We start from the raw sequence: 72089 nt of genomic DNA, 5'->3' as shown, positions 1-72089 counted from the left end.
ATGCACATCTATATAAAAAAGAATGTAGACACAGATCTTACACCTTTTACAAAATTAACTCAAAGTGGAGCATAAACCTAAATATAGATGGATAAAACTTCCAGCTTCTATAAGAAATCTAGGAGAAAATATATGTGACCTTCGGTTTGACAATAACTTTTAAGTACAGCCAAAAGGCAATTCGTGGAAGTAAAATGAATTTTCAATTAAACAAATACTTCATATATTTAAGAAAGAAAATGTCCGGAGAATGATAAGACAGCAATAGAGTACATCTACAAATCACAAAACATTAATTTTGGAGTACAACATAGAAGCTTATTATTAAAGACTTATAGAGGAGGCATGTTTTTCACTGGAAGGTATCCAGGATAAAAAAGAACAAATGTAATACAATATATGACCATCTAGAGTGGTGATAGCTATAGGTGTGAATGCATCCTGAGCATTTATGAAGATGCTAACAATCAACTTTGATTCGACCAAATATGTGTACCTTAAAGAGCAATAATAATTAAATAAGTTCAAATTGTTGCTCCAAACACTAGTACCACTGCTTAAATGATCGTTCCTAGGTAAGTTATGAGTGAATTATGTCAGATAATGACTTTGTAATTTATAGGTTCTGAAATAAATAAAATATCAATACTTTCCAATAAATTTTGATTAGGGTATCCCTTTGGAAGTTTAGGAAAACAGCTCATTATTTGATCAATGGAAGAATTCTACACAAAACTATATGATTATTTGCTTGAATACGTAGATCCAACAGAGTACAGATATTAATTCCATCCAGGTCGATTCTATTTAACATTCCAGTGGAACTGCATGAGGACCTTCAGAAATGTATTCCGTAGTTTGTCTCCAAGTTAAAAAAAAATAAGAAACAACACTGAAAACTTTGGGAATAAAGAAGAGGAATGAGGGCAGATATCGGTGCAGGAAATTATAAACAGTGAAATATAAGCAATGAAAATGACTCAGCAGTTGAGAAATCAACCCAAGAGCATATCATAACCACTTTTTATAAAATAAAATTGGCATTTTGAGCAACAGATAAAATAATTAGTTCAGTGAATTATGTCTGAACAAGTTGAGGAGGTATATTGGAGTCCTGACATCAAATTAAGTATGGGTGCATTAATACCCTACTGCAGTAAAATAAATTTATAAAAATATTAAAGCAGAGATATAATTTTGGATTCCCAAAACTATTTCATGCTCTAACAGTAGGCTTAGAAACCGTAATACAAAATACTGATCAATTTTATTACCTAAAAGTGAACATATTTCTTTTACTGTAAAATGGCTATGAGCAAATTAAAAAGTAAGTGACCAAATTAAAGTAACTTAGTAACGACCAATTCAGAGAATGATTCGATTGTTAATTTTAGGTGTCAACTTGACTGGATGAAAGGAACACTTAGAAACCTGGAACGGCGTTGTTGGGGATGTCTGTGAGGGTGTTTCCAAACGATGTTAGTGTATGGTGGGAGAACCTGGCCCCCACGTGGGTGGCAGTGCCAATGGGCTGAGGATCTGGAGAGGATAAAGACAGGAAGCAGATTGGTCCCTTGCTCTTAGCGGGGACATGCTGAACTTGCTGCATCGCAGGCCTGGCTATCAGAACGCCAGACTTGCTGGCCTGAGGACTGCAGAACTTGACATCAGTCGCCCCTCACTGGTACCCAGGCCCTCAGCTTTGAACTGAGAGCTGCACTTTGGCTTCGCCGGTTCTGTGGCCTCTGTATTTGCACTGAGCCACACTACCAGCACCCCTATCTTTCCACCTGCAGACGGCCTGTGTGGGACTTCTTAGTTGCCAGTCATGTGAACAGTGTCCCCTAAGAAATAAATCCTCCTTCATATGTCTGTCTATATCTGCTATTGATTCTGCCTTTTTATAATACTGTGACATTATGCAATGCACAAACAAAATTATGCATTGACTTTTGAAGGAAAAATCTCTGATTGGAAAACATGGTGAATGGATTTGCACAGGCAATGAACTAATAAAATAACAATTGCGTTAAATTTATAATGTTTTCTGTTACTATAATTAAAAAAAAAACACAACTTAAAAAAATCTATCCCATATTCAAGTTTTTGACTTGACAAAGATGTAACTATTGATCAACAGGTAGAGCCAGAGATGGTGCTGGGTGATAGTCATTCTCCTAAAATTTAGAATTACAATCAGTGCAAACTTTGCAGCAGGAAACTTGCTGAAATGTAACAGAAGCTTAAAACTTCAAACTCCGTTTAATCCAAAAAAGTGTATTTCTAAATTCACTTCACTGAATGATGATATAGAATAGTCTTTGAAAGTTTGCTAAAAATGACAAATAAGAGGACAATCCCTGAAGTAAAAGTAAATACAACAGGAAAATCATATTAAATCATGTAATAGACATTTAGGGACTTTAAAGCACGATGTTGTAAAAGGCTGTTGGGTTGATATGGAAAGAAATCTATTGCTCTCTATATAGTTATATGAGAAAAGAAAATTAGAAATAAAATTCCTTGAGGATCTCATTATATGAATATTCATATAAAGCATGGTGGTGGTAATGAGCACCACAAAAACAAGTACATGGACTAAAATCACATCGTGATCGCCAAAACCCACATCCATCCTGAAAGATACCCTTGCTCTCCGGTGACAGCCTCCATACATTTCATGCTAGCAACTCGCGAGAAGATTTCTAAAGCCCTCTTTCACCAGCTGGTACCTGTGGTCTCCAGCATGAAGCTGAGCTCTGTCCCACCTTTACAATATATTGGGAAATCAATATCAATCAAGCAGAGCGTCACTCTCAGAAAGCCACAGTATCAGTCACAGCTCCAAAGCTGAAGTTTTCTGACGTTTTGTCTTTATGGTTTCCCATTGAAAATTCGCTTTGCTATAGCTTTTCTTTATCCTCTGAGTCTGCTTCATCCTGCTGGCCACCAAGGACAGGATGAACGGAGCAGCTGAGAGTGGCAGGTAACTAGAGCAGAAAAGAGAAAGAAGCTGAAGGCACATCACCTTGTTATTTATAACCCAAGACTCCTGGCTGTGAGACAGCTGACTGAGTGGCTTCCAGGGAGGATGCAGGAGCAAGGAAAATCACCAGATAACAGACACGCTCTGCAACTGGCCAAGCTTCCTCGCCGGCCTCACCGTCCACCCTGGCAGCAGAACTCCCCAGAAATCTGTCCTCAGAAGAGAGGGCAGATCAAATAAGGAAATATTGGGGGGAAAAAAGGACACTGCAGGCTTCAGCCCATTCCCTGCCTAGGTTCTGTACAGTCTTTTCCAGCAGACAGTGCAGTACCCCAGTTCAAAGAATTCTTATGACCAAAACAGCACCGGTACATGACCTATGCACAGATGTTTTAAAACATCAGAGGGAGTAAAGGGATAAGCAAAATGAAAAGGGACAGCTTACAGTGGAAGCATAGTTACTCCAGGAGACCAGAGTTCAAATTGGTCTTCCTAGTTCCAAGAAGAAACATGAAATGCATTTCTTCTCCTGAAAAAAAGAAAACTAACTGAGGGATGTTGATACATTAAAATAACCAGCTTAAATGAATGTTGTCAAAATGAGTCAAAGGAGGTGAGGAAAACAGTGGGAGTAAAGAAGATGAAATTCACTACAAAGAAGGAATTCGCACCAGAAGAAAGTAGATGGCAAAATGCATCCATCACATGACCTGAAATGTTTTGACCAACTTCAAGGAGCTACACAAAATAAGATTGGGGGGGGGGTGATATTGAGAGAATAAAATGACAAAAGAGATAAAGGAGAAGAAAACCAAGTGTGCCTAGTATTTGTAATATTATTTCTGGGAATGAAAATTAAATAAATGGAAAACAAAATGGAAGAATCCAAATTCCGACAGTACTTACATGATAAAATGTTACACCCATAAGTCAAAGAAGAGCATATCATGAGCTAAAAACTCTACCACCCAAGTTATCCCTCACGATGATACAGCAAGGCAGAAAGCATGAGGCTTAGGAAGGATGCCAGAGGACGTGGAAAGAAAACACAACCTAACGATGAAGAAAGAGAAGGAATCACAAATACCACAGTCCCTTAAATGCTGAAGCAAAACCAACTGATTCTGTGACTATGGATAAAAAATCAAATAGAATGTCTATTAATTCTCAATGCTGTGAAAAATCACTTCATTAGCCAATAAGTGATGGAGGACAGAAGGATGAGATGGGGCAGTTGCTAGTGTTAACTCTTTATTATTATTAAGACAGGAGCATTGGAGGAAGACCTTTCTCTCTGTCTCTCTCTCTCACTGTCCACTCTGCCTGTCAAAAAATAAAAAATAAAAAATAAAAAAAAAGACAGGAGCAATAAAATAAAGAATCAAAAACTACACTGACTCTAACTTCCAGATATTACATAAAAATTTAATTGCTAAATTTAAAAGTGAATTTAGGAAGAAATGTACTTGTAAAAAACATACACTTGAATATCAGTTCTACCTTAAGTTTATTTTTAATTCTCTACTTTTATTTAGCTTTTATTGCATATGAAATTACATGTGCATAATATTTAACATTTTTCCCACAAGTTCACAATGTAAGATAATATTTCTCATTCCAGATGAGGTGTACCGATTGCTTTCATACCTTAGAAGTTACCACTTCCTACTTTGGGAGGCTGTTTATTAGTTCCATAAAATATATTCACTTTTTACAACTTTATTTGAGACACAAACAGATTGAGAGATCCCACCCACTGGTTCACTTCCTAAAATGTCCATTAGGAGCAGGGCGGGGCTAGATTAAAGCCAGGAACTCAGGCCAGGTCTCTGGTGACAGGAACTCCATGAGCCGTCAGTGCTGCCCCAGAGTGCATTGGCAGGAAGCTGGAGTGCGGGGCTGGAGCCAGGAATCAAACCCAGGCACTCTAGGTGGAAGGAGGGCATCTTAACTGCGAGGCTACATGCCCACTCCGTGTTCGTTCGTGAATTCTTCTCCTTTGTTCCCCCTAACATACAAAGGGGAACTTTAGCTTTGTAGACACCTCCTCCACACTTACAATCAACCCCTGACTTCCCATTACACCACCATGCAATTATTTGTCTTAATTTTTTGTTAATTTATTGTACAAATTATATTCTGTAAACATTATTCAAAGCTGAACCAAATAACCCATTTCTTGAATATTTCTTCTCCTCCACACCCCCTTGTGTAGTGAACACTCATAAATCTCCCCTTATCCACCTGCTTTGCCTACAGCTTTTCCTGGGATGTCCCTTCACATGAATCCTAGAAATTACCTCCTGTTCATGTATTTTGAAAGTGACATGTCTGAGCTACATGACTTTCCAGTTCTTAATTCTCTCATTTTGGTGGAATAGTCAGTCATTAACTACTAGATAGAGCGTGGAAGGAAAATATACTTCCCATATTACCCTTGGGTGGTCATTTGGGTGGGGATATGATTCTAGGAGACAGTTTCATTTTTTTGGATTTTAAGCCATTGCTCCATTTTTTTTATTTAGTGTTGTTATATGGAATTTTCATCTTTCCATAACTAACATTGAACATTACTCCCATATTTTGTCCCCATCCTCTTGAAATTTTACAATGATGAACCTTCTTTGGCCTCTACATATTTTTCCATTTTTGAACTTTTTCTGAGATTTTGTTCAAGATTCCCTTTTAAGCTTTACATATGCTGAAGATTTCATCCTTTGAACTTCTGCTTTCTAACTCCGAATCACTCAATCTGGGCTTCCTACACGGGTGGCAGAGAGATCCAACTACTTGGGTCACCACCTACCTACTTCCTCTCAGGGTGCACGTTAGCAGAAAGCTGGAATCGGAAGTGGAGCTGGGACCGAGTCCCAGGCATTCCAACACAGTGCGCAGGCTTCGTAGGCTGCATCTCAACTGCTATGCCCAGTGCTCACCCACGTATCCTGGTTTCAGTAGTCACTTCATTACTTTCACACGGTACAGGTTTATATTTGAGTTTATTTCTATGGCTGTATTTTCTTTGTCTGAATACCTTTAGTTGCTAATTACACAGATTCAGTATTTATATTGATCAACCCTGGGAACTTTTCCATTTTTAAAATCATAATTTAACAAATTTCATTGTCAAAAATTTTAAATGTAATTAGTGATGGGCGCTACATATGTTTCTTATATATATTTATGCCAATCATTTTATACCTATCTTGTATATCTGTTGCTTTGGGGAACAAATTTTTGGAATTTATTTTATTTTTAGTAGATTCTTAGAAACTTTTAAATTTTTAAAAATTTTTCTTCCAGTAGTGAAGATAAGTATCACGACAAATTCTCTTTTTCCTTTTAGAGAGACTTTAACTCGCTTTCCCTTAAACAAATATAAATTAACTTTCATTTTAAAATGTTTGTAATAGACTTCACATACATAAAAGGACACAAATCTCAGTTGTTCAGTGCAAGGCATATCACAGTCAATACAGGGTCCAGTTACAGAAGGACCACTGATATTACAACCTGAATAGCATAAATCAGTCGTGTGCATTTAAGACAATATAAACAGAATAGTTTAGTGAATTTTCACTTGTGCCTGGCATGTTTAATTGAGTATTTTGTCTGCCTCTGTATTGACATATCACTTTAGTTTTTTTTTTGTTTGTTTGTTTTGTTTTGTTTGTTTTTTTTTTTTTTTTTTTTTTTTTTTTGGACAGGCAGAGTGGACAGTGAGAGAGAGAGACAGAGAGAAAGGTCTTCCTTTTGCTGTTGGTTCACCCTCCAATGGCCGCTGCAGCCAGCGTGTTGCGCTGATCCAATGGCAGGAGCCAGGTGCTTATCCTGGTCTCCCATGGGGTGCAGGGCCCAAGCACTTGGGCCATCCTCCACTGCCTTCCCGGGCCACAGCAGAGAGCTGGCCGGGAAGAGGGGCAACCAGGACAGAATCCGGCGCCCCGACTGGGACTAGAACCTGGTGTGCTGGCGCCGCAAGGCGGAGGATTAGCCTAGTGAGCCGCGGCGCCGGCCACTTTGTTTTTTTTTATTGTCATTGCCATATAGTATTCCAACCATGTGGTTATATTACAATCTATTTTGAAAATTACTTCATAAATGGTTTTGCAAATGTATTTTTGGCATATATATGTGCACATATTTCTGGATACATACAGAGAACTTATATATGCTTAGTTATAAGTATGTTCAAATTTAGCAGACACACACCTGAGACTCCATTGTGGTTGTAGTGTTTATGTAGCCACTAATACAGTATGAGAGTGCTAATTGTTCCACATGATCTGTATAAATGTTGAAAATTGGAGAAGTATTTTCTAATGTTATCACAATATGATTTTATTTAGTATTTCCCTAATGTGTAAAGCTGAGTCCCCCTTTAAGCTTATTAGCCATTTGAATACATTCTTTTACAATTTTCTGTTCAGAATTCTTGCCTATTTTTTGCATTAGCTCTTTCTCTTTTTGTTTTATGAGATTTCTACTCTGGATATGGCCTTTTGCCACCTAGAGATCAAGATCTACTGCTGTCGTTTTTATTGAACATTTACTGTATTAGGGTTTGTTGAAAATTCTCTCCTGCAGAGTGAATTTTCTTGTACATCTAGAAGCTGGTTGTTTCTATTCCCTATCCTTGCACTTGTTCCATCTCATCTTACTTTTTTCCCCTCCTATAAAGTCTTCACAGCTTACAAAATAAATCCCTTTGCTTTGTTTTATTCTAAGAGTGTCTTGATTCTCTCAATCCTTTATAATCCATAGAGGGAACTTTTAAATGTTTATGGAAAAATTAATTTAAGAGATAAAAATAAATATATAATTTTATTTTTCAGTATAAGATCCATGAAGCCCAAGATACTTTTGTAAACGATTATAACCATACATACACTATGTTTACTGGATAAGAAATTATGGCATATGTACACTATATAAACTTTTATTCAGCTGTTAAAAAAAAAAAGAAGTCTTATTTTTGCAACAAGATGGATGCAACTAGAAACTGTTATACTTAGTGAAATAAGCCAGTCCCAAAAAAGACAGACAGCAGATGTTTTCCCTGATCCGAGGTAACTAATAGAGAACTTGAATGTAATGTATGGAGCAAAACAGATATTTCGAGTTTTGATGATTGTTATAGCCCTTGTCTCTTCCATCGTGGAATAGTGATTTTTTTTGTTTTTTCCTTTTTTCATACTATTTGTTGATTTCTTTTACTAAGTGTAGGATTAATTATATGATCGTTAAGTAAACTGAAAATAAGTCTCCTAAAAATTAAGAGTGGGAATGGGAGAGGGAGGGGGAAGGTATGGAGCATGAGTGGGAGGGAGGGTAGGGTGGGAAGTGTCACTATGTTCCTAAATCTGTCTAGGAAATACATGAAACTTGTGTAACTTTCATAATTACAACGAGAAATGCAAAAAAAATTAAATTTCCACTGAGAGTTCTCTGTGTTCAGTCTGGACACAACAGCTTTGGCACCTATTGAATAGAAAGTTTGTTCACTTCCATTTTTCAGTCAGAATTGTGTAAGCTGAGCCAGGCAAGATGTCTATTGTCTCAGCGATTGTTTCTGGTACTGAACAAGGTGAATTATTTTCCCCACAAGTTGATGTAGGTCACCTGCTGTTAAGGGACTCCTCTCCAACATTATCTCCTTCCTTCTTGAAGCGAGTTATCCATTTGTAAACTACTGATTTCTTTGCAAGCTTCACCCCCATCATCTTTCATAAAGCATGAGTGATCTCATGGCTCCTCTCCCCAAGCATCACCATAACTTTGGTGTTTGTTCTTGCTTGAGTATTAGCAGAATTCATGTTGTGCTGATGGTATCAAACTGATACCCTTTTCTTCTTCTTTTTATACAAATTATTTATTTTTGCAGTACAGAGAAATGTCTCATGAGATATTTGATTCCCCATGTGCTCTTAATACTTAGGGCTAGGCTGGGGCCAAAGTTAGGAGTTGGGAACTCAACTCCAGATCTCCATGTGGGTAGTAGATACCCGAGCATTTTAGCCGCTACCTCCACTTACCGTGGTCTACTTTGGCAAAAAGTTGAAATCAGGAGCTGGGACCAGGAATTGACTCTAAATACTCCATTACGGGATAGAAACATCCTAATCCAAGTATTAACTGCTATGTCAAATGCCTCCACATGCCCATCCTTAGTGTCTCAAACTAGATCCTGGTGCAAACATACAGTACAATTTACTGTACCAATTTTTATGCAAAAATATTTTTAAATCCATGCATAATTTTTTTTCATTGTACTAATAGCCTTGTTACTTGTTGATGTCTTTTAATTCGAGGAAATTTGAAATTTTAAGGTAGTACAATTTATTATTTCATCCTTATGATTAGTGCTTTCTGTGTTCTGATTAAGGAACACTTGTTGAATTCAAGTTTGTGGATATTTTAATATTTTTTTTCAGGCTCCTTTAAGCCTTCTTCTTCTTCTTCTTCTTTTTTTTTTTTTTTTTTGACAGGCAGAGTGGACAGTGAGAGAGAGAGAGACAGAGAGAAAGGTCTTCCTTTGCGTTGGTTCACCCTCCAATGGCCGTCATGGCCAGCACGCTGAGGCCAGCGCACTGCGCTGATCCGATGGCAGGAGCCAGGTGCTTCTCCTGGTCTCCCATGGGGTGCAGGGCCCAAGCACTTGGGTCATCCTCCACTGCACTCGCTGGCCACAGCAGAGAGCTGGCCTGGAAGAGGGGCAACCGGGGAAGAATCCAGCGCCCTGACCGGGACTAGAACCTGGTGTGCCAGAGCCGTAGGCAGAGGATTAGCCTAGTGAGCCACGGCGCCGGCCCTGGATATTTTAATATTATCTTATAAAACTTCACTGTTGACTGTTCATATTGCATTCTATAATCCATTTGGTATTGATTTTTCTGCAAGGAGTGAATTAAGAATCATGACCAAATTTCTTCCGTATTGATATATGTATGAGATCCAGAAACTTCTCCTTTAAAAGATATCGTTTGTACTTTGAATTTTAGGGTCATTTTTATCATAAATGAAGTGATCATATATGTATGTATCTATATTTAATATAAATACACATGCACATATATATGAAGCCTTCAAAAATTTATTAGAAAATCTAAATAAAATTATCTTTTAATTGCATTTACATGAATGTTTTGTTTTGAAATTTCCTTACAATTAGGAACAGAATTGTACTGTGAGTTCTGTCCCCTATGTGTATGATTTTGTCCATTCTGCATTCTGTACTGTTGGTATATATTTTTACCTTACCTTAATGAAACACTGTAGGTTTCATGTTATATTAATTTGGGGAAATGCAATACCTCAAGTTTGTTTTCTCCTTCTATATTTTCTTGCTTTTTTTTCAGTTTCAATTTCTATGTAAACTTTAGAATCAGCCAGTCACTCTCTTCAGAAATAAATCTGTTATTTTAATTGTAGCTGCAATGAGTATCTAAACAATGTTGAGTAGAATGGCAGCACTCCTGCCTCAGAATCAACCCTTGGGACATTCGGATCTGGCTGAAAGGTCCATGAGAGTCTCGCAGGCATGGAAAGCCATGACACAGTGGCAAAAAACAATCTAAATGAAAGATCCTGGGGAACAAGAACCCAGCAGAAGGATCAGGCCATCAAGGAGAGAGGCACCTTTCTCTGAAGGGAGGAAGGAACCTCCACTGTGATACGGCCTTGACTAAACAAGTTCAGAGTTGGTGAACTCAAGGGGCCTCCATAGCCTAGACAGCTCATAGCAAGAGTCTCAGGTGATTGCTGACGTCATAAATAAGAGTGCCAATTGTTAATCAACAACAGGAGTCACTGGGTACATGCTCCCCTCGTAGGATCTCTGTCCTTATTGTGTTCTACTATGAAACTTAAAAACAACACTACTAGTCGAACAATACCCTATACCTTGTGCGGTCGTGTGAGTGCAACCTGTTGAAATCCCTGCTTAGTATATACTAAGTTGATCTTCAGTATATGAAGGTAATTGAAAATGAAACTCGATGAAGGGCAGGATGGGAGAGGGAGTGGGAGAGGGGAGGGCCACGGGAGGGAGGGAGGTTTGAGGGGGGGAAGCCACAACAATACACAAGTTGCAATTTGTAAATTCACATTTATTAAATAAAAAAATAACTATATAACAAACAAAAAAAAGAAAAAATCAAAAAAAAAATGTTGAGAAGAATATGCCTTTTAAAAATCTTTAGATCCATTCCATGATAATATATCTACCTAAGTGATATTTTCTCAATAACATTTCTAATCTAAAATAATTTTATAATACATTATAATATCCACCATATATCAATTTTTATATTTTATTTATTTATAGCTCTGCTTATGGGAGTCATTGGCCTGTGAATTTCCTTTCTGTCATTGCTTATTACACACTCATATAAAATTATATGGCCCCATGAAACAAATAGGTCACTAGTGTCTTTTCTTTCCTTCCTTTGAAAAGTTTGTGCAAAACTGATGACTTAAATATTTGATAAAATTCATCAGTGGAATTTTGGAACTGATATTGGTGTTTTGATTTTTATGCCAAAATGTCTCAGGAGATAGTTCCTTAACCTTTCAACCTTGACATTTAGAAAATCTCTATATAATGTTTTACTTTCGCAGAATCACTTTTTTTTTTTTTTTTTTTTTACAGATAGAGTTAGACAGTGAGAGAGAGAGAAAAAGAGAAAGGTCTTTCTTCTGTTGGTTCACTCCCCAAATGGCCGCTACAGCGAAGCCAGGAGCCAGGTGCTTCCTCCCAGTCTCCCATGCAGGTGCAGGGGTCCAAGCACCTGGGTCATTCTCCACTGCCCTCCCGGGCCACAGCAGAGAGCTGGGCTGGAAGAGGAGCAACTGGGACAGAATCCGGTGCCCATATGAGATGCCGGCGCCACAGGCAGAGGATTAACCAAGTGAGCCATGGCGCCAGTCCTCCCCCACCGTTTTTTTTTTGCAGATTCACTTTTTGCCTCACTTAGGCTGATCATGTGTGTGGTGGGGCACACACATGGAGAAAAGAGGAAATTTTCAAAACCAGTCATATTCACTAATAGATAAAGGATTGGCAAAGCCCACTGCCAGATGCCTTTCAATAAAGAACCATCTGCACCCTTGCCAACAACTTTGAAACTCCTAGCTTAAAGAATACTTTGACATCCTGCACCCCAACACACACACACGTGTATCCTAATATTTGGTACAGCAGTGACTAAAAAAAACAACTGAGCAAAAATTAGACCTACTAAATTCAGGAGCAATGTCTGTTTAGCTTTCGCTCTGATTCAAGTGTATATGGGAATAAAAAGAAGTATCAGAAAGCAAAATTCTTTTTTTTCAATCCAATTTTATTCAAGTACCCTTTACTCTGGTGAAAACATGAAAAAAATCTCCATGCATGCTAAAAGCCAAAACGCCAAGGAAGCGTCCTTGTTCTGACGTTACTCTCTTCCTCATCCTTCTCACCAGTCTGACTTCAGGTACAAACCTGTTCTCTCTTTTGACTTCATCTTTCATAAGGAGAGTGGCCCAAACACAAAGATGCTTTATAGATTCTTAATAAGGTGGCAAGTTGAAGTGCTGGCTTGAGTCCCAGGCAGACTCAGTGATGGCATGTGTTAGTTAATCACAGTTCTAGAATGGAGGGAGAAAAAGAGAATTTTTTTATGGAGGTGGCAATTTCAAAGTTCACACTGTTTGAAGTATCTGATTGCTCTTCCCAATTATTTTTTTAATCAAAAGATTTTGCAAAAAGAAAGTCTAAATTAGTTGTTAGAGCGTTACAAGGTGCTTAAATGTCAGCATTTTATTTCCTGTGTTATTTGCTATGAATTCTGAAAAAAAATAGCAAGCTGACTTAAATCTCTCACTCTCTTTTCTTTCTTTTAGAATTGGAGACAGTCCATGTCTAAAATCCAGATCCAAATTGTACTGGGATGCTTAATACTATGACATAAGCTGTCTGAGATTTACGTAAAGATGGATGACTGAAAGGCACCCTCCAGATGTTGATTTATGTAAATCTGTTTGCCTTGTGGGCTGAAGCGTTTCCTTGCACGAGGGGTATAACCAAAGATGTACAGCGTTGTCTGTCTTCATGGCACGGAACCACTGTGCGCAAGCCAGTCCTTCAATGACTTGATTAACAAGTAGCTGTTGAGAGCCTACATGAGCTAAAAAGATGCTGTGTTGGCTGCTATTTCATAAGTGTCATTCTAATGCTTTAAAATGATGATACTATTTTCACAGAAGAAATTTTGATTTGTTTTAAAGTGTTTTCCTTATAACTAAATATAGCGTAACCCTAGGATGGCTTTTTTATATTCAATCATTTTTTATTCAATCATTTCTTCTATATTAGTCAGGAAGTTAAGAACCAAATAGTACATTCAAACTAAGATTTTTTTATAGGATTTATTTAATTATTTGAAGGCAGAATTAGAGAAACAGAGAAATCTAACCACTGATTCACTCCCCAAATGGCCACAATGACCAGAACTGTGCTGGTCCAAATCCAGGAGACAGGAAATTTATCTGGGTCTCCCGCTTGGTGGCAGGGGCCTAGGGAGTTGAGCCATGTTCTGCTGCTTTCCCAGGCACATCACCAGAAAGCTGGACCTGAAGTGAGGCAGCCGGGACTCGAACCAGTGCCCTTGCGGGATACCAGAGCTGCAGGCTGCTGCTTAATCCACTGCGCCACAGCGCTGGCCTCTAGGATGATTCTTTTTTGTCTTTTTAAAATTTATTTTTAATTTATTTGTATCTCATAAATATAATATTATGTACATAGTAATTCTTCCTATCTACCTGACCTCCCACCCATTCTCCCCCTTTCCTGCTCTAGCTCCTGTTTTATCCAAGAAATAAAAATAAAAAGAAAAAAAGAAAGAAAAAGAAAGACTGAATGGAGTAAAGAAAACTAAGAGAAGTGTTCCTCAACAGTCTACAGTCGGATGGCTTTTAAAAATTTAATGTGACATCTTCATAATATAATCTATCATCAGCAAAACAATAAAAATAAAGTCCTAGTAACCCTTTTATATATTATTAAAATATAACAATATAAGTCAGACTGTTTAATAAAACTGATTTAGGGCAGCGCCGCGGCTCACTAGACTAATACTCTGCCTGCGGCGCCGGCACACCGGGTTCTAGTCCCGGTTGGGGCACCAGATTCTGTCCCGGTTGCTCCTCTTCCAGGCCAGCTCTCTGCTGTGGCCAGGGAGTGCTGTGGAGGATGGCCCAAGTGCTTGGGCCCTGCACCCCATGGGAGACCAGGAGGAAGCACCTGGCTCCTGTCTTTGGATCGGCACAGTGCACTGGCCGTAGCAGCCATTTGGGGGGTGAACCAACGGAAGAAAGACCTTTCTCTCTGTCTCTCTCTCTCTCACTGTCTAGCTCTATCTGTCAAATAAAAATAAAATAAAACCGATTTAACAAAACTCTTCCTTCTACTGACCCAAAAGAGAAAAACATTTTAAGATTTATTTAAATTTATTTATTTGAATTCATAGCAGAAAGATGGGTTGGGAAGAGAGAGAGATCTCCCATTACTGATTCTCTCCCCTAAATTGCTGGAACAGCTAGGACTGGCCCAGGCTGAAGCCAGAAGCCTAAACACTAGCTGGGTCTCCTACATCATTGGCAGAGAACCAAGAGGTTGGGCCATCATTTGCTACTCCCCAGGCGCATTAGCAGGAAGCTGTATTGGAAGCGGAGCATCTGGGACTCTGATGTGAGGTGCCAGCATCACAAGCAGAGTCCTAACCTGCTGCACCATAGCACTGGCCACAAAATAACTTTAAAACACAAGTTTACGAAAAATTTGTGATGATCAGGGATTAAATTTGTGTATGTAATTTGATTTCAATTCTCAGTATATACTTTCCCATGTAAATCAGTTAGAGTATCCATTTTTGCTGACATTATATTTTTTATGTTTTACTTGCAATGTTTGTTAATAAACAAGTTAGCTGGTTATCAACCACTGTGTAAAAGCCATGCCACTACATAACAACTCTTTCAGATTTATTATAATTCCTTGTAGCTCCACGGATTCCAGGGTTCTGCTATGGGTTCTTGCTTGGGATTTCTTACACATTGGTCATCAGACAGTGGCTGGGGATGGTGTCAGGTGAACTAACTTTTGGGCTGAATGGTTTTCCTGCAAGGTTTTGGGTTGAATGGTGGCCTTGAAGCCCCCTGGAGCTCAGCTCCTCTGTCTTCTGCAGCACCCAGGGGTGTCTTCTCTGTGTGGTCTGGGTTTGTCACAGTGGATTGGCTGAGTCTCATATGGAGCAAAAAGAACACATGGCCTGCAAGACTGGAGCAGAATATTTTACTAGTGAGTTAGGACATTATCACAGGTCATTTCTATAATTCCCTTGGTCAAAGCAGTCCCAGAGTGGCCCACATTCATGAAGAGGAGATGTCAACTTCACATCCTTTTGAGAAGAACGTAGAGTGATTTGTGAACATCTTTAATCCAACCCACAATTCATCTGAGCACCAATATGGATCTGGCATTTCCTAAACTGCTACATTTGCAGACTGCACTGGTACAAGTATCCCTAATAAATAGGTTAACTATACACGGGGACCCCACATATTTGAAAGGCCACAGTTGTAATGATCATTGATCTTTCTCATGATTTAGCTAGTTTTCAGTCCATGCTTCTGTGTCCTTTTGTAAGTCAATTTAAACCAATTTTCTGGGTCATATTTCATGACACACTTTAACAGGCATTTCACTAATGTCAAAGTGCAGAGAACTACTGTGCTTTCACTACATGAGAAGAAACGTTTTTAAGGAAGCAACAGTAATTTGTTTTTAATGTAGAAGATTAGATACAGTCATTGCAAGTCTTTCCATTGTTGCCCCTGCGCATAAGATTTTATTTTTTTCCTTTACTAACTGTCCACAACTGTTTGTTTTTTCACAGTGGGAGATTTCATTGCATTCACTTTCATTAAAAAAAATATGACCCATGTCTTTCAGTCATTCTGGCAGATTCAGAAAGAAATCACTCCATTTATAAGTTGTATTGATTGGAATAATTTCTACCAGTATTTACCATTGAGTATCAGTGACCTAAACAATTTCAGTCCTAAGTACATCTTAAAGTAGACACCTTGATTTCCATGAACATTTATTGTGTTCATAAAATGCATTTCTAGTTTTAAAATTTTCTTTTAAATATTGTAGACCTCTTCTCCAGAGAAAGGCATGAAACTTTGAAGTTGTGAAAAACATGTTAATGTTCATTTTAATTTTAGCTCAGAATGAGGGATAAGAATGGCTGTGTTTACCTTATTCCAAGATTTATTCTCTTCAATGGGCAGTGCTGAACATTTGCATATCTGTAAAGGGAAGAATAAAGTAGCAAAATGTCTGGAACACCAATCAGAGTGGAGGGTCATTTGAAGAGAGAGTTTAATGTAGAACAGAGAAGCTTTCCATCAGAAGTGATAACTGGCTTTGTATTTCTAAAATTTACAGTGTGGACTTTCTATGCGAACCCTAAAAACAAATAATGAGCAATTAAATCAAAGTTTGACTCAACAAAAATTACCGAAAAACTCCAAATTTGGTTACAAAATGGAATAGAAATTTACAGAAATACCTATTTTGTGGAGTTTTCAAAAATAAAACTTGGGTAGGAACTAATGGAACAATGGATACAGAATACATGAAGTGGTCGGGGCCTGGCACTGTGTTTTCCAGTCTTGAAAGGATCCTAGATACAACCTGCTCTTTTCTCAATGTTTTCCATTTTAATACATTGAGCAGTTACCCAGAGCCTAAACATTTGATGTTAAGTCATCTTTCTTTCCTCACATTCCTTTGGAGCATATATGGAATCCATCCAGAATCGTACTAGATGGCAATTTCTGCCATTACTAACCTCTTCTTAGCCACATCATCTCTAACCTGGGCTACAACAAGTCTCCCACGTGTCACCCTTTAACTCTGGTGTTTATTCTTTGCACAGCAGCCTGGATGACCCACTGCTTTACATCAGCCAAAGGTTTCCCATCAAGTTTAGGTTCCACACTGAAGGCAGCTCTTGCTCTGAGGACTCCACAGGTGCTTGACTCCCGTCTTCTTCCGCTCCACCTACTGCTTACCAGGCTCCAACCATACTGGCCACTTTGCTTTTCCTAGTGTACTGCCTGCTGGCTTCTACATCAGGACCTCCACTCTGGCTGTCCTCTGCACTCAAAGGCATGTCCTCTCTGTCCCACTGTCTCTGCATTGGATTGTTACTACTACTTCCCCCTTCTCCACCACTATCAACCCTTACATGATTTATTTTCTGCACAGATTTTTACTACTATCAGACCCAATACTTAGGTGCTGATTTCTTTTCTTTTCTTTTTTTTTTTTTTTTGCACTAACCAAGTCTTAAGTTTGGTAAATTCAGGGTTTTATTATAATCCACTATCATTTCCCTATACCTAGCACAATGCCAAGCTCAGGCAATTGGGAGTTTATACACGTTTGTAGAATTGCCTTTCAAATGGAACAGTTAGGCCAAGAGATATCAGATGACTGCACAAGACGGCATAGTTTCACAGGGATTAGGCACATCCATGGTGGTTATAAAGGCATGTATCCTGGTAAGAAATGATAAAGCAAGTTGGTGAACTATTATTAATCAAGACTGATGACCTTCACAAGTCCATATCTTAACAAAATCGTGGTTTTCTTCTCTTTTTAGATACAAATATTTGCTATTACTTTTACCATACATTATTAATATGTTCAACATCTTTACTTGCATCATTCCTTTGCATTCAGTTGAGGGTCTAAGGATTTTATATTCTTGCTGTTTTCTTCATCCCTTAAGGATTTAAAAAGTACAAATCTCTGCTGTCAAAATCATTTTTCTCAAACATCAATTCGATTTTCAGTTTCTTCCCCAAATCTCCCACTGCTTCGATGTCTATTCAGTTTATTTTGTGCAGGTTTATATTACTATACTTGATTCTCTGACATAACAACTAACTAACCAACTTTGATCTGCAATTTTCAAGACTCACAAAGAAAAAAAAATATATGTAACCAGCCTTTTGGTTGACTGTACTGTGGATAAGGCACTGTTCATGTACACATATATTAATTCTTTATTTGGGTTGCTTGGTTTAGCAAACCAAAATATAAGCTGCAAGAAAAGCTTAAATCCCAGTAAATAGTTTTTAAGGCATGTGCATACCAAAAAATGCATGAACCTGGTTACACTGAGGATATATTTTCATTATGTGAAACAGTTTAACTGGCAACCAGTTAGATTATTTTATCTGGTAACCTTACTCCTTATACTCCCTCCAGCCATCTACCTTTCTAAATGCATGAAGGATTTTCTTTGGTAAATGAGATATTTTGGGACTCTTGATTCGGATGCAGGGCTGCAGGAGAGATAAGGACTAATAAAATGGATTTGAAAGGATGGATGCCTGTTTGTGTCTTGGGTGCTTTTTAGGTTTCCGTGATAGGCCTGGGAGACATGGGGGCTGACAGAACTCTTTCTTGAAACACTGAGTGGCTGTGGACATGGGCTGGGCTGCGTCAGGGCACAAGAGGCAAGAAGCAGTCCTGCTTCAGTGCAAGACCCAGTGTTTCCCTTGTTGCTGGAGATCTTACAGCTTGGAGAGGATCTGGGCTTGAGTGTTCTTAACAGAGATGTCAGGTGTCTGCAGTTGGTTCAATCAGTGGTGACAGAGCTAATGCTGACATGGGGCAATGAGGCCAGAGGAGAAAACAGGACGATCCTGCATGAGACAATAGCAGAAAATCTATAGAATTATCGTTCAGTACAATCTAGTTTCCTGAATCTAAAAGTGTGTGTTCAGACTAACTTGAAATACAAAATTCAGACAAATTGCAGGCTTAGGCTGAAACTCCAGCTTACTTTGGAGTTGCTTATAGTGGCCAACACTCCCAGCTCCAAAATATTCCTTGAAATGTCCAGGATGTTTGTGGCATTTTGGCACTGGGGGCTAAGTTACCATTTGCGATGCTGGCATCTCATATGGGATCATCAGTTTGAGTTCCTGATCCAGATCCCTGCTAATGTGCTTGAGAAAGCAGAAGGTGACCCAAGTAGTTGGGACCCTGCCATTGCTGTGGGAGACCCAGCTGGAGTACCGAGCTCCTGGCTTCGCTGGTGCATCCATTTGAGGAGTGACCCAGTGGATGGAAGACCTCCTTCTCCCTATCTCTCCCTCTTTCTGTTACTCCAGCTTTAAAATAAATGAATAAATCTTTAAAAATAGAAATATCCTGGATGCATTCATATTCAGTTAAGATGTAGCTAATACAGTATTTTTAATGTATGCCTTCCCTGATACCGCTTTCTAAATATCCTCTACTATTCCACTTCTATGACTTCACATACTTACAGAATGCCACTTATCACTCTAATTATCATTTAATGCAGTACATTAGTTTATTTAAATGTTTTTACTGAGAACTCACCATGAGTGCTATTTTAGATACTAAAGATACAGAAAAACAAACAAATAAATGCTCTCTAAAAGTGGACACACAGAAAACAAAATAAGTTAGCAAAATGCATTGTATATTCAGCGGGATAAGTTGTGTGTTATTGGCCTGAGTTTGTCACCCTCTCTATATTCATCATCTTTGCTGGTAACTGAGCAGTTCTTCCTGCGTAAAGGATGTGACTTCATTTCTGGGTTGGGATCTTGTGTTTGACGCAGTGATTTATGATCTTGACTGGCGAAATGATGCTACCCTTTGAGAGCTCACACATTTTCCCACTTGTCCTCCAGCCATGGGAGGGACATACCCAGCTAGCCCATGAGTTCTGGCCTAGGAAGCAGTCAGAGCCAACCCAAACAAAACTTGTTTAGCTCTGCAGAGCCAGCAAACTCAGCATAAATACAAGACCCTGCAATTGACCCACATACTTGTGAATAAGGAAAATATTGGTTTATGCACTAAGACTTTGTGCTGAGATACGTTGCAGATTATGAAATATCTAGATGGCCATTCTACTGACTTTGGTTTTTATTCAGAGTGAAGTAGTGGCTGTTTTCTTTTGTTTTAAGGGAGAGTTATTTTATCACATTTAACGGGTTATTCAGTTACAGAGAAGCAAGGAGATTACTGCAATAATCAAAGTGAGATGGAATGGTGACCAAGAAGACCTTGGGAGGTCCCTCAGCTTGACTAAACGTCAGGCACACTTCTTCCTGACCTCAGCTGCTGATTTCACCTCCTTGGAGCATTTACTTTAGACCTTGAGTAATCGTACATTCCTTTGAGACGTAAATGAAAAAACCTCTGACCAATTTTATAACCCAGACAGCCTTGCTCAAAGTCCTGGAGCCGGCCCTTTGAACATTCTCATCTAGGAAGATAGAATCCCTATCTCACAGCCTCCGTGGGGGGAGAGAAAAACCCAACTTCCATGGGTACCAACTTCAAATCTCAGTGGCCTAACCACAGAAAAAAAATTTACAAGCTCAAGAATCACTCCACACACTGGACATATCCCACTGATCAACCTACCCTCAAATGTCCACAGGAACTTTTCCATCAACTCATTCATACACCATCTCCCTCTATGTGAACATAGCCTTGGTTAAGGGGGATTGGATCATGCTTTCCTGACATTTACATCCATCCTTGCAGTGAAGGTTAGAGGAAAAATCTCTTTCTGTTTCCATCAGAGGAAAAGGAAAATAACCATTTTTAAACATGCTCAGATTTTCTGTTATTAACAAGGCCTGACTTCAAGAGATACCATTTTACTAGAGCCTACCCTATCAAGGTTTTACCAAAGACAGGAGAGAAATACCCAACTACACAGGTCAATCTAGCCTTCAAGGCAGCAGACGGGAAGTACACAACTGTAGCACTCTTGAGAATTCCTGTCTTTCCTAAAGAGTAGGCAAGGGTGGGATGAATCCAAACCCAGAAGCCCTTGTGAAAGACATAGCCTGGGGTACAGGCTCAGTACAAAGTAGATACCTAATTATAGAACTATAGAATACTTTCCCTCCTCCAAACTCTAACTACTGTATCAATCATGTTGCTATATAGCAATAGGACAGCACAGTTGAAAAAGAACTCTAGGAAAATCCACAGAAGGCAAATGAGACAAAGTGATCAGAGGAAAGTTCAGCCTCCTACACCTATAGACAGAAAACAGTACGCATGGTCTAAGTGTATGGAAACATGTTTCCAGTTTTTATTCCCAGCTCTTACCCCCTTGTGAGATAAGAATTCAAAGCAGGCGATAAATAAAGTAAAAAAAAAAATGAGAGCAGGACTTAAACATTCAGGCAGGAGTGCAGGTATCTCCATGAAGGGAACAGCTTTCCATGAGATGACCACAAGGAGAGAGCACAAGGGAGCAGGCCAGGGAAGGACCAGAAGGACACGCCCAGGTCCAACTGTCCCCTTTTTGGAGTAGAGGGTGGTATCCTAATTGACCCTACAAAAAGGTGGCATTTGGGTGAGGTCTAGTGTGGGTACACTTTTCTGGAAGCCTCATGGTGTCTCCACATGGAGTTTAGTTCCTGCATGTTCACCATGGAGTCTCCTACTTTCCAGTCTAGATGAAATGCAGGTATGTCATGGAAACTAGGCTTACTGGAATGGCATTAGGGGTGTAGACCTACAGGCAGGGCTGGGAGACAGAAACTGGAAAAAATCCCCCAGCTCATTTATTTCTGCCTAACTCCCTGCCCAGGTCCTCCATAGCATAGCCTCCACCTGGAAAAACTCTCCCCATAGGCCTATTTGCCTCAGATCATTAAAGAGGAAGTGAATGCAGAATAACACAAACACTTTCAATGTTATTACTGTTTCAAAATTATTTATTTTCTCCCCTCCCCCTCCTTTTATTTTTTAATTTGAAAGGCTGAGATGGAGAAAGAGACAGATCTAATATTCACTTCCCAAAAGCCTATAAAAACCAGGTCTGGGCCAAGCCAAAACCAGGATCCTGGAACTCAGTATATGTGGTAGAATGAGAAGGCTGTGCCAAAATGGCCGTTGGCAAGCTAGCATCAGTTACTCAGGAAATGGCTTCGGAACCCACCTGGCAATGGAGCCTGCCTGGCAACAGGCAGTGATTGGTTAGTGCATAAACCACCCCTTGACTGGATTGGCTGCCTCGGCTATATAAGCTGCTGCATCAACTGAAATAAACGAGTCTGAGGGCTGCTTGCCTCTGGCCCACTTTCACCCAACTCCTGGTGCCTGTGTCATAACTCCACACTTCTTGCCTCCACCGTGCTCCTCCTCTCAGAACGAATCCACAGCAACAAGTATGGGTCTCCCATAGGAACAGGAAGGATCGAAACAGTTGAGCTGCCTCCCACTGTGCACATTAGTGGGAAGTTAGAATTGGGAGTAGAGCCAGGACTGGAACCCCATCCCTCTGATAAGGAATGTGTGGGTTCCAAGTGGCATCTTCATTTTTATGCCAAATACCCACCCCGTCTAGGTATTTCTTAATCATCTTAAGTTAGTGCCTATAATTAACCACCACACTAATGTAGCAAGATAAGAAAGCAGATTCACTTTCCAAATTCTCACAATCCTGGGTTGGGTCCAAAAATCTGAGAGCTGGAAATACAATCTAGATCTCTCACATGCATGGTAGGAATCACTTGAACCATCACTGATCCCTCACAAGGTCTGCATTTTCAGGTAGCTGGGGCCAGGGACAGGAGCCAGGAATGAAATTATGATGTTTAACTGCTATACTAAGTGCCTGCAATTGGTATTTAAAGCCATGGGTGGGAAGCTACTACCAAGAAGGTTTATATACTTCTAATAAGAAATCCAAGTATGGAGTCACAGAACACTCAGTGTGTTAGATGTCAGGGAAAGAGAGGGACAATCAAACAAGACGTTGTAAAATAGTACCCTCTGGGTTGAGGAAATAGAAGGCAGTGGGTCTTTCAAGAAGGAGGAAGTTTATGACTCTCTTCAGTTCTCCTGATAGTCATGGGGTCCACCTATTGTCCAGATGAGGACAGTTTTCAGCATAAATATTGGCACTACTAACAGCAACAGTGGGACAATAGGTGTAATCATTGATTGCCCAAAGTTAACCAACGTGCTTGATTACTCACTGTATTGTACTATGAAGACTAAGAATTGATCATGGGTTTACCAACGTGAAGACCAGAGATCAATCTGAAAAAGCAGTTTCATACGACCAACAGGGACAAGAGAATGACTTGAGAAGATGTAGAAGAACTATATGGGAGCTGTAGGAGATAACGAGTATAAAATAGCTGGAGGCAATAGAAGTTGTTAGGAGGGTCAATAGGTAATATGTTTTTCTAAGATAGAAAAACCAACGTGGATGTGTGCTTATTGGAATAAAAGAATAGAAAGCGAAACTTTGATGATACAGAAGAGGGAGGGATAAATATTCCAGCAATGCTCTCGAGAAGTTGGGAGGAAATTTTGCACAGATAAAGAGGTGGTCCTAATGAAGAGCAGGTCGAGTTCACCCACAGTAATAGAAACAGATTTACGATGTGGAAATTAGCAGGCAGAACTGTCTCGCACAAGTCTCTTCTAATTGCATTTTGCTGGTGAAGTAGCAAGTTCCTCATCTGAGAGTGAGAATAGGGGAGAAGATATTTCTGGGAGCAGAAGAAAACCAAGATTAAAGGAATAGATTATGACATCAGAACCATGTTACATGTCCACTTGAGATCAGAGATTATGAATTGGAAGTGAGATCTGTCACTAACATAGACAGCAAGGGGGATGGATGCATACACTGGGTGGAAATTCACATTACACTAGGGTTATTGGGTTTCCAGTTGAGTATAATGGAATAAGAAAAAGGAAGAAAAGGCTCCCTGCAGATGTAAAATGGACCATGGGAAGTGTTTTGCCAGGAAGCATGTGAAAGCTCAAGAACGCAAGGGTAAGAAAAACAAAGCAGTCTGATAAGAGATGAATGGTTCTGGAGTTCTTGTGGATGTTTTCTTGTGGATCAGGGGATCTTGGAGGAGGTTTTTGGTTGGACATTGAATTCAAAATGAAAAAGAAAACCTGAGATTGTCAGGGGTTTTAATTACTGGCAATAAAAAGTCATGAGTATGGCCATGGCTTCGTCAGAGTAAGAGGACAAGTTCATTTGAGAACAGGGAGTAGAGGAACTGGAAGATTGGAAGACTGGAAGATTATCTGAATACTGATGACATCACGTATCTCTGTGGGCAAAGGATAACAGCCAATGTCTGGAATCCAGGCATTCAAACCTTTAATGAAGAGGGTAGTGTGCTGAGTCTTGTTAGGTGACTCTAACAACAAGGTAGCTGAGAGTATCTGAGGATGTGAAACATACAACTGGCTTTTGTTGGGAGGGGAGACAGAATAGTGAGGGCCAAGGAGCACTATTCCTAGCCATTTTTATATTATTGAGAGGTTTTTCCTAGAAGTTATGGTTGATATTTCCCAAAGCAATATTCTTAACAATATTAAAAAATAAATGGAGACTGCCCTTGGGATTTTCTATTATATTAATATGGAGAAAAATACAAAAACAATGCCCTGGTCTGAATCACTTACCCTCCTCCTATTTTTGTCCCAACAAATGGAGAAGATTGGCCCTCTTAGAGTCTGATATTACTCCATTAGCTCTCATGATCTCCCCATCTCCCATTTCCCTTTGCAATCAGCATCCAAAGCTTCAGACTTTATGGGAATGTTCTGAGTCACAATTTAATGATTAGCCTTCTACATTCAGGACACATTTGGTGGTGAAGCTCATTATAAATAATATCCTTTTATCAGAAGAATTGAAATTCCCATTACTTGGTACAGGTGCTTAAATAACTGCACTTTAATTAACTAATGATTTCTTTCTGAGGACAGTCAAATAGCATCATCTAAGTACTGTTTTTCACAGGCAAGTGTACCATCAGTCACCAGGGCAGCTCTGGGAACAAGAGGGTACGGCTGTGGCACACTCAGCTGCTTGTTCACAAACTACCTTACGGCTCAGCAGGGAGAGATGCACTGTGTGCTTCAGGGAGCTCTCTGGCTTGCCTTACCTGCATACTTCAAATTGTACCCTCATTTCCTCAGTTCGTAATTTTGCATCATTAGCCTATTTCATTTTGACTTGAGATTTTATACTCTCTTCTGTGATTAAGGGATTATTAGTTAATGCTAAAATTCTTCAAAGGGTGCTCTTATTGCTGGATTCAGAAACCGGAGTAACTAACCTATCTGAAGACAAAGGTGATATCATTTGGAAAGTACTGAATGTCACTAAAGTATGACAGTGTATTTTTAAAAAAACACTCCAAAGATAAATGTGAAATTCTGTTTGTTGGTGGTTTTTTTTAAAACTTCTCTTAATAAAAACCCCCATGTTAATAATGGAAAATGAAGTCTGAATGATGAAGCACTAGGAGAAATCCTATACAGTATATAAATCTGTTTACAACATCTTTATTTGAATTTGTCTTGAGAGGTGAATCTTAAACCTGTACAACTGGACAAATAATCCCTCCCACACACCTGCTAGCTGAGCTGGTCCTTGCTTTGATTATGTTACCCTGGAAACTCCAGGGAAGCTGTGGGCAGACACATTATGCCTAGGGGCTGAGACATTTACACTAATGACTATGAATGTACATATGTATACATTTGCATTCTTGCATATTTGTACATAGGTTTATGGTTAATATACAAGATAAAATGTTTGCATATATTCTGCACAAATTGTACAGTTCTACAAGTTATAAAACTAGGAAATTTCAGGCTGGAGTCCCGTTGTTTCAAGACAAGAATCCGTTTTCTATTCAAGAATAGTCTTGCCTCACCTTTCATGGCTTCTGGGTGTGAAATTTTCAAATGCCACGGTTTCCTTTGGTACATGTTCCTTCTGCTTTTGATATGTGGGCCCTCTGCCTTGAGGCTGCACTTGCTCATTGACTACTACCCCAGCACGTAGGCCTGGGTATCAGTGAGCTGGAAGGTGTCCACAGCTGGCTGCATCAGCTAGGGCATCAGATTATACTTCTGGCCATTTCAGTCCCCTAGCTCTCAGCTCTCCCTCATCTCAGAAACCTTATGAACTTGTTTCTGTGCTTGACATTGACCATTTATCCACCTTGGCATGCACTGACAGCCGCCCTTCTGCACCTCTGTCTTTAAGGGATCTTACTGTTTCCTTACATATAGTGATAAAGTTTTCTGTGCATCTCTCTTTCCTCATTGCAGCACCTGGAGTGGGCTGTGTATCTATCTTCTTGGCATAGCCCAGGCTTCAGCAAAAATCCCATTCCAAATACTACCTCCTGTGGAACAACCTGGTTCTTTGTGTCACAGGCAATGACTGTTTCCTCTGAGACTCCCACCTATTTATTCAAAGTCGTATATGCCAGCCTTATGATCAGATTCACTGGTTTGCCCTTGAACAGAAACATAGCAAATATGCAAACAAAACTGCCAACCAAACTAAAGAACTTCTGGCCTAATCATGGCATTTGTCTTACAAACATCTTCAACATCAGGATGTTTTGGCCAGAGGTATTTTTGCTGAGGAGCCCTGAGACACTCTAAAACATAGTTGAGATGATTGTCTAGAATTGATGTTTAGTGCTGACCTAAATACTGCAGTGGAGTGATGCAAGCCAAGTTAAAAAGAGATACAAAGATATAGACCTCTCAATTTTTAACACATTCTACTTGATATGTTTGAAAGATGCAATTATTTTTATATTGAATTTAGTTTATCATACTTTAAAACTTTTTCACCTTATATGATTTCTTCCTTTAAACAAATCGTAGAGTTTTACTCTATGCTGTAAATGGATTCCAGTAACAGAGCCCTTAAAAATGGATGTAAATTCAATGAGCAGATGTAATTTATCCCTTATGCATTATTAATAAAAGGTTCATCTGTGAACTACTCTGTGAAGATTAAAAATTATTTGAAAATAGTTTTGAGGCAATTCAAGTAATGGAGGAGTTGTGACTAATGAGTGCTCACAATCCCAACCACTGAGGCACCTCAACATTTCAGTTCTTCCTCTCCTTCTCCATATCCAGTCAGTCACCAAGTCCTGCTGTTTATCTTCTGCATTCCCTTGGAAACACAATGCTTTCCTTCTTCCTCTTTTTTACTTATACCATAGTTTGGGCCCCTTCAGTCTTGCTTGGACTATTGAATAAAGTTTCTTCCCTATGAGCCATTCCCATCAACCAACCTATCCCAACACACACCTCTATTGTGATTCTGCTACAATCATCTTCCAAATAAACCAATTACAAGTTAACACTGTTTGAATAATGAGATTTAAAGTCAAGCATTGATTTTAAGTTTTTTTGGTATCTGGTTCTAAGCAATGTTTAATTTGTGTCATCATTCATTTAACATGTTTTTCTTGAGACAGATGTTCTAGATATTGTTTTGAGTAATAAGGAATGTATACAGCATACAGAAAGGTTCTTCCCTGTCACTAATTCACAGGGAATTGTAGGTAGGCAGTTGCTGATCATTTCAACTCTTGAGTCTGTCTTAATTCGTGTTGTCCCATCAGCTAGAAAGCTTATTTTCCATCCTTATTCAAAACTGTTATCATCATTTGAAATCTGATTTAACTAACACATAAAATTAAATCAAACACCTAAAACTATATACTTTATGGGACTCATGTTTATGATGTTTTGATATATATATGTATTGTATAATGTCCAAATCAGAGGAAATGCATGCCTCTCCTAGAATGTATGTCATGTTTTTACAGCAAAAGCATTCAAAATTCTTTCTTTTGGCGTTTGTTTCAGAAAAAAATACAGTGCATTATTGCTATATATGGTTATCTTCTTGTGAAATAGAACACCAGAAATTCTTACTCCTAAATAAGTAAAATGCTTTCCGTGTTTCCTAGTCTTTCCATTTCCTTCCCTTGGCTCTGCTCTTCCCAACTGATGGTGACCACCACTATGCTCAACTTTTTTAGATACCATGGATGAATGGGAACATAAAGTGCCTGTTTCTCTATGCTTCACTTATTTCACTTAGCATAATGACCTCAAGTCCCATCTTTGTTGCTGCAAATGACAAGATTTCATCCATCAAAAAAGATGAAAGCTCTTATCATCTTTAAAGGACAATTCAAATTCCATCTCTCTTTGAAGCTCTTCTAGAACCTACAAGTTAGAAGCAGTGGCTATCATTCAATCATGATGGCAAAAGAACAGCATTATAAATGCATAAGAAATATTGAGGGGATAACTTTACCTTGAGACTTCGTTGAGGAATCTACTGGAAGAGTAACTTTAGTTTATTAGAATATAAAACTACAGCATGTAATTGTATCATTATAAAACAGGTAGCTATGATTTAAATATGGTTTTTCTGCTCTAAAATTCATGTTGAAATTTAATACCTACTATGAAAAATTGAAAAGAGACACCAGGCAGACATTTAATAAATGATTAACACCCTGTCCTCATGAATGGATTAATTTGTTCACAGGATTAATGTATTAATGGCATATCGGCCATCTTGAGTCCAGTCTGCTATAAAAACCAGCTGGGCTAGATCTCTTGTGCTCTCTTTCTGTCATTATATGGTTCACTGTACTGCCTTCAGATGCTGTTAATGAAAAGGCTATTACCAGATGTGGCCTTTCAAACTTGGACCAGAACTGTGAGCTAAAATAAATTTCTTTTCTTTATCATTTCCACAGTCCTGGGTATTGTCATTAGCAACAGAAAACAAAGATTCAGGCAGTCAAAAATTAGATGCCAATGTTTTCAACAAATGGTTTTGAGGAACTTGGATCTCTGCATGCAGAAGTATGAAACATCTTATACAAAAATCAGTTCACAATGCATCAAGGATTGATATCTATGATTTGATACCATCAAATTACTAGAGGAAAAGATCTGGGAAACTTTGCAAGACAGTGGCACAGGCAAAGACTTCTTGGATAATACCCCAGCAGCAAAGGCAACAGAAGCAAAAATAGACAAATGGGATTGCATCAAGCAAAGTAGCTTCTGCACAGCGAAGGAAACACTCAACAAAGTGAAGAAACAACTGACAGAATGGGAGAAAATATTTGCAAACGATGAATCTGATAAAGGATTAATATAGAGAATACCTAAGGTTCTCAAGAAACCCAACAACAACAAAGCAAACAATCCAGTTAAGAAAGAGGACAAGGGGGGCCAGTGCTGTGGCACAGTAGGCTAGCCTCCAACTGTGGCACCAGTATCCCATATCGATGCTGGTTTGTGTCCTGGCTGCTCTGCTTCGGATCCAGCTCTCTGCTAATGGCCTGGGAAAGCAGTGGAAGATGGCCCAAGTCCTCAGAACCCTGTACCCATGGTACCCATGTGGGAGACCTTGAAGAAGCTCCTGGCTGCTGGCTTCAGCTTGGCCCAGCTCCAGCCTTTGCAGCCACCTGGGGAGAGAACTAGCAGATGGAAAACCTCTTTCTCTGTCTCTCCATCTGTATGTCTGTAACTCTATCTCTCAAATAAATAAACAAAATCTTTTAAAAAATTAAAAAAGGACAAGAGACATGAACAGACATTTTTTAAAGGGTGACATACAGATGGCCAACAGATAGATAAAAAAAAATGATGCTCAGGATCACTAGTCATCAAAGGAAATGCAAAGAAAAAGCACAATTCCATTTCACCTCACCCCAGCTAGTATGCTTATCATCCAAAAAAAACATGCTGGAGAAAAAGGTAGGCAGCCTAATCCACTGATGGTGGGAATAGCAGAATCATTATGGAAGACAGTATGACAATTCCTCAGAAATCTTAAAATAGTTCTACCATATGACCCAGCCGTTCCTCTTGGAATTTATGCAAACAAAGTAAAATCAGCATATGAAAGAGTTATTTGTACCCTCAGGCTTATATCAACTCAATTCACAATAGCTAACATGTAGAATCAACCCAGATGTCCCATCAACTGATGAGTGGATAAAGAAAATGTGGCACATATATATGATGGGATACAACTTAATCATAAAAAAGAATGAAATGCCCTCTTTTGCAACAAAAAGGAAACAACTGGAAACCATTATGCTTACCAAAATAAGCCAGTTTCAAAAAGACAAATATTACATGTCTTCTGATTTGTGGTAGATAATATAGAACACAAAAAAAGTATAACAGTGAACTGAAATCTTACAATTTTATTATTGTTTATGGACCTTGTCTATAATCCTGTGTAGCAATGGTCTTTCTACTTTCCACTTATTGAGCAATGTGATTAGTGGTGCATTAAGCCTATGAGTATAAAGTAATTTGAAAGTATGTTATTGGGGCCGACACTGTGGTACAGTGGGTTGACGCCCTGGCCTGGGGCGCCGGCATCCCATATGGGCACAGGTTCTAGTCCTGGCTGCTCCTCTTCTGGTCCAGCTCTCTGTGGTGGCCTGGGAAGGTAATGGAAGATGGCCCAAGTCCTTTGGCCCCTGAGCCTACGTGGGAGACCCGTAGGAGTCTCCTGGCTCCTGGCTTTGGATCTGCGCAGCTCTGGCTGATGATGCCATCTGGGTAGTGAACCATCAAATGGAAGACCTCTCTCTCTGCCTCTCTTCTCTCTGTGTGGCTCTGACTTTAGAATGAATAAATAAATCTTTAGGAAAAAAAGAAAGTATGTTATTGCAAAAATTAAAGAAAAAAAAAGAAAAGAAGTAGAGGGGATTAAGAGAGGGAAAGAGAGAGGAAAGTATGGCTTTCTTCTTAGAACTGTATCTATAAAATACATGAAATTTGTTCTCTTTATATTAAAAATGTATAAAATAGTAACAAAGTGTTTTAAACATAATAAATATTAGCAATTTATAACAATGCATTATAATGCAAAATGAAATAGTAATGTGATTTAAATTAAATGTAAGAACTGGAATAAAGAAATTAGATACTTACAGAAAAATAATAAAGCACATAGATAATAATGTAAGAACCTGGGCTAGTGCTGTGGAATAGCATGTTAAGATAGAGCTTATAATGCCAGCATCACATATGGGTGTAAAAGTGTCATGGCTGCGGCTGGTGCCGCGGCTCACTAGGCTAATCCCCCGCCTAGCGGCGCCGGCACACCGGGTTCTAGTCCCGGTCAGGGCGCCGGATTCTGTCCCGGTTGCCCCTCTTCCAGGCTAGCTCTCTGTTGTGGCCAGGGAATGCAGTGGAGGATGGCCCAGGTGCTTGGGCCCTGCACCCCATGGGAGACCAGGAGAAGCACCTGGCTCCTGGCTCCTGCCATCGGATCAGCGCGGTGCGCCGGCTGCAGTGCGCCGGCCGCGGCGGCCATTGGAGGGTGAACCAATGGCAAAGGAAGACCTTTCTCTCTGTCTCTCTCACTGTCCACTCTGCCTGTCAAAAAAAAATAAAATAAAAAAAAATAAAAAATAAATAAATAAAAAGTGTCATGGCTGCTCCACTTCCCATCCAACTCCCTGCTAATGGCCTGGGAAAGCAGCAGACGATGGCCCAAGTGCTTGGGCTCTGCCACCCAGGAAGGAGACTTGGAAGCTGCTGCTGGCTCCTGGCATCAGCCTGGTCCAACCCAGGACATTTTGTGCATTTGGGGAGTAATTGGGGAGTAAACCGACAGATGGAGGATCTTCCTCTGTCTCTCTCTCTTTCTCTCTCTGTCTCTCCTTCTCTGTCTTTGTATCTCTGCCTTTCAAATATACAAAAAACATTTATCAAAAATGCAAAAACCAAGTCTTCATATTGTACTATTAAAAATTATTTAATAATCCTAAAATGGCCTGAGCTGGATTAATTTTTCAATTATATATGATCTATACAGTGCATCTAAAGCAAAAAAGTAAGCTTTTATTTTAAAAGTATTGGCATAAAATCATATATGCCCCTTTCCTTTCGAGAAATTCTGTGAAACTATCAAGTGGAAGGAGAAATAAAAATGTAAATGTGTACTCAGTGGCACATGGAGAAAGCTGAAAATATGAAGCGCAAGATAAGACGAATGATTGCCCGCAGTCGTCGACACTGAACAGAGGAACAGGAGGAGTGACTTTTGGATGCACATCTGTGGTTGTGGAGTTCAGAAGGAGGCAACAAACTAGGCTTCTAAAATTGAGGGGCAGAGACTGGGGGGGTAGAAATCTTTGCTTTTTGGGAGCAGGAATGCAGTGCAGTGCTGAGGGTCCACGGAGGACTTTTCCTGGTCCTACTTTAATGCTTTCAGCCAGAGAGGAGGGCTGAGTAAGGTTCTACACACACACACACACACACACACACGGCTAAATTTGAAGGAGGCAGTCTGTCTGCTTGTCAGGAGAAAGAGGCTTTGCCTAGAAAACAGTCTTGCAACAGCCCATCATCCTTGGCTGCAAAAAGTTAAGAGACTGAAATAGCACACATGCATATAGATTTGTAAAAACCAAAATGTCTGCAAAGTCTGAATTCTGCCTTACTGTAATTTTGTGCCTTAACTCTGCCAAAAAATTGTAAAAATATCATTGTCTAAAAATAACAAATATAAAAAGTGGTGTAGAAAATCCCCATCCTCCACCATTCCCCCAAATTACTACCTTACAACAAACAAAACAAAATGAACAATAATAGCACACTCAGAATGAGGGAGAAAGGTTGAGATCTCTGCCTTATTTCAGCAACTGCACCTGCACTGCCTGAACCCCCTTTGCTACAAGACCATAGAATGAACAATGACTCAGACCTTGCTTACTGAGAATCTTATCTGTGGAAATGCTTTTGGACTCATTCTTCAAGACAAGAAATGATTTCATTTAGCAACTATTATGGCATTTAAAATTATGGGCAGCTTTCACATATTTCCCAAAATATTGGAAATTTTTGTGTGCACAACAGTCAGCAAGATATTGTCCCATGGATTTCATGAGGATTTCTTTTTATTTCTAAACAGCATAAATACAATAAGGTCAAGTTATATTCCTGACAATGTTGTTGAATAAAGTGTGTGTATATGTGTATGGACATTCAAAATTTTATGGAAAATAGAATTAAAAGATAAGTTGATTTCCTTGCAAAATTATTTGAAATCTGTGCAAATTTTAAAATAAAAAGCATGCATCTTTTTGTGAACTTTTTAGAGATACTCATATACATGCACTTAAAAATTTTTGGTACTAAAGTAAACTTATGTTTTAATTTAATTTTCGAAGAATGTTTTGAAGAACCCTTATATCGATTTTTGTGGCTTTTGTAATTCTGAGTATCTCCAAAAACATGCACAACATGACTGAGGAAAATCTCAAGTCCCAAAAAAGAATCCTTTATGAAAATGTTTTGCTTCAGGAGCTTGGTTGCTGAGTTTAGGAGATGGCTTGTGCCACGTCCACAAGAAGCCAAGGTAACGAAGAGTCCATCAGACAGCACTGGTCTTATTCTTCACACCTAGGAACCCGAATTTTGAGACTTTTCTCCCAGAAAGGACTCCAAAAAGAAATACATTCTTTGAAAGCTAACTTTTATTTCATGATTTCCTGATAGAACTGAGGATCTGAAAGACAACCACACATCTGGTGATAAAGCAGGATTCTACCGTATGGTGTCCTTGTACAGCAAGGAGACTGGCTGGGGAAACAACCATCGTGTTGTGGGGAGGAGATGACAGAGGAGAGACGCAGCATGACGGAGTCCTGGAAATCTACGGACAGAGACACTAACTGTGGTCCCCTGAGGCGTTGGGGCTCAGCAGAGCACAGCTCTGGGAGCTGAAAGCTGGACAGGAAGCCCGGAGGTCACTGCAGAATGAAGAGGTTCTACCACAGGAAAGCCTCGTCTGGGCGCCTTTCTAAGGGCATTACTGTCATGGAATTCTTAGAATGCTACCAACCACAGGCATCTGATGTGTCAGATGAAACTGTAATTTCCAGAAACTCAGTTTCAGGACCTTGGACACCTGGCTGAGTTGTCTAATATGTTACCTTTGGATGATTTCTCAATAAAAAACAGATGCAAAACAATAGTCAATAAATATAATTGACTTGTATCTTTTAAGCAGTTATGAATTATACTCAAATATATTTGAGTGACCTCATTTATATGATTATTGTTAGCACCTCAAAAATGCTAAAACTGGGGGCTGGCGCTGTGGCGCAGCGGGTTAAAGCCCTGGCCTGAAACAACAGCATCCCATATGGGCACCAGCTCTAGTCCCGGCTGCTCCACTTCTGATCCAGCTCTCTGCTATGGCCTGGGAAGGCAGTGGAAGATGACCCAGGTCCTTGGGCCCCTGAACCCACATGGGAGACCCAGGGGGAGTTCCTGGCTCCTGGCTTCGGATAGGCGCAGCTCCAGCCATTGCAGTCATCTGGGGCATGAACCAGTGGATGGAAGACCTCTCTCTCTGTCTCTACCTCTCTCTGTAACTCTGTCTTTCAAATAAATAAAATAAATCTTTTTAAAAATGTTAAAATTTTTAAAAAGTGATTGGTTATTTTTTAAAGATGTATTTTATTTATTTGAAAGGCATAGTTACAGAGAGAGGTAGAAATAGAGACAGAGGGATCTTCCACCTGTTGTTCCACTCCCCAAATGGCTGCAACAGCTGGAGCTGAGCCCATGCAAAACCAAGAGCTTCATTCGGGTCTCTATCTGGGTGGCAGGAACCCAAGCAACTTGAACCATCCTCCACTGCTTTCCCAGGTGCATTAGCAGGGAGCTGGATCAGAAGAGGAGCAGCCAGGACTAGAACCAGCACCCATCTGAGATCCCAGCGCTGCAGGCTGGGGCTTTAATTCACTGAGCCACAGAGCTAGCCCCAGTCATTTCTTACAATAGACAAAATGTCACTGGATTTCTTTTCTCTAGTTATCCCTTATATCTAGATAAAGCAGAGTGATTAAAGGTGATAGCTAGGTGAAAAATAGTTGTCTGTACTAATTCAAAAATTGTAGAGAACTATGAACATTTGTTTAAAAAGATAGTAAGTATCAATTTCTGTTTGTTTAAAGTTACTGCAGTTCAATAGGATTTATCCTTGCTATTTAACACACTGACCATTATATAGTTAACCTTTAAATTTATTTTATATATATATATATATATATATATATGCTTTGTTCAAGGAGTCTACAAAAATTTCATGAAAAGTACATACTATGGAAAAAAATTGTGCATGAATTTCAAAAATGTTTGCACCAAACTAAGGTTGTCTTGTAATCCACCTTTCCTTATGCCTAAAAGCATACAAGCCTATTGTTGAATTGAGTGAATACTGTATAAAAGAAATAAAATTCAAAGCATAGATCTTTTTCTTTCTATAAAATGACTATTTTGTGACCAGGTTTGCAAAGTTCCCTCCTTGACCTCATAGTATTCTTTTAATTTCTGTGTGTATTTACATTTTTTAATCATCGACATGTTATTTCTTTAAAAATGTTGATCTCTTCGGGTACAGCATTGTGATGTAGCAGGTTAAGCCCCTATGTGCAATGCCTGTATCCCATTTGGTTGCTGGTTATTGTGTTGGCTGCTCCACCTCAACCCAGCTCCCTGTTAATGCACCTGCCCTGTGCCCCTGTGGGTGGCCCAGGTAAAGCAAAGTGCCTGGCTCCTTGCTTTGTCCTGGCCCAGCTCTGGCTTGTTGCATCTATTTGGAGAATGGAACCAGCAGATGGAAGATCTCTCTCCCTCTCCTTCCCCCCTCCCTCTCTCTCTCCCTCTCCTTCCCCCTCCCCCTCTCCCTCCCCCTCTCCTTCCCCCTCTCCCTCTCCCTCTCCTTCCCCCTACCAGTCTCCCTCCTCCTCTCCCACTTCCTCTCTCTCTATCTTCCCCTCTCTCTGTAAATCTGCCTTTCAAATAAATAAATAACTATCTTTTAAAAACTAAGCTCCTAAGAGATATAGCTGTGAAGATATTTTCATTGTCCAGTGCCCTAGCCCAAAATACTCAAAGAGTTTAGCTTGAGTTGTTTTAGCTTGTGTAAAATCTGAGGTTTCCTCTAAATGTTCATGGAGAAAATACGCTATCTTTCAATTCCACTTTTCCTCAGACTTTCCCGAAGCTTCCTCATGTTGCTTGCCCTTCTCACCTCACTAGGTACTGCTGTCACACTACTGTCATCCTCCTTCTTTCCCTTACTCAAAGAATTGCAATCCCACAATGTTGACCAATGGGAAGTAACTGTTTACACCCCGCACTGACCTTCCAGATATATTCTTGTGTATGTTGACAGTCCATACGAGCATGCAGAATGAAATAAAGACCGACAAGAAGGAGACCGTTACTTTAGTTCTAAAGTCACACTTGAAATAATAATTCTCTTTCCCAAAGAAATAGCTTCAGACAGAAAAGCTGCCTTTTCTTTGGCCTACTAGCCAACAGAAGATGGGCCCAGTATTGATCCTGCCGGAGGGTATAATTTTGGGTTTGTCCACAGCTTTGTAATGTTTAAGAAAAAGTGGATGTTTCCTGACCTTACTGGGGCCCCTCTCAAATCAGACTTTGAATTGGGAAACAGGCTTTGCTGCTGTAGCAGTGGCTGCCGGGAGCGGCTTATCTGGCTGAGCTGGTTAACAGGGTCCTAGGAGACTGCATTCCAGCTGCCAGCCAGGACCACAGCCATCTGGGGACGTCCAAACTTCTGTGGGTTTGGCAGGCCTCAGGTGCCCTCTGGCTGTGGGTTGTAGATCTCAGGTCCTTAGTACATGGGCCTCTCCATGGGCACTCTGGGTGTTCTGGAAGCAGAGCAGCTGGCCTCCCTAGAGTGAGTGAGAAGTCCGAGATGGAAGCCACAGTTTTTATTAGCCTAATATCAGAAGTGACAGCCATCACTTATGTGAAATAACATACCATTATGTAATATTTCTTTTTTTTTTGGTAAAGATTTGATTTATTTATTTGAAAGGCAGAGTTACAGAGAGAGAGAGTTCCTCCAACTGCTGATCCACTGGTTCACTCCCACAACAGCACATGGCTGGGGCTGGGCAAAGCCAAAGCCAGGAGCCAGGAGCTTCTTCCATGTCCCCCACATGAGTGCAGGGGCCCAAGTACTTGGACTATCTTCTGCCCTCCCAGGCGCATCAGCAGGGAGGTGGATATGAAATGGAGCAGCTGGGAGTTGGAGTGGTGCCCATCTGTGATGTTGGCACTGCAAGCCACAGCTTAACCCTCTATGCCACAATGCTTGCCCCATATAATATTTCTACCACCTAAAAACAGCATACTCAAGAGCGTAGATGATAATAAATGTAGTAAAAAATCAGGAAGTGGAAAATTTTGAATATTGCTGATTTTCACTATAAATAGCTACGTTTCTAAAACTAAATTTATAATCATGGCAGTGTTTAACAACTGGCTCACAGAGGGAACCATCTCAGCACGGCACTGCTTCTACTCCAAGTGACGCTTCCGTTCTAGGACACTTATAGATTCTCAATACCATTTTTCCTGTGTTCTTTTAAATGTCTGATTTTTGCAAAATGTTGAGAGTCAATGTGGGATTCCTAAAGACGTTCAGGTTTTGGTCTTAGGAAATGCATGTAAGTCCAACGTGTTATAAGTGACAGATGAAAAGAGCAGAATTCTGTCCTGCAGCCCCCCAGCTCTGTGATAGGGGCAGGTACCCCTCTTCTTGAACCGGATCTTCATCCAGAGTTTAAAGCTAACACATCTCCAAGCGAACAACCTGGGCTATCATCTGCCCGCTGGGGTCTTAAGGATGCCCTGAGATAATGCAGGTGAGCGGCTGTTCTAGGTCCTGAGGTTCTTCCACATACATTATCTCCTTGAACCCTGACAACAGCTCTGTTTGGATGGCATCAAGAACTCTGCCCTATACCAAAAGTCGGAAAGGTTACGTGACTTGCCCAAGGTCACGGGACTAATAAAGCTGCCGTACAGATGCTAGGCAGTGATGACAGTGTTGACTCAGAAACAATAACCTTCCCCGAGAACCGAACTCAACGGGCAGACTTTAATTACATCAGGAAAAGTTATGTGGGACTTAAATACCAACAAAGCTTTTTCAGCACCCTTCCTTATCAGTGGGGTCTCTCGGGCAGAAACAAACTCAGATTTAATTAAATGAAAATCCTACACCAGCAGATCCTAGACACACTACTCCTCTTTCAGCCACGGCATTGAAAAATGCGATTTTTTTCTATGATCACTACACAGGCAATGCAAGGTGCTAAGCCAAACTCTTAGGGCTCCCAGTGCCCTAGCCCTCTCCGTTAGGTGAGATATGTCCCCTTCAACGCCAGGTCAGAGAAAGGGTCAGTCGCTGTTAAGCTCACTGAGTTTCAAATGGAAACGAGTAGACTAGAGTTGAGGGAGGACATTTTCTAGCAAAATCCATGGACCTTTCAAGGATATCCCTTGTAGGAACACATTGTCCAAAAAGGAGAGGCCCTCCTGTTGTCCTGTTGTCTGCTAAATGGTTTCTTGTTGGAATTACCTTGACATTAGCTATAAATCTGGGTGTGACTGTTGGGTACATTGAAGGTACTCCTTAAATACAATTGTTATGAATCGATCAATAAGAGGAAAATTGTCTCCAGCCACAGCTGAGAAATTTGTAGAAATGGAGAGAGCCAAAAGAAACAGGATTGGAGTATGAGAGTGACCAGAAGGAAAATCAGTCTATAATAAGTCACTCAATACAGCCTTTCTTGAACTTTCCACACCCAAATATTCATGAGACACTTAAAGGGACCATGTTGGGACAAGTTGATAGTGACATTTGGCCTCCAATATCCCTCTTAACAGTGTGTATTCTGATTAAAGATGAGTCTGGGATTGTTCTCTTTCAGGGTCATACAATCGCTTAGGAATCCCACTTCAGGTAATGTTTTGAGTGCCTGTTAGCCCTTATCCCACATGCATACGCACATATGAGCAGCTTATAAAGAACGTCTAAGCCTTCACTTATGACCACAATAATCATGTCACACAGGGTGATACCACCAACAACATTTTGGAAACCAAGAAGCTGAGCCTTGGAGAACTTCGAAAAAATATTCAAAAGCTTGCAGTTTAAATGGGGACCGGGGTACCCGTGCTGTGTTAAGCTGCCATCTGTGATCCTGGCACCTCATATCCCAGAGTGCCAGAATGAGTCCTGACTGCTCTGCTTCCGATCCAGTTTTCTGATAATGCACCTGGGAAAGCAGCAGCAGATGACCCAAGTACCTGGACTGCTGCCACCCATGTGAGAGACCCAGATGGAATTCTGGGCTCCTGGATTGAGTCTGGCCAAGGCCTGGGTGCTGCAGCAATTTGGAGCTCTCTCTCTATCTCTGCCTTCATCTCTCTCTCTGCCACTCTGTCATCCAAATAGATAGAAAAATTAAATCTTAAATAATAAGTTAAGGGCCTTCATTGTGGTGTAGCAGGTAAATCTGCCTCCTGTGCCACCAGCATCCCATACGGGCTCCAGTTTGAGCCCTGGCTTCTCCACTTCTGATCCAGCTCCCTACTAGTGTACCTTGTGGGGAGCAATCCGGACTAGACTAAGTTACTCGAATTAGGACTTATTCTATGCATCTGCTCTCCCACAATATGGCGCTGGGAGAGAAGTAAACAGCTTCCGCACAGCTGCCTCCAGTTCAACCAATTAACTGTAGGACTTGCTCCTGATTGGAGAGCAGCGTACTCAGCCGAGTTGGGATTGGCGGAGGAGGACTATAAAGGAGGAGAGAGACGGCATGCACCAGGAACATCTATGGGGAACATCTAAGGGAACCCGTGCAGCCCCCGAGAGAACCGGCCGGTGGCGTGCCGCTCCCCTGCGGAAGTGGGGAATGTGGCCAGGGGGAACTGCCCTTCCACGGAGGTGGAAGGGATAGTAGCCAACCCGGGAAGAACCAGCAGCAAACCCGGGGAGGGCCGAGCAGACGAAAGAACAGCGCAGGGTCCTGTGTCGTTCCTCCACGAAGACGGGGAGCGACATAATGGTGCCGTGACTCGGATATGAAGCCTAGGCAGGGTCTTGTGTCGTTCCTCCACGAAGAGGGGGAGCGACATAATGGTGCCGTGACTCGGATAGGAAACGTGACTCGGATAGGAAACCTAGGACGGATAGGAAACTTAGGAGGGAAGAAACGGGAAGAACAGGGAAATTACCGGAGAGAGAGACTAGCAAACAGCCTAGGGAAAAGCCGGACGAAAAGGGTGCCGGAAGAAGCTGTTGAAAGCCTAGGCATAGACTCAGATACGGACTACGGGGGGAAGCTGGGAGAAATCTCTAAGGGCGAAAGCGAAAGTGAAAGCTAGAACAAACAGATTCGGACGCGGACTGTGGGGAGAGGCCAGGAGAAATGAGGGAGGAATATCGTTGGAAGAAAGCTTGGGGAAATATACCGGGTAGAGAAAAATGTTAGGGAAATTGAAGCCGCGGGGGGCAGGCCGAGGCGGAAACGAAAGCCACTTTGGGGTTCTCAAGTTAGCCCGGGAATAGGGGGCGAAAAGTTGAAACCAGAAGCTGAGACGTAAGCCAGATTGGGATCCGTCTGATTAGCCCGGGGAGCAAAGGACGGGAAGCCAAATCGTGGGGCGGAGACGTACGCTGGGTTGAATTCGCCAGGCTAGCCCGGGGAACTTAGATTGAATCCTAGTGGCGGAGACGCAAGCTACGCTGTGTTACTCGCGGAAGCCGTCGCGTGCAGAGAGAGCACGGGGCGTGAATAGATAGGGAACGGGCTGGCGTAGGCCGTGGTTCAGACGCGAAAGGGTTAAGCGTGGAGACCGCGGAGCGCGCAAAGCCGAGCCGCGCAAAGCCGGGAAGCTGCGCAGATGAGAGAGGCGCGCGGGCTGAAGCGGCGCAGAGCCGGGAACCCGCCGGCGGGGCGAGGTGCCGGAAAGCCGCAGGGATAAGAGAAACAGAAGTTTGGAAGTGGAGTGAGAGAAATGGGAATGTTGGGAGATAGAAGTAAAATGGGAGAAATAGGAATGCCCGGAGATAGAGAAATAGAGAAATAGAAAGGCCTCCCCTCAACATGGCAACGAGAAAGCTTGGATTCGGTCTGCCTAATCAAGTGAGGCGATGAGCACCTGCGGGCAGCTAGCAGCTTATGCGCCGCAGGTCACCGAAGACAGGCACGAATTAACATCAGTAAGGCTTCCCCACAATACAACAATATTAAGCTTGGATTCGGTCTGCCTGATTTAAGGCGGTAAGCGCCAGCAAAGCTCGACCAGAGTATGAGCTGCAGGTCACCGAAGATAGGCATAAACCAACACTAATAAGTCTCCCCCACAATACGGCAATGAGAAGGCTTGGATTCGGTTTGCCTGATAGGTTTTGTAAACACCTGCAGGCAGTTCTAGCAGAGTAGAGCATGCGCTGCAGGGCACCGAACACAGGCACGCATCAGCGCCTAAAAACCTCCTCACAATGGCGAAGAGAGGACCCGGATTCGGTTTTCCTGATTGATAGGACTTGTAAGAGCCTGTGGCAACGCTAGCAAGTAGAGCAGAGTGTGTGCCGCGGGACACCGAAGACAGGCGCGTATCAACGCTAAAAAATAAAAAGAAAGGGGGATCTGTGGGGAGCAATCCGGACTAGACTAAGTTACTCGAATTAGGACTTATTCTATGCATCTGCTCTCCCACAATATGGCGCTGGGAGAGAAGTAAACAGCTTCCGCACAGCTGCCTCCAGTTCAACCAATTAACTGTAGGACTTGCTCCTGATTGGAGAGCAGCGTACTCAGCCGAGTTGGGATTGGCGGAGGAGGACTATAAAGGAGGAGAGAGACGGCATGCACCAGGAACATCTATGGGGAACATCTAAGGGAACCCGTGCAGCCCCCGAGAGAACCGGCCGGTGGTGTGCCGCTCCCCTGCGGAAGTGGGGAATGTGGCCAGGGGGAACTGCCCTTCCACGGAGGTGGAAGGGATAGTAGCCAACCCGGGAAGAACCAGCAGCAAACCCGGGGAGGGCCGAGCAGACGAAAGAACAGCGCAGGGTCCTGTGTCGTTCCTCCACGAAGAGGGGGAGCGACATACCTGAGAAAGCAACAGAAAATGGCTCAAGTTCTTGGGGCCCTGCACCCTTATGGGAGACTTGAATGAAGCCCCTGGCTTCTGGCTTTGGCTTGGCCAATCCCTGGCTGTTGTGACAATTTGAGGGAATGAACGAGTGAATGGAAGATTTCTCAATTTCTCTCTCTCTCTTCCTCTCTGTAACTCTGCCATTCAAATAAAAAAACTTTTTTAAAAATAAATAAATGAGTACTGGAGTTTAAATCCAAACTTAGACTGAGCGATAGTGAAAAGACCAAAGCCAGGGATTCTATTGTTGTGGAAATGCAAGTATTTTCTTTGTGTTTTTGAAATATTTATTTTCATTTTATCCAATAAGCAGAGAGACAGAGACAGGCATAGATCTTTCATCCACTGGCTCACTCCCCAAATGCTCATAACAAGTCAGGCTAGGCCAGAATGAATGCAGGAGCCAGCCAGGAATTCCATCCTGGTCTCCCACAAGGGTGGCAGGAACCCAAGTACACGAGCCATCATATGATGCCTCCAGGGATTCATATTAGCAGGAAGATGGGTCAAAAACAGAGTTGGGGCTTGAACCAGGTACTCTGCTATGGGATGCAGGCATCCCAGCTTGCACAACTTAATGACAGCATCAAACACCTACTGTGGTATATTTCTCTTTTAAGGCTTCACACTGAAATTCTGGCTGGCTTAGTTTGGGATGGCTGATTAGAGATGAATTGTACTCATATGTTTAAGTCCAGTCTCAATTATCAGAACAGTTGGTGCTCAATATAAAAACAGATGACACAAACATGAATAAAATCAGCAAAATCCAGTCAACCAAGTCAGAACAATAGACTCTAAAGTGGAAGCAGTCAAAAGAGGAATTTGCTGTTTGTTTCAAGTGGATATTGTAAGCTCTTAGCAGTGGAGGTGGCCACGTTGTACAGGCAAATTCAAGTGTTTGCTTTCTGGCAAGGAGATTTTTCCATCAGATTGATGCTGACCAACATGAAGTCACAACGGGTTACAGCTCTGAGATTCTGAGATTCCAGGAACCAACACCTTCCATTCTGTAGGCAAATGTGGCAGGAACATTATCACGGCATGCAAAGGAGAACACAGGGATTTGAAATACAAGACTCTGTACACTGTGTAAGCTCTCAAAATCCACTGCTTCTGTATTTTTTTTTTTTTTTTTTTTTTTACAGGCAGAGTGGACAGTGAGAGAGAGAGACAGAGAGAGAAAGGTCTTCCTTTGCCGTTGGTTCACCCTCCAATGGCCGCCGCTGCAGCCGGCGCACCGCGCTGATCCTGGCAGGAGCCAGGAGCCAGGTGCTTTTTCCTGGTCTCCCATGGGGTGCAGGGCCCAAGCACCTGGGCCATCCTCCACTGCACTCCCTGGCCATAGCAGAGAGCTGGCCTGGAAGAGGGGCAACCGGGACAGAATCCGGCGCCCCAACCGGGACTAGAACCCGGTGTGCCGGCGCCGCAAGGTGGAGGATTAGCCTATTGAGCCACGGCGCCGGCTCTACTGCTTCTGTATTTAAATGTATAAAGTAGCAATACATAGTCAAGTGAGTGAGCAAAAAATGAAATAAGATATGAAAACAAAATAAACTCAGGAAGTAAGACAGAAATAGCATTATCTATTAGGTTACAGGTTGGCAACTTTGAGAGACAGCTCTATAGATTGGTTGACCAGGGTTTGAGGGAATAAATATATATTCCACAGCTGAAACACTATTATTGCTTGAAGAACCCACTCAGATCTGGGGGGAATACTGAGAATTTAACCTGGCATTGGCATATTCACTTCCTTTACCTGCACATTAGGGCTTAGATTTGCATATAATATTCATTAGTGTTTTACATTCACTGAACATTGATTTTCTGAGGACCAAGAATGTGTCGGATATGCATACTGTGATAGTCCTGTTCTACTGGGGAATGAATAAAATATGTTCAATCTGAATTTTAACACATGACACAAAAAGTCCCTAGAAAGAACCGGATATGAAACAATGATCAGTGAATTCAGAAGAAAGGATTGCGAGTGATAGAGGACCAGGTTAACAGTGGAGAGTGAGTGATATTTTGCTTGAACTTTAAAAATAAGAACATTAGGCATGTAGAAATTGCAGTGAGGGAATAATGGGAAGAAGAACACGTGGAGAGGGAGGTAATTCATGCAAGAAGGATGAGGGCACATGTGTGTGTCACGCACACACACACACACACACACCATGAATCTCTGTCCCATCTACCTGAAGAGTCAAAATAAATGATTGCAACCCAGAATGTTCTTAGCCTCAACCACAATGTTGAGAATTGCAAGCTACCAGTCTTTTAATGGAATGTTTCTAGCTTCATAAACCCAATGCCAGACCCATGTTGAAATTTTGCTTTTATCTTTTTAGAAGGTTCTTCCCTAATCATTTCTAACAGACATACACCCACGACACACACACAGCATACACACTGCTGGGCTCGCCATGGTCACTGAGAGGGAAGGTATGTCAGGGGTACTCAGCTCACACGTCCTAGCTCAGATGATACCCTGTTCTCAATCCTGAATCTCCTTTACTGATATTTGTTTCTCATAAGCATTCAGGATTTAGAACTTCATAATGCTTATTTGTTACTAGTGCTGGAAAAGAAGAAAACTTTCTTTTCATGGACAGACGTTACATCAACCTTCCATGGGAGGAGCCACAGGTCAGAAAGCTTAGCCTAGGAAAGCTGGATCCATGTATCTCCTCTGATAACGAGCAAGCACAGAGTAGCTTCTACTTGCAAAGGCTTTTCAGAGCACCCAAATGCAAGAATCAATGTGCTCCATGGAGAGAGTTCTGCAGTGTGGTCCATCAGCATGTGACAACTAAGACTAAGAAGGAATCGCACATCACATGGTACCCAACAAATACGTACAATTTGTATGTTTCAGTGAAATGTTTTAAAAAATATATTTTAGGGGCCGGTGCCGTGGCTCACTTGGTTAATCCTCTGCCTGAGGCGCTGGCATCCCATATGGGCGCCGGCTTCTAGTCCTGGTTGCTCCTCTTCCAGTCCAGCTCTCTGTTGTGGCCCGGGAGTGCAGTGGAGGCTAGCCCAAGTGCTTGGGCCCTGCACCCACATGGGAGACCAGGAAGAAGCACCTGGCTCCTGGCTTTGGATTGGCGCAGAGCCGGCCATAGTGGCCATTTGGGGAGTGAACCAACGGAAGGAAAACCTTTCTCTCTCTCTCTCTCTCACTGTCTATAACTGTACCTGTCAAAAATATATACATCATATATATATATTTTAAAAAGTTTGTCAAGAAAAAACTCAGGCATGGCTGGAAATAACTTGCTTCTGGTTTACTTTGAATAAGATCCCAGACAGCAGCTATATCAAGAAGAGAGGAGAGAGAGTGAACATAATAATAAGGTCATTGTACAGCACAGTCCAGACAGGCAATATTTAAGTGGAGATATTGTGTCAACAGCCAGCATTTGGTGCACAATGTAGTGCTTCTCTGAGGAAGAACAACTGCAGAACAGTGGTGGGCTTCAGAAAAGATACATGCATTCTATGGACTTACTTCTAAGGGTACAGTTTAAAAACTTGCCATGGGATGCCAAATTCCCACAGCCGAGGGCAAGGGGAAGCATTTTAAGTGTTAAAGTGGTCACAGGGGGGTTAAGCATCAAAGTGATCATATAGATAGGATTAAACAAATAATCATACAAATAGGATTGAGTGGTTGGTAATAATAATAAATAGAATTAAAAAAGGCATGAACATGGGAAGCGGTCCATACAGCAGACTCACCAAATGACAATCGCTTAAAGTGGCACACTGACCTCAGAATCAGCCCTTAAGGCTTCCTGGTCTGTCTGAAAAGCCCACAAGAGTACTTTAGGCATGGAAAGCCAAGACCCTGTGGCAGAAAGTGTCTTGCATGAATGATCTCTGTGAGTGAGACCCCAGTGAAAGAAGTGGTCATCAAAGAAGGAGGTACTTTTCTCTGAGGGGAGGAGAGAACTCCCACTTTGCTTATGGCCTTGTCTAAATACCGATGAAATTTGTGGACTCAAAAGGCTTCCATAGCCTGTGCAGCTCATGTCAAGAGCCTTGGGTGATCACTGGCATCATACATAAGAATGTTAATTGCTAAATTAACAACAGGAGTCACTGTGCACTAACTTCCCATGCAGTACCTCTGTCCTCAAAGAGTTGTATTGGGAGAATTAATGGAAATTTGTTCTCAAAGATATATTCTGTTTTAGTGTATTAAGTGGAAGATACTCTTATGTCTCATAAGTTTTAGATAAGCCTAAGTGTTCAACTCCATTGCTTGTTTCCTTAGGTGTTTCTTCAATTAATGCTAAAACTTATTCTCAAAGAAAAAAAGTATATTATCACAAGTTAAAAGAAAAACAAGAAAAGAGTAGGAGAAGGGTCGGAGTAGGGAGGGAGGGAGGATGGGGTGGGAAGTGTCATTATGTTCTTAAAACTGTATGTATGAGATACAGGAAATGTGTTCCATTTATATAAATAAATTTAATAAACCAAAATAATAAAAAAGCGATAGTTTGTTTATAGTCTTTCTTGACTATGATTTCTTTTTGGGGATTAGGGTGTGTCCTGCTTTGGCTTAACAGCAAGAACTCACATTTGTCCTCTGCCTCTGTTTCTGGTGCCCTCCCCATTCCTTCCCTCTCTCTCTGTGGGCCAAGGCTGGGCTTGGGGACTGGCATGGTAAGTTTGCTTGCATTCACTGGTGCAAACTCACCAGCAAGATGTATCAGAGATAATAGGTACTAAAGATGTCTTTTCTGGAGCCAAAGGCAGGTGGATAAACATATATAGAGGTTTTAATTGATTTCTGTGTTTTGCAGCCCTGTCGCATTACGTCATTCACACCATAATACATGTACATGAGTGAACAAGGCTGTATTAGTTAATTATTGTTCAGAGTGCAGGCTAATCCTTACTTCTACATTTGCTTAATAATGTCTTAGCACATTTCTCATTTACTACATGTGGATATGTTACAAACATGTACAAAATATACCAAACATCCTAATGCTCAAAATTTCCCTCTATTTTCCTTGACCAGTTTTCAAATAGATGTATATGATGGATAAACCATATTGAAAAATAACATAGGATGTTAATGGTAGCTACCAACTTGCAAGCATTTAAATCAATCCACCTCATTTTCATGTAGAGTGTGTCTGTTCCCCACAACAAACAAACAGCCATATAAGAAAATGCTAGAGTGCATTTTACAAACAGGGATCCAGGGGCCAGCGACACTGAAATAAGCCAGGGGAGACAGAGACAAATGAAGGCCTGGATCACAGATCAATTGGACGCTACAGCCCTCCCTTGCTGTGTGACATCACACTGCCTCTTAAGTACACACGTTTTCTCTCTGCACATATTCTACAGCTCCATCTGCCAGTTCAACTAAACTCTAAATGCTGAGGAAGCACACCTTGGAGAATGCAAATGAAGAAACATCGTGGCGGCTGCACGTATGGACAGTACAATTCGGCAGAACCAACTGTACGCTTGGCAGATATTAAGTGTCCTAAGAGGAGACTACACAAGTGTTACGTGGGTTTCAGGAGGGGACCTGTCACATTTGGCTTCAGAATATATTCTGACCTACCAATCTTAACATTGTGATAAGTGATGTGGATTTTGACTATGTGACTGGATCCGTAGATTAAAGGATAAGAACATGTATTTTCAGTTTGAAAGGTTTTAGGGAACTTGCCAGTGTTCAAATGCTAAGCCAATATTTGATATTGAGTATTGCCATTGCTGTTAGAATTTATGATGAACATAAAGCCAGGAGCACATGCTAAAACCAAAGTCAACGCAGGGTGTGAAATGTGCCACTCAACACCTGGAGTGGATCACAGACCGCTGGGAAGAAATGTGCACTAGAACGCACTGTGCTGCCCAGTTGTCAATGAAGACTTTTAACGACCTCTCACGTGCCATCAGGGCCGTCTCAAAAATTATTTCAGGGACCATGACTTGCCCTCGTCTAAAGGTTTGGTAATTGCTTTTACCCAGTCTGAGCACAATCTGTTCCACTACTTCTGAATTATGCAAGGGTGAAATACATACAGAACAAGCTTGAAAGCTACATTAAAGAAATCAAGATACGCTTTGCACATGAGTAAAACTTAAAATGCCTGAACTTTCAAAGTCAAACCTCCACGAGGAGCAGTACTGGGAGTCAAATTCAGAGAACGGAGTGGAGACGGGCTGCAGAGCTCCGAAATCCAATGTGTGCATTGTAACTGACTTCCCAAGAAGTCAGCCCCAACCCACCTCCCCGCCGCCTCCACCCACACCCACAGCACAAAACATAGAAAAAAGGACAAAGGACGATAGTTATAACTTGTTGCCTCTCCACAAAGGGTCTCTTTCTCCAGGATATATGTGTATGTGCGTGTGTGCGTGTGTGCGCATGTGTGCATGTGTGTGTTCCTGTATCAGGGCTAAAGTAATTAAAACTAACTACATTTTTTTCTTTTCCCTCCAAGAGAAATGAGCAGTTTAAGGAATTTGCAGAAATCCTCACTCTGTTCATCTATTTAAAAATGTCTTTCATTTTTGGACTGAATTATCTACACTTGTAAACATATATTTTTAAATATATCATTTTTGTTTCAGTGTGATTAAATTGCAACCCTTTTGAACTATTCCACAGAATAAAGGGTATTTTTTTTTTGACAGGCAGAGTTAGACAGTGAGAGAGAGAGACAGAAAGGTCTTCTTTCAGTTGGTTCACCCCCCAAATGGCTGCTACAGCCAGTGCGCTACGCCGATCCAAAGCCAGGAGCCAGGTGCTTCCCCCTGATCTCCCATAAGGGTGCACTTGGGGCATCCTCCATTGCCTTCCTGGGCCACAGCAGAGAGCTGGACAGGAAGAGGGGCAACCGGGACAGAATCCGGTGCCCCGACCGGGACTAGGACCTGGAGTGCCGGCGCCACAGGTGGAGGATTAGCCTAGTGAGCAGCGGCACTGGACAGAATAAAGGGTATTTTAAGTCCATATAAAAATTAATTTCACAAGCAAGTCAAGCTCAAGTAAAAGCAAAATTAAACTGGTGGGCCAGCACCGTGGCGTACTAGGCTAATCCTCCGCCTGCGGCGCCGGCACACCAGGTTCTAGTCCCGGTTGGGGCGCCGGATTCTGTCCCGGTTGCTCCTCTTCCAGGCCAGCTCTCTGCTGTGGCCCGGGAGTGCAGTGGAGGATGGCCCAGGTGCTTGGGCCCTGCACCCGCATGGGAGACCAGGAAGAAGCTCCTGTCTCCTAGCTTAGAATCGATGCAGTGCACCGGCTGTAGCGGCCATTTTGGGGGGTGAACCAACGGAAGGAAGACCTTTCTCTCTGTCTCTCTATCTCACTAACTCTGCCTGTCCAAAAAAAAAAAAAAAATTAAACTGGTAATCTGTTAGCAATGACCCTACTCTTGGGAAGAAACTTGACATTTTTGTCAGAGACAATGAATGTGATTATACCTTGATTGTTAAAATACCTAGGTCAAAATCTTGGGAAGCTGAAATTTATCAATACATTTAAAGTTGCAACTAAAAATTAACTATAATTCAAATAATGATACTTAATTAGCAATCAGCTCTAATGGTTGGGCCTGAGTAGTTCCTTATGGATGATGCTGCGGCTGAAGAAATAAAACAGCAGCACAGATAATTGGATTTATTTATTTTAAAATACACAGATCTACTGTCACTTAATAGAGTTACAAATGAAGCCTTAATTATTGATACATTTAAATTGTAAAGACAATTAGCAAGTCTGTTATTCTCAAATACTGAATTGACTGAGCACATGGTTGAACTCCTGTGAGAATAACACACAGCCCTCCATGACTAGAGACTTGAGAGAAAGGATTCTCAATGATTTTACTCAATTGCATTTCTATAAGACGTATTTCACATGTGAATACCTATGTCTAAATTAGGCCAAATGTCACTGTGAGTAATTTGAGTGGAATCTTCCATCGTGACCATATCCAGCATACTTATTTGTTGCTATTAACTTTTCTCCAATAGCTAGCATACATGGGTTGTGATTGTAACGCATTTTTCCCACATTTTGTTTTTTCATGTTGATTATGCTTTGTTGACTATTCACATCTGGCATCCCTCTTTGAATAGCATCATGTTGCTTTATTATACTTTGTTTGCAATTAGTCATTCTTCTTTCAGTATTTCCTGACACTCATTGTGATTATAGGGTTTCCTTTGAGAGCTGTGGTGTATTTTAGTTCTCTTAATGTTATTAGGAATTGTTCTTACATACTTTTACAGCTCATAAAATTTAAAATTATTTAATGAAGTAAAGTAATACTTAACAAGCAATTCATTTGATGCCATCCCACGTTTTACTTTCTGTTAATCTGAAAATTGTTGATGTTTAAAAGGTTCAAGAACACTAGAATGCAGAGAACTGTGAGAGTGAGTCACTTCCTCCCACCTGCCACCTGTCAGTGTCAGCACATGACCACTGGGAGTTTGCATGTGTGCTGTATTGAAGGAAACAATGTCCAACTAATACTAGGGAGAACATACCAGCAAGGGGGAAAGAAGATAGCCGATACAAGATAGATGGATTAGATAGGTGGATAGGTAGAGAGATTAGAATCACTTCTAGAGAGAAAACAATCTCTATAATTTATGAGTGTTTATTATATACAAATATAGGGCTAAGTGCATCATTTTCTGTGTCTTCATTATAAGTATGAAGGTTAAATAGTGTTTTTTTTTTTTCACATAAAATGAAGAAATATAAGAAAATAATCAAGTTGTTAACTTGTTTAAGGTCACCTAACCCTAAGGTAGATGCTGACCACCCCGTGCCCTAAATTTACTCCTACAGTGAATTTTATTTTATAAGTTCATGTGCTTTCTGACTCAACTGACGACAAGAAGTATGATTGATGTTCAAATAAAGATGAACTAAAAGAAGGAAGTAGTCAGTGTTCTCGGCAGTCCCCCAGGGGAGAACCTCTGAACAAGACGATGGATTTTCTGTATCCTGGAAAGAAACCCTGAGGTGTGGGTCAGTCCTGACTCTGTCACTGAGACTGGGCATTTAGGATCAAACCCTTCCACACACTCCTTGCCCTTATCTGCTTACCAGATGCCTCTGGTCTAACATGACTTGACTGAAGTTGGTGAACGTGGGAAAGTAGGTCAACCCAAAGCCACAGGGATTCAGTCAGCTTCCCAGGATATGGAAATCCATTTGAGACTTTGGATACCTACTGTGTTCAGCTTTCCAGACCTGGCAACATCAGATTTCCCAGCCAGCAAGATCAGGCACAGAGCTGAAGACCGCAGTGACCTAAGGAGGAAGTGCCTTTGGGGTTGCCTTATCATGTAAAGTATGTCTGTGGACATCATCCTCCCCCTACCCCCACACTGTCTCCTTTGCTCCTTCTAACCACAAGACTAAAGGCCAAACATGATGTCAAGACAGAAAAAGCTTTAAATCAGAATTTCCTCTGCCTGTGCCTCACCTTTATCTCTATCACCCTGGAGACTACTAATAATGATCCGTGGCGGGGACTGACATTTTAAGGGAGGTTTTTTTCTGAATACTTAAACCAGCATGTTTGCGCTACACTTTCATCCAGTGAAAAATGCGCATTAAATATCTATTCCAAGCACTTACCAGTGCTCTGACTCTAGATCACCAAGTACCCCTTATTTTTGTTCTCTCCCTCTTCTATCTCTTTCTGAGTTTTAAATGTGCTGGCCCCTCTGTCATGCATTGTTCTGTGTGGGTAGCATCTGCTCTACATCTTTCTCCCACCACTGACTCTTGACAGCATCCTCTTGTGCCATTTGACCCTTATGTTTTGTAACTTTCCGATCGACTGTCCCATTATTTCCTTCATTCCACAATCTTCATGGAAATTTTCACCTTTCATGAATTTAATTATGAAAAATGAATTCGTTATTCCCAAATCTTTATTTCTAGTACAGTCCTCCCCTTCACCTGTTTTTCAAGGTTATTTTGAGAAATCCACCAGGAATAACTTCAGAGAAGTCAGTGTCTCTGGCTCAATATGCTCAATCACACTTCACGATTTTTATTCTAATCATGTGTTTTTAACAGTTCGTCTAAATTTGCTTTCTGGCTACCACCTTATCTTAAAAATTTGGTTTATTATAACTGTCTTAATATTCTTCCTGATACAAACAAATTACTATGAAATCCAGATCTCTTTACTTTCTAAGCATATCTCAATCATCCTCTTTTCCAACCCAACGTGTAATGCCACGTTGAATCTGTGCAGAGTCCTCTCTTGATTTTCCTTGTTCCTCCCTGGAAATCCCTTGTCTGCCTCACATTATTTTCTGTGTGACCCATTGAATTTCTCAACATTGAGGACCACAGTCTCGAGTGCTCTCTCTGCCTTCCTCTATACTCAGGCAACTCCATGTCTTCATGTCGACTCCCAGGACAAAGCTTTCAGACCCCAGCCCCATAGAGCCGAACGAGCGCCTCATATACTGCCCAGAATGTTTCATTAGGGTCCCTTGAATCCAACATGCCCATATTCTCTCCCACTTCTTGCCTCCATGGACGTTCTAGAATATCCTCCAGGTCCCCTCTCCCAGTGAGTGACACCAATATGCCTGAAATCCGATCAGCTAGAAACTCATTATTCTTGACCCTTCCTTTTCTGTAATCCTTATCACTCAATGCAACTCCATATCTTTTTGATCTTTTATTCCCAACTCCCTTTCATCTCTCCCCTTTCTCTAGCTGCACCAGTATTCCCTGTTATATGGCTTCCCGCGTCAGAACAGTTTTCTCCCTCGGGCGCTCATGCTAAATTCTTTTCCACATTGAATTCAGAAACATCTTTCAAAAACATTTCTAGAATTAACTCTCTGTATCTACCATCAACTAAATTATCATATATTCTTTTATGAAAAATTTGAAATTATTTCCATTTCTGGAAGTCCATGTGTGACTCTTCACCCAGCTTCATCTCATACCACACTACCCCAACATTCTTTGTGTCTAAGGTACACTGTTCATACTGTACTCTTTTTCATCACTAGAACTCCAGCCATGTTGTTTTTTTCTGAGACTTCTCTCTCTCTCTCTCCAATAACTTTATTTCCAGCAGAATCTCACACCTCACTTTGAGCATTGTATTCTTAGACAAAAAATATCTTCTAATAATGATAATAATGAAATATTTTCTAATAGTGATAATAGTGATAAAACTTGGCTAATATACTCATTGAAATATATTTAGATCTTTAGTTAACTGTGTATTTTTTTTCAGTGGACTTATATTGGGTATTTTATTAATTATATGAATGAATTTATATGATTAAAGTCATTGCTAAATCAACTTAACACTTCGGACTAAGAATATTCTCTTGGGGATAGCATGCTGGGTTAAGTTGCCACCTTTGACAGCACCATCCATATCAGTGCACAGGTTCAATTCTTAGATGCTCTGCCTCTAATTCAGCTCCCTGCTGACCTGCTGATGTGCCTGGGCAGGCAATATAAGACGGCTCAAGCACTTGGGCTGGTGCCACCCAGGTGGAACGCCAAGATGGAAAAACATGCATATTATCTTATTTATACTATGATGACATTGTTGGTTATTATTTTGAATTATTTTAAAGCACGAAGATTATATATACATACTTATATATAATACATATATTCAAAGCACTAAGATTATATGTACATATTTATATATAATATACATATAATAATAAGGTAATGGCGATGATGAGTCTCATTATTGAGCTTTTATGTGGAAATTTGAAATTGCAAAGTGCCTTGATGTCACATATTATTTAGCAAAGGAATCCCAAGAGATAAGTTAGTATGATGCACATCTTATATTTGTAGAAACAGGGGTTACATAAAACCCAACAAAATCTAATGTTAAGATGTTAACATCCCTTCCTCAACACACACTTTAAGACATGTAACTGTTACAACCAACACAATTTGGCATTTTTCCTGTGGTGGGAAACATGGCTATAAATTTGGGCAGGATGTAACTTAAACTGGAGGAGAAAATGCCTCTGTCAGTTCCAAGTTCCTGAGAAGGACGAGGCTCGGCATAGTCAGATGTGGATGTCCGTGTTTGGCCCCAGCAACCATGGCTGGTGTGACCACGCATCAATCACCTTGTTGGGGTGGGGCAGGCCCAAGGGGCAGAGGCAGTGTGGAAGGGAAGCTTCTCCGTTGAAGAACCTTAAAAATCAAACCAAGATGGAGTGACCTAAGCCAATACCATTAAAAACAAGAAGTTACCTTTGCCCCAAATAAAATTAAAGTTTAAAAATTATAGCCCTAAACTTTTTTCCCCAAAGCTGAAATTAGGTGCAAACTGTTGACATCTTTACTTAATGTATGCTAAACTGGTCTTCTGTATATAAAGAGAATCGAAAATGAATCTTGATGTGAATGGAATGGGGGAGGGAGAGGGAAAGGGGAGGGTTGCGGGTGGGAGGGACGGTATGGGGGGGGATCCATTGTATTCCATAAGCTGTACTTTGGAAATTTATATTCATTAAATAAAAGTTAAAAAAATATTGTTAGGTATAAGATAAATAGATCTCTGGAGAACTCCATGATTTTTTAAAATGAAAGTGGATGCTGAACCATAAGAGGTTTTCAAAAAGTTCATCAAGAATGTACATTATGAAAAAAACTACTCTAGGATTTTGCTCCAGAATAAGCTTGTCTTTTAATTCCATTTTCCACGAACTTTATGAGGTACCCTCATTTATACTTAATTTGAAATCAATAGAAATAATAGAAATAAAAATAGAGAAAGAAGGGAACATTATCCAGGTGTTGTCTGGTACTGCCTTTGTCTAACTGGTGCTGACTTTCTGGAGGTCTGTTTAAAAAAATCTGGAAAACCTGCTAAAATCAACTATTTGCATCTGTCATGAAATCTCAAGAGTGGTGCACATTTGCTATGCCATGATATATGGGGGTCAGCATTGTGGCAGAGCAGTCAAAGCCACCACCTGTGATGCCAGCATCCCATGTGTGGGCCTCTTTGTGTCTGGGCTGCTCCACCTCTGATCCCTGTTGATGGCCCACGAAAGCAGGGAACAATGGCCCAAGTGCTGGGGCCCCTGTACCCACATTGGAGACCCAGATGAAGCTCCTGCTTCCTGGCTCTATGCTTCAGCTTGGTGTAGCCTGGGCCTTTGTGGCCATCTGAACCGTGAACCAGTATATGGAAGATCCTCTCTCTCTTTCTAACTCTGACTTTCCAAATAAATAAATAAATCTTTTTTTAAAAAAAAAAAAGAGTAAATGTGACTAAAAATGCAGGACTAGGATTTCTTCAAGGCAAAGATTGCCGGGGAGCTCACAGCAATTCACAAGACATTGACAAGGTGGAATTGAAAAGATGACAGATTATCCAGCATCTGTCTAAATGAAGAACAACGCTAAAACTCTAATAACAAAAATAATGACAATAGCTAAATTACAGTTTCAGGCACTGTGCTTAGCTCATGTATTATTTTGCTTTTATCTTCACCAATCCTATGTCTTCTTACCTCTGTTAACATGTGGAATGGGGCCACAGAGAAGCACAGAACATTACATAATCAGAAAGTAAATATGAGATTTTACCCTGATATTCAGAGACCAAACTCAAATGTCTGAGTGACATGGTGTTACCTTCGTTGTTCTCTATGAGGGATTACAAAAATGATTGTAAACCTTTGTTTTCCTATCAGGAAGTGGAGCACAAGTCTTCTGATCTTTGTCATGAATTGTGCAAGAAAATACAGCCAAATGTCGTGTGGGCAGGCTTTAGGATGGCCTCTAGAGATTTTGCACCTTTCCTCTCACTGGTTAGCTGTCCTGCTGTGGTTGCCATGTGAGAAGGCTCCTGCTGACCTGTGGAAAGATGAAAGAGCACATGAAACAGAGCATTCTGTCCAGGCCATCTTTGACCAGCGAGGCCCCCAGCCAATCTGGAAGCTGCCTACTGATAAATAGACGGGTCCAGGGAATGTCAATCAACCCTGGCCGGATCAGCAGAACTCCCCAGTTGAGCCCAGTGCAAACTGACAATGCACAGAAATGTGGGCTTAACAGATGGTGATTGCGTTAAGTCATTAAGTTTTGCCATGACTTGACAGACAGCCTAACTGATAAATATCTCAAGAGGGAATAAAAATAGATGCGATATTACCCAAGAAAAAATATAAGAGGAAAAGTAAACATGGCCTTGAGGAGCAGGGAAGAAAGACTTCTCAGGATTAGGAATGCAGTGAAATCTACACAGCTTCCTTTTTGTTCACGTGTAAACTACCTGCCTTCACTCATTTTTTAATCTACTTTAATATGTGAAGGGTCTGATGGACATCTCATTAAGCTAAGTCATAACAGGTTAAATTTGGGAAAAGAAAAAACTGAAGGACGGGGGAGGAGTGAAAGTTGAAAAAGAACAAGAGAGAAAAGGAAAAAAAGATCTAATAAAAGAAGAAGCAAACAGCAAGCTTTCTGAATTATTTTCAGCATTTCCAGGTCTTTCAAGGTTAGCAAGTGGGAAAAAAATAAGCTGTTAGGAAGAAAAAATAGAAATGAAAAATTTTTGTATCAGCAAATGTGCTGATGTTAGGTATGCTTGGTTACAAGACACCAAGAACCAGACTGAAAATATGGCAAAAGTTAACCCCAGCCTGGTGTCCTATAGGCAAATCTCCAGAGTGGAAATTTACCAGGTATTGACAACATCTGCGAAAACAGCACATGCTGTTAGGTTAGGACTGTTGGTTACCTTGGAACCTAAAGGACAACCTTAGTGTATGCACATTGGGATCCTTAACTGGAAACAGGTAATCATAAAGGGTCCCCCAAAGATGTCTAGACCAATACCCTCAATCTTGAATTCAGAGACATGCAATGACATATAGGACCTTGAGTTGCCTGTTTCCCAATGTTTATGACTTCTAGTAATAAGGTATAAGACACGATTTTCCCAGAAAGCATTCTTGTCTCCCAAGCAGACAGTATTAGAATATTATATAGTTCATATAAATCTTTACATCTGTATTCTTGAACAACTAATTACTAAGAAACTAATTGTATTTTTAACTTAATCTGAAATTACAATTTGGGGCAGAGCAAGTTCACCTTAAACCACTTTAGAAAATCTTAAGTGAACCAAGTAGTATTCCACCAGTATGTTCTCTCCATAGGGACATAACCTTGACTCAGCTCACTAAAGTGCAGCTGCAGCCAACCACTCAGATCAGCAGAGAGCCCACATTGGCCCAAGGACTTCCTCTTTTACCTTATCTCCTTCCCTACAATTCCAAAGCCTGATTTGCTATAAGGTCTTCAAGATAAGACAGGGATCATTCTGATATCAGTTGTTCTTATCCTGGATGGAGGTTGGGATTTTGAGATCTGAAGACGAAGGAAAGCAAGGGTAGGGACTTCAAAGAGGTCTGAAATATTTAGTAGTAGCAAGAGTATAATTGGGCACTTTGCGTTGTATAGGTTAATTTTCTTTGTTATATGCTATATTTCACTTGTGCTCTATCCAACTAGAAGAGAGCCTACGATATTCTCAGGCCAACATATCAAAATCCATCTCATTATTTTCTTAGCCTGGATGAGATCTGGGAAAAATGAGGATTAGATAAAAGTTAGAGAGCCCACTACAAGTGACAACAAAGTGTACAGACTGCACAAGGCATGGGACAGGCACTGTGGCATAGCAGGTTAGGCCATCGTCTACAGTGCCAGCATCTCATATGTGTGCTGTTTGAGTTCCAGCTATTCCATTTCTGACCAGTGGGTGGAGGACCTCTCTCTAGCTCTCCCTCTCTCACTATAACTCTGATTTTCAAATAAAAACATAAATCTTTTAAAAGATTCTAGAGGCAAACAAAGGAAAGAAGATGTTAATTAAGAGGTAGCAAATAGCTCTCTCTGTAGGGTTTTGGTTGTTAAGGAAAGAGATCTGAAGTTCAGTGCCATTCTTTGCACCTGCTACTGTGCTTGGCACTCAGTAAGGGTACATCAATGTGAGATGAATTTTCAGTTAGTAGAGACATGAACACTGAACTCATATAAATTTTTTCTACTTCTATATCCTTAACACATTATGTCGTAGTGCCTTTGGAGAATCTGTTAAAGCAATATAAAAATTAGGAATACCCTCCCCCACAAAATGCAACTACAAACTGTAGCATAGCAGGGCTCATGGAGCCGCGGAAGCTCACTCGAAGAATTTAAAATGCACTGGGCTAGTGGGGGCAGTAATAGCCTCATCTTTTTAAAATGCTACAGACTTTCTAGTTTCCAATTTTATTCAAATAAAACATGAGTCCTTAGGATCTTTGTAGATGTATTCATCCCACCTTATTTCTTTCATTTCCCACTGCACTGCATTGCTTTGAAATGGCACATAAGCATGCACCAGGGTTAGGTCCACGTAACTGTGAAAAAATGATGGCACTTCCAGGTGTATTCCTCGTCTTTGATCATGAAAGGAAAGCCATCCAAACCTCCAAACCTCCCATAATCGGTGGCTACACTGAATGGTTGTAGATTGGTCCGACATTTCGTGTTTTGTAGATGTCTGCTAGAACTTCAGCTAAAACGGAAGCTCCCTGCAGAGAAGCCCAGCAGGACAGGAGAAGGAAGCAAACACAGAGGTGGCGCAGAGGAGCCCAGCTCAGCCAGCAGCTAACGGATCAGAATGCAGCACAGCATGCTGCGGACTAATTTTGGGAAATGCTGGTCGGCAGCTCCAGCGAAATGTGCTTGCTGCAGGGGGCATCCACAGAGAGAGCCATAGGATGGCTGTACGAGTCAGTGTCGGGAGGAAATAGAGCCTGCATAGATCCAAACCTGTTTAGAACAAACAACGAGATGTCTTTGACATAATCGCAAACGCCTAGGAATGTTGTAGCACAGACTTCTTAACAGAACATGGGGAAGTGCCATATCCCCTCCAGTCTGAATTAAATAAAAATCAGCAAAGCACCTCCATATCAAAATTTGCAAACAAAAGACACGTGGTCTCGATTCTGGAATTCCGACAGAATTGCCTGGAAGTTAAAACCCCTGAAACCAGCAGTTTCCTTCTCGCCTGCACATAACGTGGAATGGGACCCGGAAGTAAGAGTGCTGGACAAAATCAGGAGAAAGGGGACATTTTCTGCTTCAGTGTGTGCCTGTTTTGCATTTCTCCCTTATTATATTCATATTGCATAATTTTCCCTGAGAGGAAGCATAATTGGTTATATAGCCTTGTTATTTAAATTTTTAAAAAATTATCTTCTTTTCATTTGAAAGGCAGAGAGACAGGTGGAGAGACAGCTTCCACCTGTTGGTTCACTCCCCAAATGCTCGCAATGGCTTCGGCTGGACCAGGCCGCAAGCTAGGAGCCTAGAACTCACTGTGGTATTCCCAGGAGGTAGCACCGACTCAGCCTTATCAGCCATCACCTGCTGCTCCCTTTAGTGCACAGTAGCAGGAAGCTGGATCAGAAGCAGAGTAGCTGGGACCAGAGAGGGACTCTGACAGAATGTGGGCATCCCAAGTGGCAAGTTAGCCGCTAAACCACATACTGAACCCAAATAAGTAAGTTGGAAAAACATACGGCCTGAATTCAAATCCTGGTGCTGACACTTAAAACAATGTGACTTGATGAAAAAAATATTAATTCCTCACTTGTAAAATGGGAATAGTTTTACTCTGAGTTACTGAATGTTCATGGAAACTAAAATGGGAAACTTCATATAAAGAACTTGGAACAGTACTTGGCACACAAGAAATCACTAGGCAAGGGCTGGGAATAACTATTAGGACAATTTCAAAGGAGACAAAATGAAAATTTGGGAGGTTATGTGGTAATTAGCTCAGGGTTGTGCAGTGATGGAGATTTCCAAATGAGTCCAGCACACGAGTATTTGTCTTGGGGCCCCAACAGCACAGCTTTCAGGTCGGTGATGCATTCATTGTCTTTTCAAGAACATGCCAGAAGGTTGATGCTGTGACTAACTTAGCAGAAGAAAGCAGAAATTTACCATTTCCAAGTGGATTCCCCATTCTGGATTGGTTGGATTTTTTGTTGTTATTGTTACGCTGATATATTTGGGATGCTAATCCTTGGTCAGACAATTGGTTTGCAAATATTTTCCCATTCTGTTGGATGTCTCCTCACTCTATTGTTCATTTCTTTTGCTTGCAAATGCTTCCGAGTTTGATATAGTCCCATTTGTTTAGTTTTGCTTTTGTTGTCTGTGCTTTGAGGTCTTGTCCAAGAAATAGCCTATACCAATGTCTTGGAGTGTTTCCCCTACATTTTCTTCCAAAAACTTCATAGTTTCAGGTCTTAAATTTAGATCTCTGATCCATATTGAGTTGATTTTTGTATACAGTGAAAGGCTTGGGCCCACATTCATTCTTCTACAGATATAAATCCAATTTTGCCAGCACCATTTATTAAAGAGACTATGCTTACTCCATTGTGTGGTCTGAGTGCTTTCATCAATTAATTGGCTGCATGTTTGTATGTGGATTAATTTCTGGGCTCTAATCTGTTCCAATGATCTGTGTACTGATTTTGATGTCAATACCATACTGTTTTAATTACTATAGCTCTGTGGTGTGCTTTGAAGGTATTAAGATGCCTCCAGTTTGATTCCCCATGCCGAATTCAAGAATTAATACCAAAAAATTTAGTAACCATTTGTGTTAAAAGTATCTTATTTAATGAGAATTATGCTTTTCTTGGTTCATGTGCTTCACCTCCATGTCTTCATGCGATGAAAAAAATCTAATCATTTATGATTCTCTGGCTTTTGTGCAGTGAGAGAAGCAAGGATTTTCAAGATCAAGCACAAAACCACTGCTTGACTTGATTTAATCTGTCCTAATAATTCTATAGATCTTTGCTCCTCTGGTTTGGAGAATATTGGTCACCGTGATGGGTAACAACTAGAACAACAAGCACTGAATACTCTGAATCTTATTAGCCCTAGACACCACAGTAGTTGTACTTTTATATCGACCCCCTTCTCCAACATTTGCCCTGGGTATAGGGCTTCTGGTTGTCACAAATTACTTTCTTGTTCCAATCCATTTCCTTTCTGAGCCTTCACTTCTGATCTCAGTTGAACTCTGCTTCTGATCTTGACTTAAAGACTGAGACTCCTCCTTGCCAGCTAGCACCTCTTGTCCAGGACACAGATTCATTCCCTCTTGGTTTATGCATCTCATTATATGCTGATGCTACTCCTTGTCTATCCAGGATCAGTCTCAATAACCTTTCCTTGGATACAGGTGAAAACACAAAATCTATTTGATTCAATTTAATCCAATTCAAAACAATTGAAATACCCTGGGCACCTGCTTTGAGGCAATCAGACTTTTTTTTTTAAGATTTATTTATTTAGCTGAAAGTCAGAGTAACAGCGAGAAGGAGACACACACAGAGAGAGCTTCTGCTTGCTGATTTACATAACAGATGGTCTCATGGCCAGCACCGGGGAAGGCTGAAGCCAGGAGCTTCCCCTGGGTCTCCCACATGGGTGCAGGGGCCCAAGCACTCAGGCTTTCTGTTGCTTTTTTTATTATTTTTATTTTTGACAGGCAGAGTGGACAGTGAGAGAGAGAGAGAAAGGTCTTCCTTTTGCCGTTGGTTCACCCTCCAATGGCCGCCATGGCTGGCGTGCTGCGGCCAGCGCACCGCGCTGATCCGAAGGCAGGAGCCAGGTGATTCTCCTGGTCTCCCATGGGGTGCAGGGCCCAAGGACTTGGGCCATCCTCCACTGCACTCCCAGGCCATAGCAGAGAGCTGGCCTGGAAGAGAGGCAGAATCCGGTGCCCTGACCGGGACTAGAACCCGGTGTGTCAGCGCCGCAAGGCGGAGGATTAGCCTATTGAGCCATGGCGCCGGTTCCCTTCTGTTGCTTTTTCAGGCCTGTAATAAGGAGATGAATTGGAAGCGGAGAAGCTGGGAGATGAACCAGCATCCATATGGGAGGCCAGCATTGCGGGCAGTGGCTTTATGCACCACGTCACTACACAGGCCCCTAGCCAGAATTTTGACTCTATTCAGCCATTGGCCAAGCAGGAATAAAAATGTGTAACAAAGACAGAATATCTCATATCAATATGAATATCTGCTTCTCCTTTCTCTGTCAACTTTAACTTCAAATAACCCCCATCTATCGCTCTCCTTTTTTCCCTAGAACAAGCTCTGAGGCCTTTAAGAGTCCCTGTCACATAAAAGGCAAGCTCTGATTTGAGGTATTACAGGAGATCTGACAGGTGCTTTGGAAGCAGAGTAATAGCTCCGTTTTCCCGTGGGAGCCACAGGCAGTTTGGTTCCCTCCACAAATCCCTGTGAGAGTGTTCACGTGTTCATGTAGAAGGTACTTGCTTAAAAGCCGAGGCCGATGTCTCGTCTTTGTGAAAATTAAACCATCTCTATCAGTACGCACCAAATGTCCCCTTTGAAACTCTGGTCTCATCTGGGGACAGTGGATGTAAAAAACAAGGTATGCACACGTCCACGCCCATCTGCCCACACTCCCACGCTCACGCATTTGGAATTCACTCTTGTACCCTGATAAATACGGCACCACATCTGCCAAATGTCTGCACCAGTGACATCTGATATTGTTGTGCCAGTCGCTTCCCCAGAGACCGGGTTTACATAGCAACAGACCCGGCAAGCGCCACTGAGTCCCTCCTTACCCCTTCCTCAGGCAGCCGGCACCCATTAAGAAACCCCAGCGGCCCTGTGTGCTTTTCTGAGTCATCCCATGCTGTTTCAGCCAACTGCCTCGCCCAACGTGTCCTGCCAGTCTGGCCTCTCCCTTGGGGATGGTATGTATGCATGGCCACACGCTGTTAAATATCCCACAGTTACGCAGGGGCTGGTGTGACAGCGAGGGACCAGGTTGAGATCTGGGCTATGGTGGCATTCTTGGACCTGTTTCTGGTGATGAACTTCTCAGCTACTCTTAATCACAAAAGAGTCAGGACAAAACACAACACCACCCAAAAGTAATGCACTTAAAACTCATCCCTTGGAGAATTCCTGTTCACATTAGCCTGCTCAACGTTCTGCTAAGATTTGCAAAGGAAACATTTCTTGAACGTTTCTTGAAATATCCCTCCAAGTGTCCTTACCTTGGAATTTTTCGCCTTTCACTGAAGGATCCCTAACATATGAAAAGACTTCAGGAAGATCATGGAAAATGGAATTGAAAGATTGGTTTATTTTGCTGTGAATTTTTGAGATCCTTGCAAAGGTTTTTCATTTACACATTTTCCATAGTTTAAAGAAGCAGTGTATTTATATAAGAAGAAGAGTGATGAAGAGAGAGGCAAGAGAGACGGAGTGGGGAGGAAAGAGAGAGCGACAGAGAATGCTGTCGTCCACTGGTCCATTCTTCAAATGCCCACAATAGTAAGCACTAAGTTCAGAACTAATGCGGGGGTGGGGAGGGGGGTGGAGCACAATGCAGCTGTCTCACGTGAGTGGCCTTATACCTCACAGGCTCTGAATCAGCAAGAATCTGAAGTCAGGACATGAAGTAAGGGGTTGAACATGGGAATCTTAACCACAAGGCTAAAACCCAAGATGTTTTTGAATGTGCACATATAAATAAACATACCACACATAGCAACCACCAACATTTCTATACAAGTAATCCCTATGTCAGTTTTCCTAAAGCTGACTTTTCTTAATAAACTCAGAAGCATGTATCCTAATCCCAAGAGTACATATTCTGGAGCTTGTCACAGCTCATGACCTTCAACAAGTCTATGTTAGAAGGTCACTGAGAAAATATAGCATAAAAAACCCTACAAACAGCACTGGGTTCCTTGCAAGCAGGCAATACATGTTAATTATTGTTAATTTCGTGAGTAGGCCTTCTTTGGGGAATTTCTAAACTAAATTATTCCTGCTGGACACACTGTTCCTTTTTTCCCCTACAGAGTCAATTTTGGTTTCTCATTTTAAAGCTTCTGCCAAAATGAGGTCTGTTATCAGGATTAAGCCCAGGATTTATTTTAGTTTTTGTCAGCAAGGTAACCAGGGCAGTGACCCTCTATGAAACACATCTTGCTCTGACTCCAGCTGAGCAGATGATGGGCAGAGAACCAAGGTGTCAGCTTCTGCAGGGCCGTCTGGGCTCCTCTGGACTTGGCTTGCATGCTTCAGGGCCAATAGACTTGAGGAAACAGAGGGAGTGGTGTCTAGGGTTCTGGACAACCCTGACAGGCACAGTCTGCTGCTCTGAGGGAAAGAGAAGACATTATTAAAAAATAAAATTTAATTGACACCTAATTGTGTATAATGAGATGGTTCAATGTGATTTAAAAGTTGATTGGTCTGAGAGGCGGAAAGAGAGAGAGACAGAGAATGTTCTCATACTCTATTCTAATCTCCAAATGGCTGAGGCTGAAGCCAGGAGCCTAGAACCCGAGTGCTTGAGCCATCACCAATGTGTCTGAGTATCCACACTAAGGAGGAAGCTGGAGCCAGGAGCTGCAGGTTGGTGTTGATCCGAGTTATTTCAGTGTAGGACACTGGCATCTTAATCAGTGTCTTAACCATTAAGGGTCTTGGATAGCCCCCGGTGGATAACAAAACCTAGATGCCCAAGTTCTTTATGTAACATGGAAAAGTATATGCATATAACCTGCACATATCCTCCTGCATACTTTATTTTTTTTATTTTTTTTTATATTTTTTTGACAGGCAGAGTGGACAGTGAGAGAGAAGAGAAAGGACTTCCTTTGCTGTTGGTTCACCCTCCAATGGCCACCGCAGCTGGCACGTTGTGGCCGGCGCACCGCGCTGATCCAAAGGCAGGAGCCAGGTACTTATCCTGGTCTCCCATGGGGTGCAGGGCCCAGGGACTTGGACCATCCTCCACCGCACTCCCGGGCCACAGCAGAGAGCTGGCCTGGAAGAGGGGCCGGTGCCGCAGGCGGAGGATTAGCCTATTGAGCCGTGGCGCTGGCCCAAGGTCAGAAAACTTTAAGAAGGTACATCTAACAGCAAAAACAGTTACTGAGGAAAGTTTACAGAGAAATTTCTTACATCTTGTTTTACAACAAAATTAAGATTTTCCTAAACATAGGTAGGAAGTGGGGGAGAGGAATGTAAGATGTATTGGGTTCCTATCAGTCCCCTCCATGTCATTCTTTAAACTTCTTGATGACTCCAGAATTTGACAGTTTGTCATTTCATTGCAGGGGAGATGGAGCTTGGCAAGTAATTCCCAAACTCAGATCTTCTGTGGGGATAGAACTATAATTTCAAATAGACTTTCTTTGATCCAAATTCCTTCTTTCCTTTTTGTTTGTTTTGGTTTGTATGTGCCTTGGCCTTTTTTTTTTATTTGTAAGGTAGTGGTAGTGATAACACAAACTCCTATTATGTATTAGTGTCTGATAGCAAATGTACTTTGTAAATTCCCAAAACACAGAAATAAAAAGTTCATTTGTTTTTTAATTCATTCATTGAGTATTTGTTGATTAACACCATATTAACTATTTTTGAGCTCAAGTATGCAGAGGGAAGGAAGAAAGAGCCCAGCCTTTGACGTGAAGTTTCAGATTTGCAAACTCTGAACAACTGATGGAGTGTCCTCAATTCTCCTTGTATTCTACAAAGGAAACAACAAGGTAGCTTGGTTTATATCTGGTATAAACTTCCTAGAATTAGTTGCGAAGGCAATTAAAATATTCTCCAGCAATTATTCAAATGCTTGCTTTTCGTTAGCTTTTACTTTTAGAGACTTGATCCACAGATGCAACCAAACCATCGCATCTCGGCAGTCTCTCCCCTTTCATAGCTGTTGCTTCATTAGTTCACTGGTATAACAAGATTTCCACAGCTAGGAGGACCTTCAATTCCTTAGGGATATCTCTTTCATAAATAGATAGGCCTTTCTTTGGAGTTCATGGCAATTGCAAATCCAATCCTTGTTTTAGAGGATGAGCTGTGTGTTTCCTGAGTTGGTAATAAGTTCATGAACATGGCAGAATTCTGTGAAATGCTGCTTCCGTTTGATAACTTAATCATATTTAACATACCAGCATATTTGGAGTGCAGTCTTCTCTAATGAATACCTCTGGCAGGTAGTTTATTATTTATTAATCTAATGACTTAAAACTCCACAATAAAAGCGTTAGCACAGAAGTGGTCTAGCCCTGCCCGAGTGCCTACTAATGGGCTGCTAATAGCTGTCGCACTGGTTATGTGTCTGATAGCGTAAATTGCAGCGGCAGCTTCAGGTTGCAGCTCCTGGGAATGAGCAAGCAGAAACAAAGCACAGTGCTCATACAGATTCACTTAAATACAGTAGATCGTAGATGGAGAGGAAACCTGCAGCTCTGAAGCCTGATGTCCTTTTTGAAAGCACACCTTAGCATGAGAAAGTACTGCAACCTTGTGGAGTGTTTAAAGAGTGGACAGCAGCATCAAACCAGCCTTCAAAGTCCTGCTTACTCACTTTCAAGAAAATCTACTGTAAGTTTAGGCAAAATTTCCATGTGTCTTGACATGAAAAAAGTGGTTACTACATCAAATTAAGAATATTATTGAAATAAGTAGGTTTGATGATATTTAGGTAATGGAAATATTAATAATAAAATAGTCAGAAATTATGTCCCCTTCACTCAAGCTACCAAAGAGAATTTCTAACCTTGCTTTCCAGACTTAGATCCCTTTATGGAATCCGTCTCTGACAGATAAAGCTGCTGTGATGGGAACAAGCAAAACAGCATGTGATCCAAGATCCGGGACCAGGAAGGGAAAGACTTAGAAAAGAAATGAAATCAATAAATCTTAAAAAAAGAAAACATTTAAGTACATGGAAAACAAAAAGTGTAGACAGAGAGTCTGGGGAATGTGGGAAGGCCAAGAACTCAGAAAGCTGGGAATAGGAGATTCCAGCGATTTCTGTTTATTTCCTTTCGGAGATTGTGATAGGTACTGGCACAGTGCCGTAGTAGTAGGCTAACACGTTTCTTGCAGCAAAGGTGTTCCATATGGGCGCCAGTTCAAGTCCCAGCTTCACTTCTGATCCAGCTCCCTGCTAATGTGCCTGGGAAAGCAGCAGAAGATAGCCCAAGACCTTGGGTCCCTGAACCCACATGGGGACCCAGAAGAAGCTCCTGGTTCTTGGTTTCAGGCTGGCCCAGCCTCCATGGTTGTGGCCATTTGGGGCGTGGACCAGTGGATGGAAGATTTGTCTCTGTCTTTGTTTCTCTCTCGCCCCCTCCACCTCCCCCCTTCTCTTTCCCTCTCTCTTCTCTTGCTGTAACTCTGCCGTTCAAATCAATAAAATGAAAAACTTCTTAAAGAAAAGAGAGAATGTAATAAAGGACCAAATTCTTTATTTTATTTCACTTTATTTTAGACTGTTAACTCTGTAGGTTTACATATGGCCTTACTAAGAGAATCCATACAGATGCTGTGGACTACAAATGTCTATATATATATATATATATATATATATACGTATATATGAAGTTATTATTATTGTATATAGAACATAGGGTATCCTGAATAAATTAGAATTTTTATAACAACCACCACCACTGCAATAATGATGATGGTGATGATAATGATAATAGTTATTATTTTTTTCTTGGATATAATTCCAACAAAATCCTTATTTAAACACATATATTGAGCTGACATATCACTAGAGAGTTTTAGGATTAGAAAACTTGATTATTTTGGAGCAAGTCAGCAAGTATACAGAATTAAAACTATTTGGAGGAGTTTTCCATCCCTGATGGGATGAAAGATTGGTGTGAGCTATTGGCTTCCTCTTCTGCATCCATCCTGGTGAAGTTACAGACACAAAAGGATGAGAGTCTTCAGAAGAGATGTAAAGTGTGGTCATGCCCCAGTGTGTGTGTGTGTGTGTGTGTGTGTGTGTGTGTGAGGGAGAGGGAGAGTGGGAGAGAGAGATGGAGAGATGTGGTGGACTAGGCTACATGCAATGAGAAGTTGGACATTTAAGAAGCTGTTTCTTGACCTTTTCTCACAGAAATTGCAATGGCCAGGGCAATGGTATTGGGCAGTCAACATGCAGCCAGCACTAATCAACAGCTAAGGGGAGGGGTGTGCAAACCACTTTGTGTGTCCCCTACTTCACACTCTTTCCTTAAATCCCATGGCTGGCAGACTAAAGTATGGAAATATCTTTTCACTACATACATATTTTTTGCCGTGACAATTGAAAAATGATCTCTGACTTGCAACTTGCCTATAGAATAACAATACAGAGGAGCATCCAAGACCTTTCTGTGGGGTATGGGGCTTATCCCTTGTTCTTAGTTGGGGTGTGGATTCAGAACACACCTTGAGCTATCACATTACACATTATTATAGAGCCAGAACCCAAGAAAAAGATGACTGGCCACTAAGGTTACAAACACTTTACAAAAAGGAAAGAGTCATACAGATGACTTTAAAATTAGTACAATAAATATATCACAACAAGGAGGGTATTAGCATATGAAGTTTGGAAGAGAAACTTTAAATAAGAAACTAGTTGAGGGGTGGTGCTGTGGTGTAATGGGTTGGGCCGCCTCCTACAGTGCCAGCATCCCATTTGGGCACCAGTTCTAGTCCTGGCTGCTCCACTTCCCATCCAGCTCTCTGCTATGGCTGGGGAAAGCAGTAGAAGATGGCCCAGGTCCTTGGGTCCCTGTACCTGCATGGGAGACCCGGGGAAGCTCCTGGCTCCTGGCTTCGTATTGGCCCAGCTCCGGCTGTTGAGGCCAATTGGGGAGTGAACAAACAGATGGAGGACCTCTCTCTCCCTCTCTCTGCCTCTCCTTCTCTCTCTGTGTGACTGACTTTCAAGTAAATAAAAAAATCTTTTAAAAAAAGAAGCTAGTTGAAATACTTGGCATTACATATTTAGTAGATTAAATAAAATATTCAATAGATGGCATAAATACCAAAAAAGATACATCTGCAATGTGGATTAATAAGCTAAGAGACGTGAGGAAGGAATTTTCTTAGAGAATATCAGGGCATAGTAAAAATAAAGGACAGAAGGAAACTTTAGGGGGATTGAGGTAGAAGTGGCAAAAACTGGATGACCATATTCCTGAGAAGCCAAAAAATGAACGACGGGGTTTAGTGATGCTCAAAACTCTTATAACACGTGACTGTTTCTGTGTTTCCAGAGGCCAGGTCAAAAGAAGTCGAGGGTGGTCAATCACATCCAAACACAGGAGGGGAGTCAGCCAGCGGCCAGGGCAGCAGCAGTGTCTGGAAGCTCCGGGTGGTCCTTCTGCTGAGCCCTGGTCCAGGCTCCCCCCAATACCCCCCGACCCTCCCCGCCTGCTCAGTTAAACAAGATCACGCTGGGTCATCGTGGCAGAAGGTGGACTGGATCCCTGGGAATGTGTCTGCTCCAGGAGCATTCGAGGGAAGGCTGATCCATCCGTGTGGCAGTCCCAGTCGCACTGCGCAGACACACGGTCTCCAGGATGGCCAGGACGCTCTGGTGCGTGATGGCATAGGTTACCATGATCTTGATGGCCTGGCTGCCCACTGCAGTGATTCATTCTTACTGAGACCTCCTAACCTAAGAGGATCCATCCTACCTACCCGGAAAGCCAGCCCTTCTTCATAATGGACAAGACCCACCAGCTCCTCCTGTGGACGAGCTGTGTGGTCGGGAAGTGAAAATGGTTAACACCTTGCACGACCAAATGAACGAAGATGACCAGAGTACTCTTAACCCCATTACAACTGTTTTTCGTTTCCCGTCTGCAATATGGGATGGTATTGTTTCCATGAGCTTCTGAAATTTCACTTGTAAACTTATTTTTGCCTCCTGTATTTTCATCATTCCTATCAACAGTATAATTGAGTAAATGATTATATTAAAAGATACGTGGGGCTTTTGGGTTTTCCTAAACTTCAATTTTCCACTCATTCTGTTTGTAACTTTGATCATATTTTTGTTGTAATTTCTGGCCTGATTGAAGGAAATTTGAGGTATCTGCATTTGACTATTTTAAATAATTTTGACAAGATTTTAATTTTTTGTAAGGTATTTATGAAGTTAATTGGGGTTATCTGGGACTGTATGGAAGAGAATTAGAACCACACCATATTTACACGTACCTTGGTAGTTTATCTGCAGGTGGAAGTTTTCTCTAGTATTTGGGACCATGGTAGCTCTTGAAGTATTTTATAAATTACAGCTGAAACCTGTATCACCCATTAGAGAACTGGTTTATGCGGCTTGAGTAGGAGAGGAAAAGAAGAGAAATGGTTGTTTACTGCCCCCCCCCCCATTAAAAGTGTCTAATGTTAAAACTTGAATAAACATGATTCATAAAAGAAGGAGAAGTTGGGTTCTTCCCCATCTGTTGGAATGCCTGCGCTTCCGGGATTCCCTCTCCAAAACCAGTCACCAGCTGAGAGACACCCACGCTCCACCTCGGAGTTCTGATCAACACTCCCAGCTAAGCCCAGCTGGTCACGAGTCTCTTCAAGACACCAGACTTAATAATGAAGAACGCATCCTAGAACTGTGTTCCAGCGCCACAGGTCATTTCAGCCCCCAGCCGGAAGAGTCCCTCATAAATCTTAATCTTACATTATTTTTATAAAAGAGCAAGTCATACTCACACCCTTATAATCAACCTCCTGGGAGAGCACGCACACACTACCTTGACTTCTTAGTTCTTTAAAGTAAATATAATGAGTTAAATGTTTTCTTGAGTAACAATGAAGCTCTCGATAGAGTGAAATAATTTTCTCAGCCAACACTCCTAACGGAGGTGCTTATACAACAGTACTCCAAGAACTCTGGGAGAAAATCCTGTAAAAATGCTGAGATCCGGGCATCCTGGAGATGACATTAACCTTTGTGCTCACTAGGTCTCCCTGCCTCCTTCACAGCTGGGCGACAGGGCTCCAGAGGCCTCAGGAACCAGGTGGACCATGCAGTCAGCTGCGGTGCAGAGCAGGCTAAATGCTAGGAGGTTGGTTGAGGTCCTGTACAACGCAGAGGAGTCCTGGCACGGATTCCAAATCCTCTCTTCCATCCTGGCACGAATTCTGGTATCCATATGTCTGTGCATACATAGAAGCTGAGGCAGAGAAACTCGTGAGAATTGCCAAGGCCCTGGGATCCTGAAAACAGTGGCTGTGTGCTGTTGCCATGACAACCCACTCCGGAAAGAACCTAGGTGCCAGACTTAGATCATTTCCCCCCCTCTTTTTGAGGTCCCCGAGGATTACCAGAATGTGTTGATAACTCTCTTACTGGTCCTGCGTAGCTTCCAGTGGCAAATCAGCACTGGTGCAATGGAGACTGGGAGAGCCACGGCTGGTTTTATTCCCTTTAGAGTCAGGGGTCGTTGATGGTCATTGCACCGTGAAGAAGGAGGGACACGTACAAGCTAACAGGTCAACGAACACCTGCGATTTCCTCGCGCTCAGGAAGCCCCCTGGGTTTTTCCTGCTACTTGTTGTCCGCCCGCGCCACTGTTGCTTCCTGCGGAGGAAACGTTTGTACCATTCAAACGGGTGGACTATGTATGAGTCACGGATGAAACATGAGGGGGTTTTTGAGTGATGCCCAGCAAGCACTTAATTAAAAGAGAGAGGGAGACGTTCTGGCGAGTGGGAGCACGTCTGGGGTGTGCATAGCCACGCTGCGGCCCACCTGTTCCTGGTGCCACTCCTCCTCTGGCAGGAAGTCCTAACCCATATGTGGGAGGCATGGAATGTGCATGCATCACATGGAAATTCCCAGAAGTGCATCCTGACGCTGCCGGATCCTGCCTGTCGGGAGGCTGGAAGGAAGGCCAGGGCTGTCCACACTCGCATGCGTTTCCTGTGTCACACGTGTTCTAAGCACCTTCATCCCCGGCCCGCTGAAGTCTCACAATGAGCCAGGCGTTAGAAAAGTAAAGCGACTCTCCTGTGGACACCCAGCGAGATCCCCGGCGGTGTCAGGACTCGATTTCAGGAAGCGTCCACTCTTACACCTGCCATTCTGCCTGGGCTACCCGTCACTGCCTCTCCAGCTCTGCGGGCTGGGCACCGCGGGCCTTGATCACCCCTTGCTCCGGAGGC

Source organism: Oryctolagus cuniculus, chromosome 4 (assembly GCF_051225735.1).
Source record: "Oryctolagus cuniculus isolate XC-2025 breed Fujian yellow rabbit chromosome 4, ASM5122573v1, whole genome shotgun sequence".
Lineage (NCBI taxonomy): Eukaryota > Metazoa > Chordata > Mammalia > Lagomorpha > Leporidae > Oryctolagus > Oryctolagus cuniculus.
Note: the sequence above shows the minus strand (reverse complement) of the source record.